General features: G+C 34.7%; 4 protein-coding genes, 1 long non-coding RNA gene and 1 other non-coding gene across 18 annotated transcripts; 1 reads left to right on the forward strand and 5 right to left on the reverse strand.

Moving 5' to 3' along the window:
- Window positions 1-2065: 2065 nt before the first annotated feature.
- Window positions 2066-2173, forward strand: LOC112788697 (small nucleolar RNA R71). The gene has a single exon (XR_003196051.1). It is a non-coding gene; the product is annotated as a small nucleolar RNA R71 (small nucleolar RNA).
- Window positions 2174-21404: 19231 nt separating this feature from the next.
- LOC114926065 (uncharacterized) lies at window positions 21405-22872 on the reverse strand. The gene is made up of 5 exons (XM_072231137.1): window positions 22602-22872; window positions 22394-22493; window positions 22128-22249; window positions 21605-21689; window positions 21405-21504 (listed from the first exon to the last, which is right to left on the reverse strand). Exons 1-5 carry the CDS (start codon window positions 22870-22872, stop codon window positions 21405-21407), a joined length of 678 nt encoding a protein of 225 aa, XP_072087238.1.
- A 6985-nt stretch (window positions 22873-29857) lies between these two features.
- LOC140183120 (uncharacterized) lies at window positions 29858-30385 on the reverse strand. Its single transcript, XM_072231138.1, has one exon. It carries the CDS (start codon window positions 30383-30385, stop codon window positions 29858-29860), a length of 528 nt encoding a protein of 175 aa, XP_072087239.1.
- A 15-nt stretch (window positions 30386-30400) lies between these two features.
- LOC112786038 (uncharacterized) lies at window positions 30401-32959 on the reverse strand. The gene is made up of 5 exons (XM_025829462.1): window positions 32563-32959; window positions 32299-32487; window positions 31651-32218; window positions 31272-31552; window positions 30401-31146 (listed from the first exon to the last, which is right to left on the reverse strand). The coding sequence occupies exons 1-5, from the start codon at window positions 32957-32959 to the stop codon at window positions 30401-30403; spliced, it is 2181 nt and encodes a 726-aa protein (XP_025685247.1).
- A 2233-nt stretch (window positions 32960-35192) lies between these two features.
- On the reverse strand, window positions 35193-43933 carry LOC112782657 (uncharacterized). Of its 13 annotated transcripts, none has more exons than XR_011879350.1 (15): window positions 43782-43933; window positions 43153-43384; window positions 43038-43055; window positions 42880-42928; window positions 42107-42192; window positions 38085-38352; window positions 37861-37955; window positions 37626-37747; window positions 37438-37522; window positions 37218-37350; window positions 36823-36977; window positions 36589-36715; window positions 36281-36469; window positions 35788-36160; window positions 35193-35635 (listed from the first exon to the last, which is right to left on the reverse strand). It is a non-coding gene; the product is annotated as an uncharacterized lncRNA (long non-coding RNA). The 13 variants fall into 13 exon arrangements; XR_011879352.1 differs by having other exon boundaries at window positions 35788-35889; window positions 43782-43922; XR_011879349.1 differs by having other exon boundaries at window positions 35788-35889; window positions 42880-43055.
- LOC140183121 (uncharacterized) lies at window positions 38011-38682 on the reverse strand. The gene is made up of 3 exons (XM_072231139.1): window positions 38533-38682; window positions 38085-38352; window positions 38011-38033 (listed from the first exon to the last, which is right to left on the reverse strand). The coding sequence occupies exons 1-3, from the start codon at window positions 38680-38682 to the stop codon at window positions 38011-38013; spliced, it is 441 nt and encodes a 146-aa protein (XP_072087240.1).
- Window positions 43934-72089: the final 28156 nt, after the last annotated feature.

Here is a 72089-nt window from a genome sequence, read left to right on the forward strand (position 1 = left end):
GCCCATTTGTTGCCCATTTCTGGCGTTGAACGCCAGAACCATGCTTGTTCTGGGCGTTCAGCGCCAGCTCTTCTCCAGGGTGCAATTCTGGCGTTCAAACGCCCAGATGCTGCCCATTTTGGGCGTTCAGCGCCAGAACCATGCTCTGTTCTGGCGTTGAACGCCAGCCAGATGCTTCTTACTGGCGTTTAAACGCTAGTAAGGTCTTCCTCCAGGGTGTGATTTTTCTTCTGCTGTTTTTTATTCCATTTTCAATTTTTATATTTATTTTGTGACTCCACATGATCATGAACCTAATAAAACATGAAAGAGCAAGAAAAATAAAATTAGATAAATAAAAATTGGGTTGCCTCCCAATAAGCGCTTTTTTAATGTCAATAGCTTGACAGTGGGCTCTCATGGAGCCTCACAGATGTTCAGAGCATTGTTGAGACTTCCCAACACCAAACTTAGAGTTTGGTTGTGGCCTCCCAACACCAAACTTAGAGTTTGACTGTGGGGGCTCTGGTTGACTCTGTTTTGAGAGAAGCTTACTGTGCCTCTTTTCCATGTTTACAGAAGGGTAACCTTGAGTTATAAATACAAGGGAGTCCTCATTCAATTGAAGGACTAATTCACCTCTGTCAACATCAATCACAGCTCTTGCTGTGGCTAGGAAAGGTCTTCCAAGGATGATGGATTCATCCTCATCCTTCCCAGTATCAAGGATTATGAAATCAGCAGGGATGTAAAGGCCTTCAACCTTTACTAACACGTCCTCTACCTGTCCATAAGCCTGTTTTCTTGAATTGTCTGCCATCTCTAATGAGATTTTAGTAGCTTGCACCCCAAAGATTCCCAGTTTCTCTATTACAGAGAGGGGCATGAGGTTTATCCCTGAACCAAGGTCACACAGAGCCTTTTCAAAGATCATGTTGCCTATGGTACAAGGTATTACGAACTTTCCAGGATCCTGTTTCTTCTGAGGCAATGTCAGTTGATCCAGATCATTTAGTTCATTGGTGAACAAGGGACGTTCATCTTCCCAAGTCTCAATACCAACTAATTTGGCATTCAGCTTCATGATTACACCAAGGTACTTGGTAACTTGCTCTTCAGTAACATCCTCATTCTCTTCAGAAGATGAATGCTCGTCAAAGCTCATGAAGGGCATAAGGAGGTTCAATGGAATCTCTATGGTCTCTAGATGAGTCTCAGATTCCTTTGGTTCCTCAAAGAGAAACTCCTTATTGATCACTGGACGTCCCAGGAGGTCTTCCTCACTGGGATTTACGTCCTGCCCTTCCTCTCCAGGTTCGTCCGTGTTGACTATGTCAATGGCCTTGCACTCTCCTTTTGGATTTTCTTCTGTATTGCTTGGGAGAGTACTAGGAGGGATTTCAGTGATCCTTTTACTCAGTTGGCCCACTTGTGCCTCCAAATTTCTAATGGAGGACCTTGTTTCATTCATGAAACTTACAGTGGCCTTAGATAGATCAGAGACTAAGTTTGCTAAATTAGAGGTATTTTGTTTAGAGTTCTCTGTCTGTTGCTGAGTGGATGATGGAAAAGGTTTACTATTGTTAAACCTATTTCTTCCACCATTATTAAATCCTTGTTGAGGCTTTTGTTGATCCTTCCATGAGAGATTTGGGTGATTTCTCCATGAGGGGTTATAGGTGTTTCCATAAGGTTCACCCATGTAATTCACCTCAGCTATTGCAGGGTTTTCAGGATCATAAGCTTCTTCTTCAGAAGATGCCTCTTGAGTACTGTTGGATGCAGCTTGCATCCCATTCAGACTCTGAGAAATCATATTGACTTGCTGAGGCAATATTTTATTCTGAGCCAATATGGCATTCAGAATATCAATTTCAAGAACTCCCTTCTTCATAGGCGTCCCATTACTCACAGGATTCCTCTCAGAAGTGTACATGAACTGGTTATTAGCAACCATGTCAATGAGTTCTTGAGCTTCTGCAGGCATTTTCTTTAAGTGAATGGATCCACCTGCAGAAGTATCCAATGACATTTTAGCTAATTCAGACAGACCATCATAGAATATGTCCAGGATGGTCCATTCTGAAAGCATGTCAGAAGGACACTTTTTGGTCAGTTCTTTGTATCTCTCCCAAGCTTCATAGAGGGATTCACCTTCTTTCTGTCTGAAGGTCTGAACATCCACTCTAAGCTTACTCAGTTTTTGAGGAGGAAAGAACTTGGCTAAGAAAGCCTTGACCAGCTTATCCCAAGAGTTCAGGCTATCCTTAGGTTGAGAGCCCAACCATATTCTAGCTCTGTCTCTCACAGCAAAAGGGAAAAGCATGAGCCTGTAGACTTCAAGATCTACTCCATTAGTCTTAACAGTATCACAGATCAGCAAGAATTCAGTTAAGAACTGAAAAGGATCTTCAGATGGAAGTCCATGAAACTTGCAGTTCTGCTGCATCAGAGAAACTAATTGAGGTTTCAGCTCAAAATTGTTTGCTCCAATGGCAGGAATGGAGATGCTTCTTCCATGTAAATTGGAATTAGGTGCAGTAAAGTCACCAAGCATCCTCCTTGCATTATTATTATTTTCGGCTGCCATCTCCTCTTCTTGTTCGAAAATTTCTGAAAGGTGCTTGCTGGATTGTTGTAATTTAGCTTCTCTTAGTTTCCTCTTCAGAGTCCTTTCAGGTTCTGGATCTGCTTCAACAAGAATGTTTTTGTCTTTGCTCCTGCTCATATGAAAAAGAGGGACAGAAAAATAATAATAATAGGGGTCCTTTTTACCACAGTATAGAGGTCCCTGTGTGAGTAGAAGAAAAGAAGAAGAAAAAATTCGAACACAGATGGAAGAGGGGGTTCGAATTTGGGTGAGATGAAGTGTTAGTAGATGAATAAATAAATAGAAGGAGATAAGAGAGAGAGAGAATTTTCAAAAATAATTTTTGAAAAAGAGTTAGTGATTTTCGAAAATAGTTTTGAAAAAGGTTAGTAATTTTCGAGAATTAAAATAAAAAATTAAAATAATTAGTTAATTAAAAAGAAATTTTGAAAAAGAGGGAAGATATTTTCAAAAATTAGAGAGAGAGGGAGTTAGTTAGGTAGTTTTGAAAAAGATAAGAAACAAACAAAAAGTTAGTTAGTTAGTTGAAACAAATTTGAAAATCAATTTTGAAAAGATAAGAAGATAAGAAGTTAGAAAAGATATTTTAAAATCAAATTTTGAAAAAGATAAGATAAAGAGATATTTTTGGAAAGATATGATTGAAATTAGTTTTGAGAAAGATTTGATTTTTTTTTTAAAATCACAATTAATGACTTGATTCACAAGAAATCACAAGATATGATTCTAGAACTCAAAGTTTGAATCTTTCTTAACAAGCAAGTAACAAACTTGAAAATTTTGAATCAAAACATTAATTGATGATGTTATTTTCGAAAATTAGGAGATAAAGATAAGAAAAAGATTTTTGAAAAATATTTTTAAAATTTTCAAAAATAAATAAGAAAAATAAAAAAGATTTGACTTTTGAAAAAGATTTTGAAAAAGATAAGATTTTTAAATTGAAAATTTGATTTGACTCATAAAAACAACTAGATTTTAAAAAGTTTTGAAAAATTCAACTCAAATTTTCGAAATTTATGAGTGAAAAAGGGAAAGATATTTTTTTTTTTTGAATTTTTAATGATGAGAGGGAAAAACATGAAAAAGACTCAATGCATGAAAATTTTGGATCAAAACAATGAATGCATGCAAGAATGCTATGAATGTCAAGATGAATACCAAGAACACTTTAAATGTCAAGATGAACATCAAGAACTTATTTTTGAAAAATTTTTAATGCAAAGAAAACATGCAAGACACCAAACTTAAAAATTTTTCATGTATAGACACTATGAATGCAAGAATGCATATGAAAAACAAGAAAAGACACAAAACATGAAAACATCAAGATCAAACAAGAAGACTTACCAAGAACAACTTGAAGATCATGAAGAACACTATGAATGCATGAATTTTTCGAAAACTTTATGCAAACTTTAAAACATGCAATTGACACCAAACTTTCAACTTGACTCAAGACTCAAACAAGAAACATGAAATATTTTTTATTTTTATGATTTTATTAAATTTTTTTTTTTTTGGATTTTTCGAAAATTAATGTGAAAAAGAAAAATAAGGATTCCAAAATTTTTAATATGAATTCCAGGAATCTTGTGCTCTTTAGTCTAAAGCTCCAATCTGAGGGTTAGGCATGGCTTAATAGCCAGCCAAGCTTTAGTATGCTATTACATGCATTGAAGTGATTAGTTGAATCCTCAGTCCAAAGGAATTTGGACATGGCTTCACAGCCAGCCAGGATTCAACAAATCATCATGAAACACTAGAATTCATTCTTAAAAATTCTGAAGAAAAAGAAAACATTTTTTTTTTATTTTTTCGAAAACAAAGGAGAAAATTTTTGAAAGATTTTTGAAAAACTTTTTTCAAAACTTTTTGAAAATAAGAAGAAAATTACCCAATCTAAGTAACAAGATGAACCGTCAGTTGTCCAAACTCGAACAATCCCCGGCAACGGCGCCAAAAACTTGGTGCACGAAATTGTGATCTCAGGCAACGGCTCTAGAAACTCTGTACGCACGTCTTAATAAATCGTTTTTCATTCACAACTTCGATACAACTAACCAGCAAGTGCACTGGGTCGTCCAAGTAATAAACCTTACGTGAGTAAGGGTCGATCCCACGGAGATTGTCGGCTTGAAGCAATCTATGGTCACCATGTAAATCTCAGTCAGGCGGATATCAAATAGTTATGGAGTTTTCAAATATTAATAATAAATAGAAAATAAGGATAGAAATACTTATGTAATTCATTGGTTAGAATTTCAGATAAGCGTATAGAGATGCATTCGTTCCTCTGAACCTCTGCTTTCCTACTGTCTTCATCCAATCAATCTTACTCCTTTCCATGGCTGGCTTTATGTAAGGACATCACCGTTGTCAATGGCTACTTTTAATCCTCTCTGGAAAATGGTCCGATGCACTGTCACTGCATGGCTAATCGTCTGGAGGCATCACCCTTGTCAATGGCTGCATCCTATCCTCTTGTGAAAATGGTCCAAATGCTCTGTCATAGCACGGCTAATCATCTGAGGTTCTCGATCAGACTGGAATAGGATTCACCCTCCTTTTGCGTCTGTCACTATGCCCAGCACTCGCGAGTTTGAAGTTCGTCACAGTCATTCAATCCCAGAGTCCTACTCGGAATACCACAGACAAGGTTTAGACTTTCCGGACTCTCATGAATGCCGCCATCAATCTAGCTTATACCACGAAGATTCTGATTAAGAGATCCAAGAGATACTCATTCAATCTAAGGTAGAACGGAAGTGGTTGTCAGGCACGCGTTCAAAGGGAATGATGATGATTGTCACATTCATCACATTCAGGTTGAAGTGTGAATGAATATCTTAGAAGCGGAATAAGTTGAATTGAATAGAAAAACAGTAGTACTTTGCATTAATCTTTGAGGAACAGCAGAAACTCTACCGTATGAAAATACATAAGTGATAATGGTCTAGGCATGGCCGAATGGCCAGCCCCCATGAAAGTCTAAGATAGCATAAAACTGATCAAAGATGTCTAATACAATAGTAAAAAGTCCTATTTATACTAAACAAGTTACTAGGGTTTACAGAAGTAAGTAATTGATGCATAAATCCACTTTCGGGGCCCACTTGGTGTGTGCTTGGGCTGAGCTTGAATGTTACATGTGTAGAGGTCAATCTTGGAGTTGAACGCCAGTTTGTAACGTATTTCTGGCGTTCAGCTCTCGCTTGTGACGTGTTTCTGGCGTTTAACTCCAGACAGCAGCGTAGAACTGGCGTTCAACGCCCTTTTACGTCGTCTAAACTCGACTAAAGTATGAACTATTATATATTGCTGGAAAGCCCTGGATGTCTACTTTCCAACTAAATTGGAAGCACGCCATTTTGAGTTCTGTAGCTCTAGAAAATCCACTTTGAGTACAGGGAGGTCAGAATCCAACAGCATCAGCAGTCCTTCTTCAACCTCTGAATCTGATTTTTGCTCAAGTCCCTCAATTTCAGCCAGAAAATACCTGAAATCACAGAAAAACACACAAACTCATAGTAAAGTCTAGAAATGTGAATTTAACATAAAAACTAATGAAAACATCCCTAAAAGTAACTAGATTCTACTAAAAACATACTAAAAATAATGCCAAAAAGCGTATAAATTATCCGCTCATCAGTTAGCATCATCGGTGCGGGTAGGAATTGCTTCCACCCATTTGGAAATGTAGTCCATAGCTAATAATATGTAAAAATAACCATTTGAATTTGGAAATGGACCCATGAAGTCAATGCCCCAAACATCAAAAATTTCACAGAAAAGCATAATTTGTTGAGGCATCTCATCCCTCCTGGATATATTACCAAATTTTTGGCATGGGGGGCAAGATTTACAAAATTCAGTAGCGTCTCTAAAAAGAGTAGGCCACCAGAATCCACAGTCCAAGATTTTTCTAGCAGTTCTTTGAGGGCCAAAGTGTCCTCCACTCTCAGATGAGTGACAGCCCTCTAAGATGGACTGGAATTCTGATTGCGGCACACACCGTCTAATTACCTGATCAGCGCCACATCTCCATAAATATGGGTCATCCCATATATAATATTTAGGCTCGCTTTTCAGCTTGTCTCTTTGATGCTTAGAAAAGTTAGGAGGAAATGTGCGGCTAACTAGATAATTAGCTACAGGTGCATACCAGGGAGATACCTCAGATACTGCTTGCAGGTTATCAAATGGAAAATTATCATCTATAGGAGTAGAATCATCCTTAATGTGCTCAAGGCGACTCAAGTGGTCTGCCACTAAATTCTGGTTACCACTCCTATCCTTTATTTCTAAATCAAATTCTTGTAATAGCAGTATCCAACATATGAGCCTTTGTTTGGATTCCTTTTTAGATAATAAATACTTTAAAGCTGCATGGTCCGAATACACTACTACTCTAGTACCAAGTAAATAAGCTCGGAATTTATCCAGAGCAAAAATAATAGCAAGAAGCTCTTTTTCAGTAGTAGTATAATTGGACTGGGCAGCGTCTAAAGTCTTAGACGCGTAAGCAATAACAAAAGGATCCTTACCTTCGCGCTGAGCCAGCGCTGCTCCTATTGCATGGTTGGAAGCATCGCACAAGATTTCAAATGGCTGGCTCCAGTCTGGTCCTCTCACAATTGGAGCTTGAGTCAGGGCGGCCTTTAGCTTATCAAACGCTTGCTTGCAATCTTCACGGAACTCGAACTCAATATCCTTCTGTAGTAATCTGGATAAGGGAAGTGCTACCTTACTAAAGTCCTTAATAAATCTCCTGTAAAAACCTGCATGGCCAAGGAACGAACGGACTTCCCTCACAGAAGAGAGGTAAGGTAAACCAGAAATAACACTCACATTTGCTGGGTCTACAGAAATGCCATTATTAGATACTACATGTCCTAATACAATCCCTTGTTTTACCATAAAATGACATTTTTCAAAATTCAATACAAGGTTTGTATTAACACATCTATCTAATACTCTAGATAATCCATCTAAGCAAAGGCTAAAAGAATCACCATAAACGCTAAAATCATCCATAAAAACCTCCATACAGTCCTCAATAAGATCAGAGAAAAGACTCATCATACACCTTTGGAAAGTAGCTAGTGCATTGCACAAGCCAAAGGGCATTCTCTTGTAAGCATAAGTCCCAAAAGGACATGTAAAAGTGGTCTTTTCCTGATCCTCAGGAGCTATATGAATCTGGAAATAACCTGTGTAACCATCTAAAAAGCAATAATGTGATTTACCTGACAGGCGATCCAGCATTTGATCAATGAATGGAAGTGGGTAGTGATCCTTACGGGTAACTTGGTTGAGACGCCTGTAATCAATGCAGACTCTCCAAGCATTCTGAACTCTAGTTGCTATGAGCTCTCCATGCTCATTCTTCACTGTAGTGACTCCAGACTTCTTGGGCACCACTTGTACTGGGCTAACCCATTCACTGTCTGAAATGGGATAGATGATACATGCCTCTAATAGTCTAGTCACTTCCTTTTTGACAACCTCCAAGATAGTGGGATTCAATCTTCTTTGGGGTTGACGGACAGGTCTTGCTCCCTCTTCTAAAATATTCTATGCTCACATACTTGAGGGTTGATGCCTACTATGTCTGCCAAACTCCACCCAATTGCCTTCTTGTGCCTCCTCAGTACATCAAGTAACTGCTCTTCTTGTTGAGAAGTAAGTTCCCTTGCAATGATAACCGGAAACTTCTGCTCATCTTCAAGATAAGCATATTTAAGATGTGGAGGGAGGGGTTTCAACTCTAACTTCTCATCATGGGCAGGCTCTGGATTATCTGGAGCTTGTGAAAATGGCGAAGTGCCCTCATTGTCAGTTAAGAAGGTCCCCACACTTGGACCTTGTCCAATGTGCTTCTCTTCTAACTCTTCCTTATGAACTTCAGCTACAGTTTCATCTATGACATCACACTGGAAGATAGAATGATCTTCTGGAGGGTTGTTTATGACTCCATTCAAATTGAAGATTACTATGCGGCCATCTATTTCAAAAGAGTATGTTCCTGAAAAAGCATCCAATTTAAATTTTGATGTCTTCAGGAATGGTCTTCCAAGTAGGATTGATGATGGCTTATCTGAGTCATTATGGGGCATCTCCAAGATATAAAAATCAGTGGAAAATGTAAGCCCTTTAATGTTCACTAAAACATCTTCAGCAACTCCAGGCACTATAATAATGCTTTTATCTACTAACACCAAACGAGCTGTCGACCTTTTTAAGGGAAGGAGCCTCAAAATATCATATATAGACAAAGGCATTATACAAACACAGGCTCCTAAATCACACATGCAATCATAAATTACTACTCCACCAATAGTGAAACTAACTATACAAGGACCTGGGTCACTACACTTCTTAGGTAATCCTCCCATTAAAGCAGATATGGAACTACCTAAAGGAATAGTTTCTAATTCATGAATTTTGTCCTTATGTATACATAAATCTTTTAGAAACTTTGCATATTTAGGTACTTGTTGAATAACATTAAAAAGAGGAACGGTTACCTCAACCTTTTTGAATATTTCTACCATTTTGGGATAGGGTTCCAGTTGCTTCATGGGCTTCCTTGCAAGTTGTGGAAATGGAATGGGAGTGGTATTTTCTGCAGTGTCTGCACCTCTTGGTACTTCCTCCTGTGGTTGGGCTTCTTCTTTTTCAGTTATGTCCTGTATGTCCTCTTCCTCTTCAACATCTTCTATTTCTATGACCTCTTCAGCTGAAGCGTGTTCTGGTGGGCTTGGCTCCTCCTAATTCCTCTCCTGCAGTATGGTTCCGGACCTTAGGGTGACGGCATTAAAGCCCCCCTTCGGATTGGGTAATGGTTGAGAGGGAATTCCAGTGGAACTTGAAGATTGGTTATTGGAATTTTGCATTGATCCAATCTGTGAGACAAGAGCTTGCAAAGTAGCGGTCAGACCATTCAGACTGGCATTAATGTTGTTTTCCATGGTCTGTTGACTTCGCTCAAAAAATTTTAGTAACTCTTCATTAGGAGATGAAGAAGGGTGAGTAAATTGAGAGGTCTGCTGTTGGGTATTCTGTGGTCCTTGGGACTGCCTCAGGTGAGGTGCTCTGTAAGGTTGGTTCTGCTGCCTGTTGTTGTTATTATTCCATCTCTGATTTTCCTGATTATCTCTGCCTCCTCTATTATTGTTATCCCTCTAATTCTGGTTAGAATTGTCTTGCCATCCATGGTTATTATTTCCACCTTGATTGTACCCTTGGTTGGGGCGGTCATAGAAGTTATGAGTGGATGCCACCATGTTGTCTTCCTGCTGGAGTTGCGGGCATTCATCAGGATAATGGCTATAATCAGCACAAATTCTGCAAACTCTCTATGGGACTAACTGTTGGTTTTGCTGTGGTGAAGGAGGTTGAGCTTACTGAACTTGTTGTTGATTCAATTGCATCTGCTTCAGCAAGTTGGTCATTTCACAGATACTCTGGGTCAGAGCAGCAGTCTCTCTGCTAGAGGATACTTCTACAACGGCTTTTAAACGGCCTTGCTTCTGTCTGTGGTTCCTAGTAGATTCAGCTAAGTCGCTGATCAATTGCCATGCCTCATCAGTGGTCTTGTACTTTTTCATAGACCCATTGCTAGCACTTTCCAATGTGGTCTTATCTTGGGGCCTCATACCCTGTGTGATGTAGCTGAGCAACACTATCTTGTCGATCATGTGGTGGGGGCATGCTTCCAGAAGACTATTGAAGTGCTCCCAGTATTCAAAGAGAGTCTCGTTGTCATCTTGAAAAATCGTGGAAATGTCTTTCCTCAGTTTATCAGTAACTTCAGATGGAAAGAATTTCTCCAAAAACTATTTTCTGAGCGTATCCCAGTTGGATACATTTGCTAGGGGTTGAGTGTAGTACCACTCTCTTGCTTTTCCCTCAAGAGAAAACGGAAAAGCTTTCAGCAGAATTGAAGTTTCATATGTACCATCTCGCCTGACAGTAGAACAGGCTGCCTGGAAATCTCTCAGGTGCTTAATAGGCTCTTGAGCAGGTAAGCCATGAAACTTGGGCATCAAATTGAGTAGTCCGGTCTTTATTTCAAAATCTGTAGCCACCGCTGGGTGATGCGCTTAAAACGGTTGCATTGTAAAATTAGGGGCTCCTTCCTCCTGGATGGTAACTCTCCTAGGTTCTGCCATGTCTTCTGCACATGAATCAATCGAATCAGGAGAACGGGAGCTGGTTTCTTCCTCAAGTTCACTTTCAGATCCACCCTCAGAGCGGACTAACCGACACCGAGCTCGCCTTATTCGTGAAATAGTCCTTTCAATTTCAGGATCAAATATTAGCAAGCGCGGATCAGGAAGTGAACGCATCATTTTACGAAAGAAACAGGCAGCTCATAGTAGCAAAATAAAATAAAATGCAAATAAATGAATTCTAATTAATAACTTTAGCACTCTATTGCAACTCCCCGGCAGCGGCGCCATTTTGATGAGAGGATTTTTGCCAGTAAAGAATTTCATAAAAACAGTCGCGTTGTAGATATAGTCTCTAAACCGACAAAAATCCCTTCGTACAAACGTTTTGGGTGTCACAAGTAACAAACTCCTTTGAAATTGATAATCGAGTATTCAATCCTCGGGTCGTCTTCTCAAGGAATTGCAGGGAGGTATGTTCTTATTATTGGTTATGAGTCTTGTAAGGTAGGGGTTTTAGAAAGTAGGGAAGCAGTATGTTGAATGATAAGAAAAATAAAATAATAATAATAAAATAAACTCTTGGCAAGGTATTAAAACTGGAGGTTCTATCCTTATCAGTTGTGATGAAATTTGGATTTTAATCTCACTTTGTTAACCTCTAACTATGAAGGTAGATCAAGTGGATTAATTAGCTTAATCCTCAGGTCCTAGTCAATTCCTGTGGAAAGACTAGAGTTATTGGAGCAACTCCCAATTTCAATCACTGCTTTATTGACAGCTCAAGCGTTACCAATTACTTAACCAAAGCCAAAAGGAAGAAAATATCTACATTAAAAAGCATCAATATAAATAAAGCAAAGCAAAATTAAATCTGAAAATACCTCAAATTGCATTAACAAAAGAAATTAAATCTGGCATAGATGTTCATAAATTGAATTGGGAAAATAAATAAAAATAAAGAACCTGTGATTGAGAGTCGCTCCTAAAACTAAGAGAAATCCTAAATCCTAATCTTAAGAGAGAGGAGAGAACCTCTCTCTCTAAAAACTACATCTACTCCTAAAATTGTGAATGTGAAAGCTTGATGATGAATGGATGCATTCCCCCACTTTATAGCCTCTAATCTGTGTTTTCTGGGCCGCAAACTGGGTCAGAAGCAGCCCAGAATTCGCTGGTTGCGAATTCAAACACGCTGATTTTCGTCACTGCGATGCGGCCGCATGGAGCACGCGGTCGCGTCGCATAGCTTCAGGGAAACTATGACATATTATATGTCAAATCGAAGCCCCGGACGTTAGCTTTCCAACGCAACTAGAACCGCATCGTTTGGACCTCTGTAGCTCAAGTTATGGCCGTTTTAGTGCGAGAGGGTCAGGCTGACAGCTTTGCAGTTCCTTCAACTTCTTGTATTCCTTCCACTTTTGCATGCTTCCTTTCCATCCTCTGAGTCATTCCTGCCCTGTAATATCTGAAATCACTTAACACACATATCAAGGCATCTAATGGTGATAAGAGAGGATTAATATTAGAAATTATAAGTCCAAAGAAGCATATTTTCAATCAAAGCACATAATTAGGAAGGCAAATGTAAAACCATGCAAATAGTATGAATAAGTGGGTAAAGAGTTGATAAAAACCGCTCAATTGAGCACAAGATAAACCATAAAATAGTGGTTTATCAGTCAGATATTACTTGGACGACCCAGTGCACTTGCTGGTTAGTTGTTCCGGAGTTTTGAAAAGTGTGATCACAATTCTGTGCACCAGACGCGTACGCGTTCATCTTCCTGCGTAACCCCCACTTTTTGGTGATGTGTATATGCACACACAGGTGTGCGTACGCACGCATAGGTTTTTGGCTAAAAATTCTGGTTAAGTCAAAAGCTACAGAATTTTACATTTGAAATCCCGAACTTCCAACGCGCATAACTTTTTCGTCTTAAAATATTTTTTCTCCCTTCTTCGAATGGCATACACTTCACGGACCCAATTTTCATAAAAAAATAAGTTTGAAATAGTTTGGAGGTCCGGAAGCCAAGTTATGGGTTGGCGAAGTTTGGCCAAAAACCAAATTTCACAAAAAGTTTCAAAACCTTATTTTCCTTAAAAATTCAATCCAAACCTCATGTTTCATACACCAAAATCAACACAACATCACTTTACCATTACCACAATAATCCTTCCATAACTACCATAACCCAATTCCACAAGATCATTTATCAAACTTGCAATACATCAACAATTTGTCATCCACCTATCCAAGACATTCATAGATTCTTTCAACAAGTTCATAATCATAAATTCATCAGTTCACATCCTATGATCATCATCCACAACAATAACTCAATACACAACTCATAATACAATTCAACAACAAGGATATTAAACATTAAATGTTCCTTTACATTCCAACTTATCCTAGGGTTGTCTAGCCTAAGTTTTCACAGAGCATTATATATTAAATAGTGAAATCTAAACCATACCTTGGCCGATTTCCACGTATTCATCTAAGGTAACCCACAAGGCAAAGTGGTAAGCCTCAACCACCAAAAATCCAGCAACTAGAACTCTCACCAAGCTTCCAATTAAGCTTCCAACATATCCAATTGCCTCATATCACATATTTTCATGAACCTAACATAATTATCATAACATATTCCCAAAATTAAATACCCAAAGCAGAAAATTAAAGAATTAACTAGAGTTCTAGGATTTCCACCTTACCAACGGAAAAATTGGGACAAGATTCGGCAAGTCCACCAAGTTAATTTGATCCTAAACACCGAGATTTAACAATTTCAACATTTTTTCTCATGAATTTTCGAAATTGAATATGAGAAATTGGGGAAGAAAACATGACTTTCTTACCTTACAATGTACTGGACTTTGTAGAGCTCGACGCCACGGTCGCGTGGCCACAAACGATGCGGCGATCAGAGCTCTGGATCAAAAGTTACATGGATTTGAATGAAATCAAGGATTTTGGAACTCAAGGTGTTCTTCCCCTTGTTTGGCTTGCTTCCAGCGTGTTTTGCATGCAAAAATGGGAAGAAGGAGCTTCAGCTCATTTTATTTAATGAGCTAGTTGGGCCCACGGGCCCGGTTCGACTGGTTCGGCCCGTTCGGTCCAATTTTGGGCCAAATTCTTTAAAATTAGTGTCAAAATTCTCATTTTAATTAGCTCTATCTTATTTTAATATATAAGTTACATTTCCAGTTTATTTTATTAAAATTTAATTTATTGATTAATTATTCGCTAATCTTGCGGGGTTTACATCACATAAGGGCTAGAATGTTTGTTGGAGATAATTGGTAGGGATCACGAGGCTTTATGCTTTCCTTATAGGGCGGGTAGAGATTTAGTGAAAGTTTATGGGTGAAGGTTTACTCAGAAAGAAAGAAATAAATCTAAAGCATTCCTTTCAATAAGCAATTGCTAAGACCAGAGGGCCCAGCACAATAAAGCAAACCTTTGATGCGGAAGTAGCAAATAGTGGCATCCGAATTTGACGTTGGCATCTAGGCGTGGCAATCGGATGGGTAGGAGCAGGTTTTTGCCCTACCCGATCCTGCCCCCACCCTACAATAACCTGCATCGAACCTGCCCCACTTCTACCCGCGGGTAGTAAAAAATTAAACCCTAACCCACCTCTGTCAAGCTTCATAGAGGGACTCTCCTTCATGTTGTCTGAAGGTCTGAACGTCGATTCTGAGCTTAGTCAACCTCTGAGATAGAAAGAACTTGTTTAAGAACTTAGTGACCAAGTCATCCCATATGGCTATGATCTCCTTGCGTTGATAAACCTCAAACGAGACGCCTTTTGTCTTGACAGTGTCATAGATTTGCAAGAAATTGGAGATGAATAAATTGGGATCTTCCTGTGGGCTTCTACTAAACTAACAATTTTGTTGAACCAGTGTATCAAGCTGAAACTTTAGTTCAAAATTGTTAGCTCGGACAGTAGGTGTAACAATGCTACTTCCACAACTCTCTGGATTGGGGTTAATGTAAGATCCGAGAGTTCTCCTGAGTGGAGGGACATTGGCATTGTTGCTATCTGTAATGTCTTGTCCAGAAAATCCTTCTTCGATCACTTCTTCAATATCTTCTTAACTCTTTGATTTCTAGCTTGTTTCCTCTATCGCCAAAGAGTTCTTTCAATCTTAGGATCGTATTGAAGCGATTCTTTATCCCTATTATTCTGCATAGTAAAAAACAACAACAAAATCAAATTTGAATTCCTTTCATGGTCTAAAGAGAATTCCCAGGGGAAAATAAACAAAACAATAAAGAAACAAAAAAAAATAAAAGGTCTAATCTAGGTAATCAATTGATTGGTAGTTTGTTAACCACAACTAATCCCTGGCAACGGTGCCAAAAATTTGATGCGGATTTTTCAATCCACAAAACACTGGCAAGTGCACCAGGTCGTATCAAGTAATAACTCACGTTAAGTGAGTGTCGATCCTACGAGGATTAACGGATTAAGCAAGCAAAATCAACCGATTAGTCTAGTCAGACAATCAAATTAGGGTTTTGAAATGCTTTAAGCATAAATAGCAAGTAAACGAAGCAAAAACAAAAGCAATAGTGAGTGTAAAAAAGATGTATGATTAAGAAAGTTAAGGTTTCAGAGATATTAGAATGTCCGGATTAATACTTTTCACCTTCTACCTGAATCATGCAACGATTCTTTTATGGCAAATCATTAGTAATTAAACCGCAATCTATTGGTGATTCAATTTCTCTTTAACCTAATTAAACACTAATCCCTTAGTCACTTAATCAAAAAAAGAGTTAAGCACGACTCTGATTTATAAAACCACATAATTCATAAGAATTTAACCTAGTTGTTTTTATGTCACTTATCAATTCAGTTTCAATACTTAAGAATTATGAGAAATAGTTTTCAAGCTTAATTCAATTAATCAACCTTTCCAAGAGATTAAGAACATTCAAGTCAGAAAAGAATTGTTCCCCAACATATTCAAACCCTTTAAGATGAAGAACGGAAATCTTTTCTTGAAAAGAAATCAATTACATCAATTAGAGATAGAAAAATTATTGTATTAATCCATAGAACTAACAGAGCTCCTAACCTTAACCGAGGAGAATTAGTTGCTCATTTTCTTCAGAGAATCCTTAAGAAAAATAAAACTGTAAAATTTTGAAGAGGAGAGGAGAGCCTTCACAAAGTGTCTCACTTTTCCTTAAATACTAACCATAATTTAATTCAAATTCAAAACATAAACAAAATCAAAACTAAAGTAAAATCAAATCTCTTTCATAATTATTTTCCTCCAAAAAGATCTCCTCTTTAATTGCTTGTAATCTTCTTAATGTCATCATTAATGGGCTTGTGATTGATCTTCCAAAGAGGTTGAGAAATTGGAGAAGGGTTGATCTTGAATTAGAATCCTGGGAGCAACACCAAAGCCCATGTGGTACGTGGCTTGTATCACGTTATACGTTAAGCAATTTTGGTCTTGGAGTGTTCTTTGTTGGGCTCACGTACAACGTGAACTAGGCTGCGTTGTATGTGAGCCAATTTCTTTAATTTTGGCCTCCATTTTTCTTTCTAACGTTGTACGTGATAAATCCCACATTGTACGTGAAAATCCATTCGTGCGTACGCACGACTTGCATGCGTACGCATGCTTGGCAAAACCTCTTGTCGTGCATACGCACAACTGGCATGTGTACGCATGATGAGTGAAATGCTTCTACGTTGTACGTGATGCTTTTCACGTTGTACATCCTTTGCTTCCTTTTCCAGAGAGCTTTTTGTTCATTACAGAAAGCTTTTTGCTCGCCATAGTGAGTTGCCTATTTATTGCTCTCCATCTTCTTTTCTGTTATGTTTCTTTCTGTTTTCCTTCTAAAACTTCCTACAATCAATGAAATTTGTAACACCTCGAATTTTTAAAAATCAAATAATTAATTATTTATGAGTTATTATATTATATTGAGAATTTAATTTAAAAAAAAAACTATTTTTAACAAAAATAATTAAATAGAATTTTAAGATTTTTAAAATATAATTTAATTATGACTTACTCTATTAGTTTAAATTATTTATTAGAAACTATTTTGTAAGACAAAATTTAAATTAATTTTTATAAATATTATTATTATTGTTGTTGTTGTTGTTGTTGTTGTTGTTGTTGTTGTTGTTGTTGTTAATATACTATTATCATTATTATTATTATTATTACTATTATTATTTTTATTATATCATCATTATTATTATTAATTATTATCATTATTATATTATTATTATTTTCTTAGTTTAATTTATATTTGGCAAAGGCCATTAAGAAAAATCAAAGAAAATTAAAGGAAGTAACGCGGCTATATATATGTACTAGCAGAAGACCTGTGCAACGCACGGGTTGAAAATTTCTATTCCTTCTTTTGAATTTGTTTTTTCAGTGTTCTTGGATTGTCACTTTTTACGTTAATAAAAAGTACTTTTGTTATTCGATTCTTAACTAGATGTAACAAATTTATTTACTCTATAACCACTCAATACATAAGTATTTTTTCTAACTCTTCATTGTTTGCATAAGTATCATTGCTTTTCAAAACATTAATTTTGATGAACACATCTTAGAATTGGATATAGAAATTCTCTCACAAAATATTGTATCTTATTCAACTTCATAAATTATAGAACAACAAATACAACTTAAAAATATAAACAACACAATTAAGAAGATAAACATAAATAACAACCAAAACAAATATAATTAAAGAAAATTTCATACACACGCAAGTCGCTAATTTATTGACCTAAGATCTCAAATGCAAGTAATTCTCCTAATACAACCAACTCCATCAATTGCAGTAACTCCACCGCAAACAACACTTTGAAATCAGTGTACTCGGATACCGATATAAAAAGGAAAAAAAGAATAGTTAATTCATATATACAGGAAAGATATCCAAAAAAATCCTAATAAATTACAAATGATCAGATATAGTTGATATAAGACCAAAGAAAAAGGACAAAATATTTACCTTAATTCTTTGGGAGAACTGCTTCTCCTAAACCACCTGTTAGAAATGCATGCATCAATTCCGCAAGTAATATACTAAAAATTCTTAATTAGAACACAAACTCCACTATTTACTAATAAAGTTACAACTGAAATTGTAGGTTACTCAAATAAAAAGGAAACATTTGAATTTAGAACTTCAGCAAGTAAAATGTTAACAGAATGTCTAAGTCCAACCAACTCACAACAACCCAATTCAAGAAAACTACAACACCATATCTTTAACACAAAGAAACTAAATCACACATTGTAACTAAACATTCTAGGCAAATCACATTAGCAACAACTGAATATGATCCTAAATATTCATAGATGATGATGCCTCCTCATTATCATTCCAAGTTTCATCTATACTCCTAGAAAAGACATCTTCAAGTTTTTGCTTTGTAGATCTTGGTACATCACGGTATGGGGATGCCAATCTCTTGTTGCAAACAATTTCATTCACCACACGAATAGATTTGTGCTAAGAAATAAGACAACAAAAATGAAATTTGTTAAATTTACTGAAATTTAATAAAAGACGAAATACTTAAGCAATAAAAAACCAGTTCTACAAAAACACGATATCAAGGAATAATGGTCGGAAATACAACATAGAGATGAAAACTTACAGCAGGTAATACTGAACCAGAAATATGTGAAACAGGGTTTTTAATAGAAGCCACATTTGAGGCCGAAACAATAGCACACTAATTATACATGTTTTGATAGAGAAGACAATATCATTGTTACGCATAATACTAAAAAAGTGAACAAACACTTATTAAAAAATATCTTGGAAGTCAATAGAAAAAACTAAACTAACCGCATTCAAAGCACGATTCTCAAGACGTTCAATCAGCTTTAACATAAACTCATGTGTAGAAACTTTAAAAACATTATACGCAGGGCATATTATGTCACTCTCAACAGGCTGAGGATCAACCATGAATACCAATTTTTTTCCTATCAATTTGTACAAAAAATCGGATGCATCCAAGTGAAATTCTTCATTCTGACAATAGAAGAATAGAGAAGTCAGTATCTGAATATACAGAGAAAAAAAAAGAATAGAATATCAAACCCAAAAAATCAAAAACACAGAAAGAGAACAAATTAAAGAGTAGTAACAATACACATGACGTATCTTTAAGATACAAATTAAGGAAATCATCAATTGATATCACACCAGAGAGAATTTTACAGAATTTTTCACTTTTAATCACAACATTTTTTTTACATTAAATGAATAAAGATATATCATTTAACAGGTAGAAATATAATAGATAAGGAGTTCCAGTCTAGAGAACATGGTGAAAAAAAAAAAAGCAGAACATCAACATCATTAATTTATTGAATTAAATCCCCAATAAAAAATACAACATCAATAATTCAAAGATTAGAAACTAACTTAGCATCATAAATGAAATTAAAATAAATGTCTTGTTTTCTAATAAAGTTAAGAATGTGACCTGCAAGACATAAAAGTTTTTAAAAATAAAAATACCACTAATAAAAGAAAACACACACACACACAACCAACTCCTAAATACATTACCAATTCCAAGAGAAACAACTCACTCATCAGTTTTAGATTACAAATAGTAAACAACTAAATGTTAAACATATCCAACTAAAATTCAAGTGGTGTATAATAACACACATAAGAATAAACTCCTCACTAATTTTATTTCAATATTAGTTGGAAAAAATACAGATTCTCAATATTACTTATAGCACCATATGAAATAAATGAGTTGTTATCGAAACCCATATCTGAATATTTCACAATTTTTAGATAAATTATACTCATCAATGTAACAAATAGATAATAAATTAATCTCGTTCAGAAGTAACTCATGAAGAAGTTAACCAAGATAAAGGAGTCATCATCTCTTAAAACCTCAGAACATTTTCGCCCCATTAAGTGCTGCACATCTCCATCATGGAGAATTAATGCATTGCAACCACCAGCGTGATTAACATAAACTTTTACTTTGTATCTACAATAACAAAATAACAGTAAAGATATTTTAAAATAATCCAAAAGTCCTAAACTAACCCGAAAATCTACTAATTAAATAATATATAAATAAAAATGAACATAGTTCAAAAGATAACCTCAAAAATCCATCAGAACAATGTGTCAAGCAAAGGTGACAAAAGAGCTTAGATTGGTCGGCATCTATTTTTTCACCACACAAACAAACTGAGTACCACCAATTCCTATCATTAGAGATAGATGTAATTGTACTAGCCAACAGAATACAAGGATCCTACAATTTGTTGAATTTTATGATCCAAAAGAAACGAAAGAAACATGAGAAAATTAATTAAATTGAATCCAAACAGCATGCTTAATATCATTTATATTTATACAAAATCAATCTAAACTATTTTGTACCGGCTTTGTAAGGTTATACGCAGCACCCAAAGCCTCCATATCAACTTCAATAGATTCCATGTTGTCAGAAGTAACTGAGATTCTACTACCAAGAGATGATATTTCATCATGAGGCTGCGGATTTTGAATGACATCCTCATAAATCGGTGAAAATACAGTTGGTGGGAGAAGTCTCTACACAAAATGTTAATTGATCAAGATAGAAATAAAAAAGGAAAAACAAAAAAAGCATGGTAACTATATGTCTTTGAAAGAACAAAAAATCAATTCACGGTAAACAAAGTCCAAAGTAAAAGTATGGAATGGAACTACTAACACTGGAAACAGGATCTGTCTTAAATTTGTTAACAATCACATGATCATCAGAACAGTTGACTACTTTAAATGTCCCAACATTTGGTCTATTTCCAACTTTTTTCCGATCTACTTTAAACACAACTTCCTTTCCAATTACATCATCAAAGAATGGTGGATAAGGGGTTGCATACACAACCTACAATTAACCATAAAAGTATAAAATAAAAATGAAGTCAACCAAAATAAATGAATGTCACTCGAAAGACCAAATATCATTAATAAATGAAAAAGTATAAAATATGTGTTTTGGTATTATGAAATATATATCTATACCGAGTGCTCAGCATCAAGATCCCAAAGAACCTCAATGAGCTTTTACCTGAATAAGAGCGTTGCAGGACGGTCATACAAAACAAATCTAGCACTTCTAGTAGCATCCTCAACATCTACTAAAACCTTGTACCTAAATTAAGACATAAAATAATTATAAGATCTTTTAACAATGAACTAATTTCACATATAAATTATATAACATATGATATTTCTTAGAAGTAAATCGGACATACTTCTTCACAGCATTCTTTATTTTCCTTCCACATTCGGAACAACTGAAATGACTTCTAAAAAGCTCCAAAGGATAACCACAGACACATGAGTAGGACCACCAATCAAAATTGTTGCATATACTTTTAATCTTAGCAACAACATTGAAGAAACCATCCTATATCACACATATTGAATTAGAAATAATTACAATGATGAGCAACACAAAAACAAAATTTCAAAGAAAGACAACTATACTAAGCAAAGTTACACATAGTTTACAACAATCCTAAAAATGACAAATTAAGTTCCACTAACCGCATCATTTTCTCTTAATTCCTTAATACTCCTATTCAGAGAGATTGACAAAATCATCATTGACATCAGCAACAATAAATCCATTACCAAGGGTGATAGAGTCAATGAAATATGACTCCGAAGGATCCAATCTACATATTTTATAGTCACAAAAAAAGTTACTAAATACCAACATTAATGTCAATATACACAAAATACATAACACCAATTAGAAGAAAAATTGATGCTCACCTAGTAATAAAACATATAGCCTCTGGAATATCAGGATTGATCATGATTTTGGTACAATCTATTACATTCTGAACTACAACCTTCCCTATTATTGGTAAAATAAAAATAATCAAAATCAATATATTATTTTTCTGTGAAAAAAATAACATCAAAATAAACTTTATCATCCGAAAATAATTCTAATTGAAGTCATAAAATCAAATATTATTATCAATAGTATATTAATAAGGGCATAAACCTCTCTAACAATTCTTTTTTGACTGAGTTTATACTCAAAATATCATATTTATCACATGCTCCAGAGCTTCTAATCTTTCCATTATCTTTGTTTTTAATTTTGGGACTATTCATTTATAATTAGATTGACATTAATTAAAACATTAACTTTATTTACACATTATAATAACCTACTAATTTCTTATAAAACTTATGTAAATCAGGTGTAACTTAAATATTTGAAGCCATATGTTTAGTACTGAAATTCTTTACGAAACAATGAATTCTAAAAGAAAATTCAGAATACCTTCATAAATCTTGACCTTGACAGATTGGAGTAAAATGATTGGCGGTTGCGAGACAGCATTCATAAGAGCCAACCGCATCTTTGTTAAAAAATCTCCAAATAAATTACAGGTGAGATAAGAGCTACAATATGATGTGTTCAACATAAGTACTAACTAATTTGTTTATTAATAGACTCCATGAATACGGACATATAAAGAATGAAAAAAATCCAAATCAGATACTAAAAATCGCAACAAACAATAAACAATCAAATAAAATGCTAACCCATTTGAATACAACTGGATGAGAACTAATTTAAACTTTTTTCCATCGTCAAGTTCAACATCAGAATAGTCACGAACACTTATCAGGAAACCCATGACATCTAATCACATCAAACAGAAAGAGATTAACACACAATGATGATTTATAACATACATATCCATTTTATTTGTGATTAGAGTACATTTAAGATAGTAAATCATAATTATACCGATCAAGTAGACTGAATCTTGTCCCATCTGAACAACACTTTCAACAGTCTCTAATGAATATGAACCCTCTGGAAACTCAACATCGGAAATTGGAATAACCTCCGTGTCAAACCGAAAAAGTAACTTATATCGATGCTTTATAACTTTTGCTGCACCAATATTTGGAACTACCGTGAATCGAGATATAGAATACAGCTCTCCTTCTTTGAGAATTTCTCGGAATTGATTAATGACGTTCTTCAAAGTACACTGTATCTTGTTCAACTTCATAAATCACATGATAGCAAACACAATTTATAAATATAAACAACAAAGTTAGAAGCATATAGTGTCTTGTTCACATGCAAACACAATACTATCACCATTAATAAGAAAGATTGAAGATCAAAACATGTTAGGAGTTTCAAGTTGAAAATTTACATATGTATTAACCATATAAAAAATGGAATAAACATTAAAATATTCAGAAGACCACAGTAAATATAATTTGTTAAAAATAATAAGTTACTTTCCTAATTTGATTCCATTAAATTTTTAAAAATGCAAATGAGATTAAGTGCAAATTTAATTGAAGGCACAACTCAAGCCACCACCGCCACCATTCATGGATCCTAATGTTGCAAAATCCATAAGAATTTTTTGTAGTAAACCACACAAGCCGCGCTCTGTTTCACTTTATTGGGTAAGTGATATGTTTTTATGAATTATTGTATTTTATATATATGGGATAACCGTCCAAGAGGTTGGAAAATTAAACTGCATCTAGAATTGCTTCCTCCAGTGTCTTCTAGAGCGTACATAAACCAACCATTGATGTAATCATATTAAAAATTTAATTGAGAATAAATTATTATTTTTGTCTCTAAAATAGTTTAATTTTTTTGATAAAATAGATTTTAAAAGAATAATATATTAGTTTTCTAATTAAAATTGTAATAAATTATTATTTGTCTCTTAAATAGTTTAATTCTTTCGATAAAATTGCTTTTTAAAAAAATGGTATATTAATTTTTCTGATTTAAATTGTACCGGTTTACAAAAAAATGCACTATCTTCTAATAACTAACAAATAATTTATATATTTATTCCAATCTTTCTTAAAAACATTATTCGAAATTTGATCATTAAATTTTTTTATTATTTTTTTAACTGATCGCCATTGGCAAAAGAAAAAAAAACGGTTAGCATAAACTTACTAATTATAAAAGATAGAAAACTTTATTTTTAAATAAATTTACAAAAAATCGCTTCAAAATATGAGTGAATTTCTTTTTTCTAACCATGAAAACAAATCTGTTCCTCTCACACTAATTTAGATATAATGTAACACAATCCAATTTCTAAGGAAAATTGTTTAACTTCATAAATTATGTGGCACAAAATACAATATAAAATGATAAACTACAAAGTTTAGAACATAAAGCTTGGTTAGCACTTTTTCCTTCTCCCCCACTTCGTTCCTTTCCAGTGAGTCAAGCGTCAAGGTGCGTAGCCTAGGATTTGAAAGAAAAGGTAATCCTCTGCTAATATCTTTTCTAATAGAAAAAAAAAAACGTTGGAATTTTTATACAACTTGTTGAACTCAACTACTTTTAAGAAAGTGCACATAAATTGATTAAGTTAAAATCACAATTGTTTAATTATTTTAAAAAACTTTTAGGATTTTCTAACTCCAAGTTAAATATCCAAAGTATACACCCAAACTTTTGACAGAAAACAAAAAGGAACATTCAACCCTTTTAATGAGAAAATATAAAAAACTAAAATTTTAGACCATGTTTTTTCACTAAATAGGTAATATCCAATTCAAGTGACTAATTGAAGAAACTAAATTTTTATTAAACTGATTTGAACACACAGACTACACTTTTACGCTATTCCAATTATTTTAGCATTTTAATCCTAGAATAAAATCCACAAACAACACAGGAAAGCTGAGAACAAATAATGAAATCAAAGTTCTGCATCTTTGAACCGAACATAAAAGGTAGAAATAATATACCAAAACTCAGAACAAATTATACAAAAAATTCAGATTTTATTATGGGTAAACTTTTACTTGAGAAACTATAAAGCATGTCATTGCACTAAATGAGTATGTCATTTCCAAAAATCAGTAAATGAGAACTACCACAGCATGTGAGATAAGAAACTAAATAAAAATACGTAGAATACCAAGTATAAAATTGAGGGAGAATCAGAAATTAAGCAAATAATGAGACTAATTAGTATTAGTATTGAAGTATAGGAGAAATTTACTGGGTAAAATCTGATAAAATTATAGATGTTTTTCAGGCATGGTGCCACCAAATTGTGGTTAGATGCGAAAAAAGATGGTAGATTAATCTATGATTTACTATTATCTGGATTACTTGGAGAATCAGGAACCAAAAACTCTGAAGATAAACAAATACAGGATAATGAAGTTTGGGAAGAAATCATTACCATTGGAAGGAATGGAAGAGGTGCAAACAGCCAAGTGTAGGAGCCTAGAAAACTGTAAAAAAAAGCCGGAAGATGGAAGATGGGGTCAAGGGAGAAAAGGAAATAGAATTTATTGTTGTTATATGCAGAATTCATCAATGATAAAAATATAACATGAGTGGGAGATCTTCTTATTCTGTACCGTATAATTCCATGTTTTTCTAAATTATAGATTTTATAAAATAAATATTCAAAATTGTATATGATGCATCAACAAAAACAAATAATATAACATAAAATGGATTGAATATTTATAATTTCAGATAAATTTTATGTGACTAATAAAAATCATAAGTGGACAAAAAAATGTGAAAAGGATTTTAGGGAGAAAATTACACATATAAAAATAGATGAGTAGTTAAATTAAATATTTTTTGAATAAATTTATTGTTTAAGATTTAAAAAGAAAAGAATTATCAATTCAATTGTAAACTTAGCAAAGCTATGAAAAAGGAATTTCAAAAAAAAAATAATGATTATTTGAAAAACATAAAACTGTTTTTAATTAAAAAGTAAAAAATATATCTAGAAGTTATTTTATTTAATCGGATTGAGTACTATTAATTGTCAAGGAAATGAAAATCCTTCAAGTTTTGTAGCATGGTTTGTGGAGACCAATAGTCCTAACTATTGATTGAGATTTGTAGGTTTAGATGCAGATAGATTTTGCTCTAATCTTGCTTTTACATTTGTAATCAAAGTAGAATTCCTTGAATTAGTTTCTAAAATTTTTGTAACACTTTTTTTAGACGTTTCATAGGCAGTTTAGTTCATCCTCTATGGTTGTTAGTTAGTTAGTGTTGAAGCACAAGGATTCCATAGTATACAATCCAACTTGTATTCAATAAGCTCTAACAATTTCAACCAAAGTTTTATGAAGATATTTATTTAGAAGTATCACTCTATAGTATAGAAAAATTTTTTGACCAAAGTGTATATTTTATGCATTAAGTTTATCTATGAAAATTTTGACTTCATTTTTACCCCACAATTAAAAATACCCTTGAGGTCTTAGAAAAAGCTCAAGCAACAAAATAACTAGCTAGATAGAAAAAAGACTGATTTGTTTGCTTCATATAACTATTACTTTTTGACTGACTATATATTCCATCAATGGCTTCCTTTTGATTGATGAAATTGTAAGGATTAGAATCATACATGACCCATTTGCTCAGCTTTATATTACTAAACTTTCTTTCTAACCGTTTTAACCACATACTTGAACCAATCTAGATCATGAATCATGAGCGAAATTCGCACAATCAAGCTTGTACTCTGTCATTCGATTCATAAAGCAAAGTTTGCAAAACTCAGCATTTCTATTGAAGTTCTGATTCTACTAATTCTGAAAACTGTTTTCCTTCAAATGAACAACATCTCAAGCATTGGCATATTTTAGAGTGACACACAAGTTAAACGAAAATTCAACTCAAGTAAGAACACATTAAATAAGCATTGTCCTATCTAAAGAACAAATTAAAACTAAACTACCATGATTGATTGTCTAGTTCTCTTGAATCCATGCCCTTGTAGAATAAAAAAAATAAAGTAGTAAATAGAAAATTTTCAATTATCAACAGATTCCAAAGACCAACAGAAGTTAAACAAAGCAAGTGATCAACATATCCATGTCTTTGTATTAAATAACATGTTTGAAAGAATGAAAAATGAAGAAAGTCACAGAAAAATTGCCAAGGATGGAACTGTGTACTAATGCGACAGATGTACAACATTAAATTTAGCTTTCAAATTATTCACATAGACATTCTATCAAGCAGTTTTCATGCATTAATTTACACAGATAAGATTATGCATACCAAACAATTAAGAAAGACCTCATACCAATAACAACAAAAAAATTGGAATCATAAAACTGTGAATTATAATTTTCTACATTTCACATAGCTTCTTCTAATGATGAAAAACATTCTATTGAAATATCTAATTCAACTCAAAACAAAACAAAATTAAATAGACTGAATCTGCAGCAGAGTAAACTTGAAAAATTAAACAAAATTCTGAAAACATATATAATAACTCTCGGATTAAAAAATGTCTCAAAGCATATATAACAACTCACTGATTTATCCATGACCACAATATGAAGAAAAGCAGGTTCGTCAGTCTCCTCCCTGGGATCACATGAACTCCACATCCTGATCACCCTAACAGTTATTTTCCAATACTCCTTCCAAGGAGTGATGTTACGAAGGCATTGTTGTGAATCAGTTGACACCATACAAATCTCATTTGTTGCATCCATCGCCAGAACCAGCACAAGAAATGAAAGGATATACCCAATGTTGAATAATAATTCAGAGAAGAAAGAGCATACAAAAGGAAACTCTTTTTCTAGGACCAATAAAGCAATTTGAAAAATCAGAAATAACAAATTCCAGTAACATTCAAAATCAATGAAATGAAAACCCTAATACACCTACTCCAAAAAAATTTCAACTAAAGTACAACCAGTAGATATTAGAATCATCATGATCAACAGCAACCCTAAGGAATAGCTATTTGAATCCATCAGTCACTTCCACATAAAGAAAAATGACTCAGTTAGATACAAAATCACAGTAAAGAAGTAGAAGCATTTATAATTACCAATTTGATAGACAACTACAAATCTAATAAAAGTACTTGTGTATTGAATCCTATTGTGCCCTATGATTGCTAACAGGAAACGTTTGTCAAATCAATGGAAAATCCTATGCATGTTCTGACAGAAGATCTTCACCATGTCACCATCATATGGGAAAGAGAAGCTCTTCATCGCCACCATCATGGGAACCCAAGAAACGTTGCAGCAGGGAAAACGTGTTGAGCAACACCTAATAGCAACTTGTACTCCCATCATATAGTGGGTAGCTTTTCCAGGTCTATGGAAGAGATGTTGAGTGACATGAAACAGAGAGCCTGAGAAGGAGAAGAACGCGAATGCCATCATGCCCTGTGGAAAAGACTCCTAAAATTGAAATAGGAACAGGAGTGAGAAGGGGTTTATAGGGTATGGAATAAGAAAAAGTAAAACAGGATAGTTGTGGAAAAGGAGTTTATAGGGATGAGGCAAATTGAAAGGATATGGAGAATGGATGAGGATTTCACATAATGATTTTATTTTGGAAGAGAGATTTTTCTATCACATCAATCTTTGTCTATTTAATTAAAATTATATTTATTATTGATAGGAATTGGTGAAGGGTATATGAACCATATCCAATAGGCTAATTTGGATCATTTGGCTTTCACTTTAATTTCGATTTTTGAGCAATCAATTTATACAATTAATTAATTAAAACCAATCCATAAAAAGTCACAATCAAGTGTAACATTGCTTATACGTTAAGAAGAAGCTCTTAATGTCAAAACAAGGAAGCAAACACGCAGTGTAACCATGACCTTGTTCTAACCAAAGTTAGTGGAGTTATTCCAAAAATTCCAATACCATTTCCATTTTCAAGATATACGCAGCTTCGTAGCCACAAATTTGAAAAATTAAAGATAACTTAAATTTCAATTGGAAATAAAATACAATTTAATGATAAAACGAATTAATAAAATTTTAGGTTTAAATTAAATTTCAGTATTTAAAATATTTATAAAATGAATTAAAATTTTTTAACAAATAACTTCATCTTTTATTAATATAATATAATTTTTAAACAATAAATATATTTATTTACTAAAAATTTTAAGAGTTAATTTTTTTAAAAGTAGATGTGCACCAGTTTGTACGAAATAATTTTTCTTAATAGTATTTGTTACATCTAATAATCTAAACGCATCTAAAAATTTAAATAACTTAAATTTTAGTATGTGTGCACCATTCTTTAAGAGTTAATTTTTTTTATATACAAAAAACAAATAGATACGATACAATTTAAACAAAAAAATATCTAAGTAACTTAGATCATAAATCTATAACATAAAACTATAAGAAAATGTTTTTGAATAAAACTTAAATTTTAAATATATTAATAAAAAATTTACAACTAACTCTTACAAAAAAATAAATTATTTACTAATGAATAAAAAAATCATCAACTCATTAAAAAAATGATATTATAGAAATATATGATGAACATTTTAAAAGAATAGCTAATAGATATTATTCGACACAAAAAAAAACCTAACAATAAAAGCCTCTTTAAAAAACGTATATAACAATTAAAGAGTTTTTAGCAAATAAGTTTTAAGCTTAACATAAATCATTTTTTTTATATAGAAAAATTGTATAATTTTCCTACATCTTTTGCTCCTCTATGAATTTAACAAAATTTTGAACAAAAAATAAAATATAGACCCCAAAAATAAACAGGAAAGGAATACTTCTCAAACAAACCTCAACTTTTTCAACAAATAATTCATATAGCATAGAGAAGAAACTACTTACCAAATTATATTTTTTGAAAAACTTCTTTGTAAACAACATTTGATGTGAGGTTACACATTTCATAATCTTCATTAGATAATAATATCTTCAATCCTGACCTTGTTGTCACTCTGGATATTGCAACATACAACTAACCATGAGAAAAAACTGCTCTTCGAAGATATATACCGACCAGAGCTAATAGTTTCCCTTGACTCTTATTAATAGTCATTGCAAAACAAAGACTAACTGGAAACTATCTACACTGAATTTAAACGGGATTCCAGGATCACTGGGTATTAAATTCATCCGAGGAATAAAAACTTTGTCACCAATGTTACTTCCGGACACAATTTCAGCCCCAATAATGTTCTCTCCAAGATCTTGAACAATGAGTCAAGTTCCATTACACAATCTATTTGCTTGATCTATGTTTCGTAACAAAATAATGGGAACACCTTTCTTCAATTTAAGAGCATGTTTTGGTATCCCAGAACATGTAATCTGGTTCAAAAACTCAGTTGTCAACCAATTAATGTCAATTGCACCTTGACAATCACTACGACAAATAGAGTCAGAACTCAAATAAACCTTCTCAGGACCAGGAAAACTGTCAACAACATAGTCATTTATCTGTTGCACAATATCAATAGTAGGAGCAAGTATAGCACGTTCTTGAAAATAAGAAACATTACCATAGTTATCATGAATATTTGAATATATCGCTGAAACAATATCCTGAATAGGATTGTCAGTTGGAGGAATAAGTAAATCACTTGGAATATCAACAATTATTTTATCCTCCTTTTGATTCCCACAAGAACCTTCACCAATCTTTAAAATCCAGTCTGAGAATTCCTTTATTTCATCCAAATTTGACAAAACAGAGTTCTTTGCCAACCTAAGATTTTTTGTCAACCACATTACCTTACAATGCTTTCAAAGAATTGACGAATTAATTGAAGCCATAACTATTTCAGCACGAGTTGCTTTCGGAATAACTGGCAACACTTGTCTAAAATCACCACCAAGAACAATAACTTTCCCACCAAACGGAATATCACGAGTCGAAGCAACTTTTGAACTCATTATGTCACGGAAAGTTCTATCAAGCGCTTCAAACGCCAACTTGTTCATCATGGGTGCCTCATCCCATATTATTAGAGAAGCACGACGGATGAGTTCCGCTCGCTGACTATCTTTCTTAATACTACAAACAGATTCCTCATTCAGCTCAATGGGGATGCAAAACAATGAGTGTGCAGTCCTCCCATTAGGGAGCAATAAAGATGCAATACCACTAGAAGCAACATTTAAAACAATTCTCTGTTCTAATCGAAGACGAAAAGACAACAATCTCCACAGAAATATTTTTCCAGTTCCACCAAATCCATACACAAAAAAGAATCCAGGTCTTTTATTGGTAACTGTATCAATTATTCTCTCATAGATCAGTTTTTGCTCATCTATCAATTTGTCCAAATTTACATCATGTTCTTCCCGAAGTTGATCTACATCATAATTCATCTCATTCATAATCATAGAATTTGAAAAATGGGAAACCAAATCCTGATTAGGAAAAGGCATTTGGGAATAATCTTTCAAGCTTCTGCCATTCATTTGCAATAATTTTTCAACTTGAATCAAACAAAGAACTTCAAGTTCCTCTTCTGTCATCACGAGCTCTATGAAGTAAATGAGAAAAAAAAGCCACATGAATTACAAATAAAAGGTAAACTTATCGTGATATAACCATCTACAAATAAACTTACTGAATAATAATAAATAGAACAAGACTTTGAAAAAATACCTTGCAATTGTAACTCTCGTCTTCTATAATATAAAATGTCATCAGCTAACAATCTCCAAGTGTCTCTCCCTACCAACTCTGGTTTGTTCATTGAATTAGATGCTAACAGTGTAACAAACAACTGACGCAACTGAAAACTAGATGAGACTTCTGCAGTTTCTTTAATAGCATTAATGAACTCCTGATCATCACTCAATAAACCAAGAGCATTGCACGCAGCCTTGAAAGAATCATATACAACACCATCAACAGTGCGAATGCTTTCAAAACTTTTACAACCCCTTTGAACATTGAGTAGCAAACGCAGATAAAATATCTCACCCGAACCAACATGGATAAAAGTTAGCCTTCCAATTGAGAACCCTCTCTACCTTGGAACCATTCTTGAGAATCACGCAAGTAAACAAAATGATTTGGAAATTTAGAATATAATAACTTATTACCATGCGAAAACTTAAGATTAGCTTGCATCCACGCAGTAAACATTGTATCCTTATACTTGTTCTTCTCAACAATTTCAGGAATCTTATCATGGTCAGCGAATAATAGATTCTGATTTCCAGGCAAATGGAATATCAACCGCTGAATAGATGGCCACTTATGATGAATATCAAATGCAAATAGTCTCCCAGCAGATTCACAAGGCACTAGATAGCGACAATCATAGAATTGCTTAATCTCATCAACATCTTGACCACCATTTTCCTGAGTTTGTACATTTCTAATTGACGCAGTGATGCGGTCTGGCCCCTTATTTATGTATTTAAACAAATACTTGATGACATTTGACTTGTTATAAAACTCAAAATTGATATGAGCTCGATATTTCATAAGGAGCATAGGATTATAAGGAACAACAAATCGATTATCCACATCCATACCATTTATTTTATAAGTAATCCCCATATTTCGCCTTCTATATATTGGATAACCATCTTTATCAAAACCTGTTGCATCAACAAATTTCTTGGGATAGAATTTAGAACAGTCACCATTTCTCATGCAAGGAAAAGAAGGTCTTAATTACCACAAGGACCATGAATCATATATTTGGTAACAACACTATACAACTTTGGAAATCTAACTGGATCTGGTAACTCAGCTGATATAACCTCATCCATGATTTCAGTTGTTTGTAACCTACTCACATTTTGAAGCCAAACCAAAATATGTGCATGTGGCAAACCCCTTTTTTGAAATTCAATTGTATACATCCCTAAACAAAAGAAAAATTCAATTTTGCATATATAACTCATTATTAAATAAGCAGAAATAACCACTTAAAACTTACCGGCATTCACAGGTCCAAAGAAGACTCCATCCTTCAAATCAGTCATCAAAGATTGAATTTTCAACTCAAACAACCTACATGCAAGATCAGGCCGATCAGATATAGCAATATGAGAGCGTTCAGTGTATCTTTGAAACTCCAGCCAACTCGGGTTGCAAGTTATAGTAATAAATAAATCAGGATAACCATATTGTTTGCAAATAGGCATAGCATCTTGACAATTATTAAACATATATCTTCTGCCCCCAGTAAAAGAAGACGGTAACACAATCCTGGTTCCAATGGAACACGCATCAACATCTCCTCGTTCCATGGCTTCTTCAACCCCTTGCAATATATGAGATCTTATATTCTTCTGGTCAAATCTAATATACATAAGACGCTGTGATTCAACCATACTAAACGAATCAACATTAAATTGTTGAAATAACCTTCTAGACTTGAGTATCGTCCCAAACTCATTTTCTCGTTCTTGGATTCGAAAACAAATAAATTCCCGTAGAGAAACTCTTTGTCTTTTTGGTATATTTTCTCTACTTCTAACACAACGGTATGGTATATCTTCCTAGTATCCATCTTCACCATACGAGAATAGCAAAGGATATTGCAACGGCCAGTACAACATATGTGTCTCATGAATGCGTTTTAAGTCTCCGTTCCTCCACTGAACAATAATATCACGTGCAGTATCCGATCCATCGAAATCCCCAATAATAAGACCAGTAATTTCAGAAACTGTGGGCTCATTATACACCCGAGGGTCTGCTGCTCGATGTCTAAACAAACGAATGGAAAAAGCCTCAGTATGACGTTGCTGATAGAACTCTTTCGCCATTCGAAAAGATTTTGCAACGACATTATTCTCATCAAGCATCTTTAATAAATCTTCAATTAATGTTGAATCCAAAAAACCCATACGACTGCTAAAGCTACATATAAAAACAACTGTCAAGTAGAAACATATAAAAACTAATGGAAAACAAATATGAAAATACAACAATTAGGATTTCATCAACCATACTAATACCATACCAAAAAATTCCCTCTCTATTTGCCAGCTCATTCTCAGTGTCAAAAATATACAACTGAGCAAATTTCGGTTGCTGCCCAGGCACGGGGAGTAAACTACCAATTCTATGGTAATTCTGGCCACAGAGAATAAATTGCGGTGGACCTGATCCATTACTAAGAGACGTGTCAACCCTTCCACCAATAGAAGTAAAACAAAACAAATTATTATATGCCCGAATGTTCTTAAAAAAATGTTTACTCCTTGGATCATTTCCACTCAAAAGCGAAACCAACAATTCAGGTGGCTCCTTCAACAATGGCAATTGCACTTTTCCTTTAAGGCAACACATTGAAAATACTGGTTGACTAACTTTAAATTCTCTGATAACACGTTCATCATACCAAAAGCCCGCACCACACCATGTGCAAGTGTAATTACAATCACCATGGTCCAAGTATCCTATTTATAAAATAATGAACATCAATGTTCTATTATATGTTGAAAGAAAAAAAATCTACCGATTAACAGAGAGAAGAAAGAAAAAGTATTGGCATTAATTACTAAGACCAAATACAAACCTTTCGTCTCACTTGATGCAAATAATACATGGTCATTAATATCAACAAAGCTTGTGAATACATCATGGAGGATATCATGCATAACACCTTCATCTAACAAAGAACATTTATGTAGTCATAAAAAAAATAGCTTAAAGAATATAATAATATCAATACTCATTTATTATAAACAACTATTTATAACAACATACTGAAAATACTTGCTTACACATATGTATATACCTTTATTAGTATATATTGATCCAACACAAGATAGAATACTCTGAGATAAAAAGGCCGGTTGAGCTATATAAGAAAAATATAGAAAGAAAAATAAAAAAATATGTGAGATACCCTAGACACGTAATACATCATTTGTTAAAGAAACAGTAATTGAAAAAAGAATCAAACTAACCATTTCTTATTCCAAGTGTCTCATCTTTTTTCCTCTTCATTGCCAATTTTCTTCTCTTTCTAGCATCTTTAGATGATTCACTCATAGTATTGTTTGGTAAAGAATAACACAAGGAACAATAAGTAAATGGAATGTCCAAACCAAATAAAAAAAGAACAACCTTTGGTTTTATATGAAAGAGAAATACACTACCCTAGTTGAATAGGGCATTTTAGCAAGTAGACCTCTTTGCCTAATAGCAATTATAGTCTACCAATTTTAATTAAAAAAAAATCTACTTTAGGAACATGACATGTGATGGATGAAAAAGAATGTACTTTTTTAATACCTATGCAAAATGCATCCATAAAATCCATCAAACAAAAGAAATGACCAAAAGATCACTTCCAACTTGTGATGGATAAAAAAGAATGAACCTTTTTTAATGCATAAGCTACATTAGCCATTCTAGGCAAAATGCACCTAAGAAATCCACCAAACAAAAGAAATGGCCAAAAGATCACTTCCAACCTGTTCAATATAGATATATCAAGAAAGTACAAATCAATTCAACAACACATGAATATTCAGTCATCTAAATACCATAAAGCATTCACTTGGCAAAACCACATAAGTTTAGAAATAAACTAAATTGTCGAAGAAGAGATTTTTATATCATTAAAGAGCTACTGCATTTTATTGAATTTCAAAGAAATAAGTACAAATATAAAGGGCTAAATAGCTAATTTGCCTAATGGCTAATGATATTGTGTCTACACCCTAGCACTTAATCTATTACATGAGAAAGATGCCCAAAAAACAATCCAAACAACTTATACAAAACATGAAAACACACAAATATTCTCATACACTACAATCAAATGCATCAAATGTTATTACATGGACACAACCAAAATACCTAATGCCCTAGATTAGTCCTAATCAGTAGCTCTAGTTAACTGCCATGGGCAGCCATCTCAATTAACCCATGTCCAGAGGAGCCATCATTCCCCGAGCCACGAGACTCATCAGCTTCATCAAATTGCAGCCTCAAGGATCTTCTCAACTTCTTCAACGAAGGCTTCACATCTTTCTCAGCATCAACACAACCTATATTAACGCCATCCACATACTCCAAGTGTAAACAATTGCATGAAAATATAAACCTAATTAGAGGGATAATTAATGAGTTCTAGTCAAAGGAACTTGATCATAAAATTAAGCGCCCTGTCAAAAAAAAAAAATTTGGCAACACTACTCACCTCTTCACTTTCATCAACTTCATCACATGACTTTTCAGAACTATCCACTTCATTAAACTTATCCACCACAGCATCAGCAGACTTTCTCTTGAAGAGAGGACACTATTAAATGACACAACATATTAGGTTCAATTTAAACACAACTCAAAAAAAGTGAAAAGTAATACAGAAAAAATAATAGAAGAAACTGCAATCATGGAATCTTAGCATCTTCATCAGCTCCCAAATCAACAACACTTGATTCTGGTTGGGTACATTGAGGCGAACCAGCAAAGAGCTCGGAGCAGCTGGAAGGAGTCAATCCCAAATTCAGTGATTTGGTAACCTTAGAGGGTTCCCCAAATGATCCATCTCCTTTTGGTACAAACCCAGCCTTGGATAATACAAAGCACATCCGATATAAGACATGAATAAAGGTGGAACAACCAAAAAATGAAAAATTAAGGAAAGAATTTATTTAAAAGAACCAATAGGTGCGAATTCCATTTTATACCTTTTCAGAAATCAAATCTGAACTAGAGAGCTCAAACATTCCAAGTATTGCAGCATCATCACAAACACGCCTCACTGGATAAGTCCCTTTGAATTTCTCCATCCCAACAGGCCTACTAAGAACCTTGAACAGCATAGTTTTTCCAACAATTTCTTGGAACATAGGAGGAGACTGTGTGCCAAACACAACCTACGAACAATATAAAACAGACACGACAGAAAAAATAAATCGGTAGAAACCGGAGGATAAGAAAACTCTTTAACAATAAAATCAGCGAATAAAAAGAATATAGCATTCGAGTGACTTACATCAACATCCTTAAGATGTTCAAACAGCTGGGCACAAGTCTTATTCAGTAGGTAACTTGCCTCACGATCAAAGAGGACAAAAATAAAAATACCAGTGGAATCCTCAACTAACACCTTCACTTTAAACCTGGATTTTTTTAAGATGCACATAAATACTGGCCTAAGGTTAACAACTACGCAGAAATAATTCACTATTTAACAAAGCACAAAGGAAGCATTGTAAAATATTTATACCTAGGAGTCACATTTGTAAAATGGATGTTGCAAAATTGACAAAAATAAATCCCAGATTCTGCCTAAACACCTCTGCCACACACACAAGCAAAGTACCACCAAGGACCATCCTCAACTATTTCAGCTATCTTCACTAGTACAACAAAGGTTCCAGCCTAAAAATATAAGACCAGGTCTATAAATGTTAAGACGTTATAACCAAAGATAGTTGTAATACAAACTAAAACTGAAAAACTAAAATAAATACTAACAGCATAGTATTTTCAAGTACAAAGGAGGACAAAAGCATTAATATCGTTCCAAAACAAAGCAGTATTTATTAAGGAATAGAAAAAGAAAATTTAACACAAATTATCAAGAGTAAACATGATAAAAAAAATTAAACTGGTTCCAACCCGGTTGTTATCATCAAGCGACTTCACAGTACACATAGGTGTGAGCTTCATAAAATCTTCTTCTATTCCGATATTTTTTCCAGATCCAACAATGCCAATGGGTTGGGATGCACTAACTCCATGAGGAATAGAACTGTTAACAAATACAGCACCAACTTAAATAAATAAACAATGACAGTAACAAAAAAAAACACAACAGAAACTACATGTACAAAAATACCTTTTCCGAAAAGCTACCACCTCTGGGATGTCAAGATTAAATCCTAGCTTCGATGCAAACATAACATTCTGAAGTCCAACTCTACCTAAAAATATATATATATATACATTGGTTACAGGAATATAGTGGTAAAACCAAGTGAACTTGGATAACTGACACACCTGAAATGAAATTTACATGATACAAACCTCTAAAAACCTTAACTTTGGCAAGCTGTAAAACCACAACTGGCTGTTCAGCATACCCAGAAGACAGAAATCGATTAAGTTCGTCAACATATTCACCAAATAAGGCACACCGAATCCTGTGACTGAAAACGACCAACAAAATCAACTACACTATTAGAAACTTGACTATACAAACACACCGAAAACAAAAAAGAATCCCAATAAGAGTAAGGGGTAGAAATTAAAGAACGCTAACTCATTTTCAGCAAGTTCCATCACAGCCATCTTCATCTTCTTTCCATCTTTATCATATTCTTTCTCTTCCGACAGAGACCAACAGACCCACCACATCTCAAATAAACATTAAAAAAAAACTATTAGGAAATAATGGCAACAAAGCAACATTCTACAAATCACAAAGAAACAAGACTGCAATCATTCCAGACAAAAAAAAAAGTATGAGCAAATAGCACAACATACCAACTAAGAAATCGGAATCCTCTTTGGTTTCCAAAAGTTCAGTGAATGGAGAGATTGTAAGAGCAGATTTTGGAATAAAATCGCAGATAGCATCCCTAACAGTGGTCCTGAACTGGAAAATCAACTTAAACTGATGCTTAGTGGCCCTATAAGATCCTTGGTTTGGCACAACAGAGAAGAGCTTCATTACATATACTCGACCCTCGGAGAGAAGTTGTTTGAACTTGTAAATCATAGTCTTCCGAACAATAGCTTGTATCTTGCACCCCTACCAATCAACATAAATTATACTAAAAATCTGATAAATGACAAATCGAATACAGAGAAAAACAAATTTAAATGAAACAAAATTTCAAACCTCGATATAAAAAAGCCAAGGAGAAACACATCTAAATACAAAAAACAAACAACCAAAAAATTTTAATAGATTTAGACCACTATAACTCACAGATTCATCAACCAAAATCATTTCCATGGAGTTTGGGACAAGCTGACCAGTGAAAGTAGGAACAGTCCAAAGCCTAATCACCCTAACTTTGAGGTTCCATGCCTCTTTCTCAGGATTAATCTTATTAACCATATCCAAGGCAGTTGTCATATTGAAATGCAATTAGAGGGATGAAAGAGAAAACAGATTTCAGTCAATCAAACAACAACTAAGAAACACATACAACAGCAACATGAATGTGAGAAAAATCTGCCATGATCAATGGGTTCTGCCTTTATTTATAAACACAAATCAATTGAGTAATTTAAATTTCGAAATCCATAGAACCCTTATTTTGGGAGGGAAAAAAAGAAGCAAGATAGACATTTGAAAGATATTGGTGTTGATTGATCTTAGATATCAATCGAAAGATATTTGCAGGCCCCACTAAATAATCCTATATATAGGACCTAAGTCAACAACAATTGATACACCAAAAAGGTGTATAAATGGTAAGCTATATTAACCCTAAGTTATCTTCTATATAAATTTTAAGTTAATAGGAGAAGAGAGAATGGGATGAGAAGAGGATGAGAGAGAAGAGAGAGATAACAAAGACAACATGAGGTAACACCTAGAGAAAAGGGAGAACTAAAAATAAAAAGAAAACCTATGCATAGATTTAGGAGTGGTAGACTTAGATGATGACACCTTTTAGTATAGATATCATTATTTGATTAGGCTTCCTATATAATTATATTTCCAATGGCAAATATATCATATTCCCAATGAAGATACACACAAGATAATTATCTATCTATGTAATGAAATACCAAAAATAAAGTGGACATCAATAAAGTTCAAAAATTGAGCTCAAAAGAAAAAAATATATACATTTAAAAGGGTGAAAGAAAAAATATATTTCAGTTAATAAAGCAAACTCTGTAAAAAAGTAATACAATAGGCCAAAGAAATGTGAAAAAAATATGAATCAACAAATGGGTTATGGCTTTATGCATAAACATATATCAATTAAGAGATTTGAATTTTGAAATACATAGAATCTTTACTCTGGGGGTGGGGAAGAAGTAAGTAACATGGAAATTTAAAAGATAATTAGTGACCTCACATATCTAGACATCTAGCGAAAGATATTCACGGCCCCCAATAAGTAATCCTCTCCATAGATACTAAACTTAGAACAATAGATATAAATCTAGAGATATGTAGTAAACAGCCGCCCTATCAGTAATCTTTTTTATAGATCCTAAGCTAGCAGCAATATAGATGAGTAAGATAGAGAATAGAAAGAGAATAAAAAGAGAGGGAGGTGGAAGTTAACAAAAACATGAGGTGACACTAAGGGAAACGCAAGAACCAGAATAAGAAGAAAGCCTATGCCTAGATCTAGGAATGGTTAACTCATGCAATGAGCACACCTTTTAGTTTAGATATCATTATTTTAGTAGGCTTCAAATATATTTAGATTTCCAGTGAAAAAGTATATTATATTTCTAATGAAAATACACACAAGCTAATTTTTTATCTAGTTAAATACACATGAATAGATACGACATCAATAATTCTAAAACTATAAGCTAAATCTAAATAACTAAATCAATTGTACCACAAATTACAAAAAATAAATAACTAAATCTAAATAACATGCAAGTTCAATTCAAGTGGTGTATAATAATACAAATAAGGATAAGCTTCTCATAAATTTTAATTCAAAAAAGAGGAAAACAAAATATGTAAGTGATATGAAAGGAGTAGATGGAAAGGCAAAGATGAGATCCTTGATGGTTAGATTTAATAGAGAGAAAGTGCATTGGACTGAATTTTATAGAAATTTCCATCTTTTACCATAGAAGCTTTTTAAAATTAAATGTCTAAAAATATATCATTTTAAGAGTTAAAACAAAAGAGTTAAGAGTTCCAGTGAGAAGCAAATGGTGAAAAAAAAAAAAAGCAAAGCAGCAACACTAATTATTTATTTAGTTAAAGACCCAAAAAGAAATAGGGCATCAATAATTCAAAGATGAAAAGCTAATTTAGCATCATAAATAAAAATAAAATAAATAACACCATGATACCAAAAAATCAATCAAAGCAAACTCTCACAAGATTTTGTTTATCAAATAATAAAATAAAATTCAGAGATATGCAAAAGTCAAAAATTAAAAATTTGCTCCCACCTAAACAGAATCAAATTTTGAAAAAAATAAAAAACTGAAAAATAATGAAACTCACCTCAACCTCCAGCAATTAATATTGAGGTAAAAATAATCAAAAACTTTTTTCACCTACTAATTAACATACAAGAAAACAAACCAAACAAAAAAAAGTTTATAATGATAATAGTGAATGAAATAATAAAAGATCACGTCATTGCTTATTAAAAAAATTATTAGGCAACTGAAATTCAAGGTAGCAATTTTTTTATTTGAAAGAATAATATGTTTTCATTTTTGGTATGTATGTTCTCGTCTAAGTTAAGCGACAGAGAATTGGTAAACTAACAATTGCTAAAACACTAACAAACGTTTTAAATTAACAACACCAAGGAAGTAAAAAGAACTTAGACAGCTGTGATTAAACCAAGGGAAACTGAATCTATTTATAAACACATCGAAGTGGATAAAGTGCAAAAAAACTATAATAATATCTTAATAAAGTTATATTGGAGTAAAAATTTATATATGCCATAAGATAATGCTTATTTTTTATTTTTTTTTTATCCCTAAAAAGAGAACACTAAACAAATGGCATCTAGTAAATGCACAAACATGCCAAGGATTAGTCAATGACTGTGGCAAAAGAAGATCCGAACTTGTTAAATGGCATTTAGTAATAATAATAATGAATGAAATAATAAAAAAGTAACTAATATAAAAGGAGAATATGAAAAGGCAAAGAAGAGATATTTGGTGGTTACAGATTCAATAGAAAGAAAGTGCATTGGATTGATTTTTATAGAATTTTCTACTTTTTATTACAGAAGTTTTTTAAATATAAATGCATAAAAATTAATCATTTAAGAGTTAAAAAAATAAAAGTTAAGAGTTCCAATGCAAACCAAATTGTGGAAAAAAAAGGCAGAACAACAACGCTAATTATTTATTTAGTTAAATACCCAAAAAGAAATTGAGCATCAATAATTCAAAGATTAATCTAATTTAGCATCATCAATCATAATTTTTTAAAATTAAATGCATCAAAAGGTATCATTCAATGATTAGAAATATAAGAGATAAATAGCTCCAATCTGAAGCAAATGAAGAAGCCAACAGTTGAAATTGAACCATATCGAACATAGTGCTCAGAAATAAAAGGACAAACAACAATAATATAAGCAGGGGAATTAAGGCCTTAAAAGTTAGAATAGTAGGGGAAGAAACAAAAGAAACTAACCCCTTTATTACCGGAGAAATGGCTTTTTACATCAACTAAGACATAATATAAGCAGGCAGAAGATAAGACCCAATTTTAAAAATTCCCATGTGGATAATAGTTGTAAGGGATACATAAAGAAATTTCTAACACACAAGATATCCTTACTTATAAAATCATGCAAGAAATCTAAATGAAGTACCCGTGATTATGCTCATCGGGGGCTCCACTACGTACAAACACTGGCGCAGCTTTGCATAGATTGGGAGGATCCAAAAATGAGAAAACCTACATTTACCGGATAGGCATGAGTGGATAATTTAAAAACCATTAACAACTCAAATTGACTTAAAAATTGGGGGCATACTATTTGCATTAACAACTCAAATTGACATAAAAATTGGGAGCATTTCTATACAATAGATAAGGAACCTGAACTTCATACTCGAAATCCCCCAAAAGATTTTCCACCAAATTTTCTGCTTATGCAAACAGACCAGGGTTAAATATAGGGATATTTGGAAGTTCTCAACCACCATGTACAGTAGCAGCAAAGTATATACCTCACCCACAAAATAATGTCTACAACGCTTATATTTACAGCTTGCATAACTACTAATTTCACTGTACTCACAATATTGAGTGCAACATAACAACTACGGTGGAATTCCAATAGCCAATACCTAAGCCCAAATCCTACAATATTAGGGGCAAGATCACAACTAATAACTAAAATCGTGCTCTACCTCGGACCAGGAAGCATATAAAAAAAAAAAAACCTTAATTACGTTACCGACAAGAACCCAAAATGAGAAAATGAGAAATGATAATCGCAATACTAAATTTCCAACAACCATCGCACCAAACCATGCCCGATTGCCTCAAAAAGGGAAAAGAAAGGCGCAATTCTTTCTATAAAGTAATTAAAAAAAGTTTGTTGACGACAAAAAAACAAAAGCAGAAGGACTAACTAACCAGTATTGCGAGGGTTTATCACAATAAACTGAAATCGCGGTTGCGTGTTCTTGAAAAAATCAAACAAAAAGCAATCGGATCGTGGAATTCATGAATTGTTGCGATATGATGAAGGAAAAGGAACAAAAAGTAGACTTTTTGACAACGAAGAGGGATACCTCGACCGCCTTGCGGCTCTGCAAACGGTAATCACAGAAAGGAGAGAGAAAGCATTAGAGAGATATTGACAGAGAATGGAATCGATGAAAGGAAGGAGATTATAAAGGAACGAACCCATTGGGATAGGTCGATGTTGAACTCGTAGAAGGTGACGTATGCGGCGGTGATGAGGATTTCCTCGACGAAGGGGTGGATGCGCTGAAGATCAGTAAGGTTAAGGAGCTTGGTGCTGTGCTGGTCGAGATTCGGCATGAGCTTCCCGTTCTGAGACATTATGGAACCGCAAACACAGACCCTAGAATTTTGCGGGTTGGGTTTAGGGTTTGGATGTGTTGTGTGCCTGAGACTGAGAATGGAAAATTAGTACTCAATAAACAGAAAGCAATTTTTATTTTCATTACACAGTAAACATTAAGCAACGCGAAAAAACATTGAATCCAAATTGGGCAAATCGAACTACTCCAATTACGTTCTACAGTTCACAACCCACGATTTTGATAAACTTCACAATCAAGCAGAAAAATTCACAAACTAACAAACCCTAAAACTTAATTGACGAAAAATTAGGTGATCTAAAACAGCTTAGCATCATTAAATTCTCATCGAATCCGAAAGAGAAAGAGAGACGAGTCCATTGCAAAGAAAAACCCCAAAAACTTCGGTTCAAAACTTTTACCTAGAAAATATAGAATTGGATTTTCTCGGGAAACAAACAACAAAGAAAAATATAGAGTTGTATATACCTGGAAGATGAATTCGGCGTGTTAAAGGAGGAAGCAGGTGCAGTATGCTTAAAGCTTTAAACTTTTACCTCTCAACTCTCAAGAATGAAGATTCTTCTTCTCCATAGTTTATTCTCTCATATTTCCAGTCCTACCCTTTTCATTTTTATTTTACTTTGATAATAATTTTTAATTAATTATTTAAAATTAGAATTTAGAAATTATATCATGTTTTAGCGGAACCATATTTATATCATGAGTAATATCTAAATTAGTTGCCAAAAGTTTTTTAATTAGATATATATTTTAATTCTCAATAAATTTTAGTTATTAAATTAATTTTCAATTTTTTATTAACAAATAAAAATGCATTTTTTACTAATTTTATTTAAAAAAATAAGAGATTACAAAGAAAAACAATTGTAAATATGGAAAATTACTTTGTAACTAATGATTTTATTGGAACAATTGATGAACTCAAATAACTTGAAGCACCACAAAGAATTAATAGTTATTTTGCTTTACATTTTGCCAAATAAAATATTGGGAGCCACTCAAATAAAAATGTCTAAAACGTCCTTTTTTAAAAATATTTTTTAGTAGTTAAAATTTAATATATATAATCGATTAAATCATGTTATTTTTGTCAAAATTAGGTTAGACAAATTGATTTAACCGAAAAAATGATGAATTAAATTTTGAACTGGTTTAAATTAATATTTTTTTTATATAAAAAATAACTACAATATAGAGAAGGATTAAAATACTCTTATTATATATATTTTTTAATTCTAAATCCTAACCCTATGATAGAAAAATAAAGGACTAAAATTTTGGATTCTCAAAATTAATATATATAATAGAAATATTTTAGTCATTTTTCATAATAGGGTATTGTAGTCATTTTCTATAAAAATAATATTAATTTATACCAAGTCAAGATTTGATTCACCATTTTTTGGTCAAATCAATTTGTCTAGCCTAATTTTGACAAAAATAACACAATTTAATCAATTATATGTCTTAAATTTTAATTATTAAAAAACATCTTTATAAAAAAGACGTTTTCAACGTCTTTATCTGAGTGGCTCCCTAAAATATTTTACTGTCACAAAATATTAATAATTAGCATGCTCATTTCATTAATTCCATTCAAACTATTCATTCATAGCTATATTAAATCAAACTTATGTCTTTTTTTATATGTATTGCACTGTAAAAAATCAATTTCAAAGTGTTAGTATTTATGAATTAGTACTTCTCAAATATTATTGCAATGCTTAAACTATCTTTTCTTTCATTAAAGTCATTCTTCATTATTGATCTAGCATCTATTATCTTTTAAGTATACTAAAGGCACTATAAGAAAGATTGAAATGACACGAGAAAATTTTTGATATCTCATCTCCATTTAATTCTTTCTTTTGAAGTACTCAACAATAACAAACAAAAGATTTTAGAAATGACCTAAACTCCTGAACCAATATTTCATGTCCCATCTTCATTTAATTTTTTATCTTGAACCACTTGATAATAATAAGTGAGTGAAGTGGTAAAAGATGCAAAACAATAAATATAGATATAGGTAAAAGTAGATTGTTAAATAATGATTATACCTACCCTTTAATATGTTGAGACAGTCAAGACCCATTTAGCATAGTTCATTATAACTTGCTCATGATAAAACATATGCAACTGAAATCATTTGGCAAACTATCACTATGTGTTATGTCTTCTTAAGAGAAAGAGATTGTACAGTTTCTTTTCAAATCCATGAAGTATATAACCATAAAAACATAGCATAATGAATAAAATATTTTACACTAAGTTAAATAAAAATTCTTACAACACAAATAATGCATATGAACTTAAAAATAAAGGATAAATATTACAAATGAACCAGAAATGCCATGCATGGTCTTTCTTGGACAATGCAACTTGAACCAATATTTGACATTGATGGTAACACTCATACACACTTAACAAACCACAATAAACAAAGACATAGTATTCCATTAAAACTAACTCTAAATAGCACCCAACCCCTAAAACTTTAAGTCCTCAGTCCTACCAGGCATATTTGGTAGCAAAGCACGACTATTATAACTTTCTAAGTAATCCATCAGACGGGAAATAAAGTTTCTTCATATGCATGGATAGATCTAATTTTAACATGATTATCATAAAAAACCCGATGAAGCCTGTTTCTTGTGCCTTCAATGGGATTATATCGAACAAAAAAAAACTGAGAGTACGCAATGATGACTTGAGCCCCAACCAGTTGTAGGTGCCTCTCCATAACTTGAATAATATCATGATCAACCATAATAACTGGCACGTACAAAGTACCTATTCCATTATATGTAAATAGTTATGACCAATTAACACCTTCATCAGTGTCACTTACCTGCCATATAACTGAGTTGTACAAATAGAATGTGTAATTATTTAATGCCAAACATAGACATCCATCTCTAACCAAAAGGCAACCACAATGAGACATAACTTCAGGAGGGACATAAATTTTTTCAAAAGTCAATGTCATCAATGAGAAAGATACAATATATGATTGATCACCGTCTTCACGGTCAGCAAGTCAATACACAACACCGTTGGCTACAACATACGAAGGATCCAACCGTTGCACATATAAAGGACATGAAATCCTAACATGCCAGTTCCTAGTGAAACTTGTATACATAGATAAAGTGTAAGCAGTGCTATCGGGTTCATCTTCAAAAATATGCAAAATTGAATAATGAACACTATTCGAAAAGTGCGCAAAGGCATAAGTAAAGGAACCCTCACAAGAACTAAGTTGCAAAGGATCATCTAGTACCCGAGGAATTTGAATAAGTGGATTCCAAATCACCAAGTAGCTTCTTCTTCCAAGGGAGGAGTAACGGATACAGAAGACTCCCATCTCAACTCTAATGAGCTGAAACCAACCGTGTTGGGTTAAAAGAAAAGGCAAGTTCAGGTAGCCAGTTTCTCCGGTAACGGCATCAATCTTCATGATCCAATCCACCGACGTGATTATAGGAGATGCAAACCCAAAGTGAATGAACAGTGAGCAGCCACGCCTTTTCCATATCTTTGAGATTTGATTGAGAAAGTCAAATGAAGTTATCCTTTGCCTCCAATAACGACAAGTAGCACTGAAACTAACAATGGTTAGAGCATCACATAAATAAAGGATTTCATTTATAACCTCATCATGGAGTTGTGGAACCTCTACTTCTATGGAAGGTATATCACTCATATTTGATCTCAAGATGTAAGAAAAATTTAAAAGGAGGAATATAAAGTATAAGATAGAGTATTTGACAAACTCCAAACAATACCTTGTGTTGACCAATGCTCGTTGAACTCCATTTATAGAATGTTAAGGGGTCATTGAAAGCCAACTACCTTCCTAACATGCAATAAATTTCACAAGTTTTAGGTATTGCATGGTTTAGCTAACATTTAATGCATAATGAGCTTGTAAAATACTAAACAATGAAAGAGTTGGGATGGATAAATAAAGCTGAGCTTTTAGGGAGCAAGAATCAACTTACTATGTTAATTGTTTATAATAAAATTGTATTTTCAGAATATTTTTTACAAAACTCCTCCTAAAGAGTTTAGAATCTTAAACAGATGATAATTATAAATTTGGATAAAGTATATTTTTTGTCTCTGAAATTTGTTTAAAGTTTAAGGAATACTCTAAGTTTTACTTTGTTTTAATTATATCCTACAAATTTTTAATTTTTAATTAAATATATCGTTGTTCACAGTAATGTTGTATGAAAGATAATTTACACAAGTATTAATCATTAAATTGTTATTATTGTTATTCAAAGTTATGTTGTGTCCAACAATTTATATAATATAAAAGAACAAAATTATAAACAAAGAATTGTAAAATTGTGTAAAAAATACTCAAGAAGAGTACAGTTAATTGAAAGTGAAAACTTCTCCTAGAATAAAATTGAAACAAAATAAACTTTGATGAATATTTTCAAAACTTTTAACTATTATTGAAATGCAAAAAATGTAACTATTGTATAAATTCTTTATAATCTTATCTTTGTTATTTATTTAATTATTTTCAATATCTAATTAGACCACTTTTTTTAAAATAACTGTTCATAATGATTTAAATATTTTTTAAAATAGCTATCATAACTGAGAATTAAGATAAAAATATATGGTATAAGCTAATTTACGCAAATATTAATCATTAAATTATTATATATTTTAAAAATAGGAGTAAATTAGAATTTTTAATCATTTTTCATAATTTGCATATGATGTGATTATATTATTATTTTAATTTCAAACAAATATGCCTTTGAAAAATATTTTTGAAAATTTTTTTTATAATTTTGTTCTACTATACTATATAAATTGTTGGACATAAGATAGATTTAAATAATAATAATAATAATAATAATAATAATAATAATAATAATAATAATAATAATAATAATATTGTAACTTAATGATTTTCATAAATATGTTCAAATGAAATTTTTTTCAAAAGACTAATATTTATAAAAAATGACAATACTTATGTCAAATTGTTAACAATTTATATGTTTCCTTAGAAAACAAACATTAATGCTTGATAATAACATTTACTTTTTTTTAGGGTATTATTAACTCTAAGTAGCAAAACAATAGATAGGTAGAAGCTATACTTCCTGTGCATGAAGTAGCTGTGTTAACAAATAAGGCTACTTTAAAATATGAATTGTGAGATAATGGTTTTAATCAATCAATAGGTTACTTTACTAACCATGTTTGGTTAGTAAATTAGTTAAATTTTCCTTAAAAAAAAAACATCACCTTAATGGACTAAGTTTTGAATTCCAAAATATTATTTTAAATATATTAAACTTAGCTTATTCAATATTATTTTAAATATATTAAATTTAGCTACTTTGTTTATAATAATAGCATTTTGTGTAAAGAAATTGAAAATAACTTTGCAGTGAATTTCAATTTTAAATTAACAAAGGCTATAATTTTACTTTAGTTATTTCAATCTAAAATTTCTAATATTATACTATCAGATAAATATTGAATTATTCAAATATTAATATTGTTGACATCTAAATGTATGTAGTTTGTGAATTTATTCTTGTGCTATATTTGAATTCAGCCATTGTTTTTTATCTGTATTTTTTAGCATGCCTATTGCTTAGAAAGACCCCTATTTTTTTAAGTTTTTATCTTTTTATTTTTTCTTCATCATACTTTACTTCGTAGAGATATTAACAAACAAAAATAATTTTAAGTAATTAAAAATAAATACCCATAAACAAAATAGTTGATATTAACCCAACTCAACCAAAAACAATTCTTAACAATTTCATTATTTTAGTAGTTTTTATATAACTTTTTTGGTAGTTGTTTTGAATAAATTATTCAAAATCAAATAAAAGATATATTAGCATGAGATTCACAAAATAACTATACTCATTAATAAGTTATTATGTACCAAAAATTTTCCTACTTTTTTAATCTCATTAATTATAATTATTGTTTCCGTAACCATTTTTTATATGTCATATTTTATCAAATTTAACTTGGGTTGAAGTAATTTATGTCATTGGCTAACTATAGATTTTTCAGTTCATATTTTCTTATCATTTTATTCATTTATCACAGGAACTGAAATTTTAAAAGAAAATAAATAAATAAATAAATAAGTAAATATGATGAGCAAATTTTAAAAAATCAATAGAAAAATACTCATAATTCACAATATCAGATAACTACAAAAAAAAGAGACTACACAAAGATAATAACAAAAAAAAAATCTTTAATCCTATATAAAAGAGACCGTTTTTTAAAAATAATGTTTATTTAATTTATTTTGTGCACTGTAATAAACTAAACTATGTAAAAGAGACAGTTCTTTAATTTACATATAGAGTCAATATGAAAAAATAAAATAACACAAGAAAGAAGAAAGAAAAATAAATGATATCCTAATTAAATATTTGAGAAAGAATTTGAATGATATGACAAGAGTTAGAAATTGAAGGCGTGACGGTGAATAGTTGAAAATTCACGCGGAGTAGGTTATATTAGGTTATAGCTTATAAGGGTTTAAAATTAAATTTTAAATAATTCTGTGTTGATCATGCGGATTTAAAATTAAATTTTAAATAAACTAAACTATGTAATAAACTATTGGGCCCAAGAAAATAAAAAAATAACATATGTAAATTAAAAAATACCTTTTGGCCTATCTAAACTAAACGCACATGATAAACTAATGGGAATGAATTTTCCTTTAGAGTCCAGGAGAATGAAAGAGTGTTGCTCCTCTCTCTTTACTTTTTAGTGAGCAAGGCAAACCAAACATTAGAAAGCAAAGAGTTTCAGCAGAAGTACAAAAGAAGAATCTACACCAGATCATCTATCCAAGATCCTTCGGAAGAATAAAGCAAGGTTTGCATCATTCATATGAAATGTTTCTATCTCTCTAATTTCTAACTGTCTCTCTTAACACAAAAAAAAACCCAAAAAAATTCCTTTTTTTTATTAATTTTCTATACTCAAACAATATTTTATACTAAGAAAAAAAATCGTTGGTCTATTCTTTAGTGCTGAGAACGCAGTTAGCAACATCATAAAATTCAATGGCGGCGTATGCAGACAGGAATGATGCCAATAGGTAAAAATCTGAATCCTTATCAGAGAAGGATCAAATTAGGTGAATGAACCTTGGATGGTACATGTATCGTAATCAAATTTTGTGTTGCAAGATCATAACCTGGGGAGTTTAGCATCTTTAATTTGATTCTTGTTGGGTCGCTGTCTGATAAACCCATATTTCATGAGTTATTTTGTGCTTAGTTTGAGTGATTTATTCAATCCTTCACCCACTTATTCATATTAATTGCATGGTTTTACTTTCCCTTCCTTATTATGTGATGTATGTGAAAAACATGTTTCCTAAGCTTTAAAATTAATTATTTTAAATTACCTTTACTTCCATTCGATGCCGTGATTAGTGTGTTGAGTAGTTTCAGATTTTCAAAAGGCAGAATGACTTAAAGGATGGAAAAGGAAACGTACAAAAATGGAAGGAAAGTGCGAAACGGAGTTTTGCAGAAACTGGTATCCACGCGATCGCATAGACGACGCGATCGCGTGCCAGGAGCGAAAAGCAGCGACGCAGCCGCATGACTGACGCGGCCGCGTGACTTGAGCATAGCGCATTCGACGCGGACGCGTGACTGACGCGACCGCGCCACAAGGAAAACTCCAGATGACGCGACCGCGTGACCCACGCGGACGCGTGACAGAGGCCACGTATCAGAATTTACAGAATACGCCTCCAGCGATTTCTGAAGCCCTTTTGGCCCAGATCCAGGTACAGAATACACAGACTAGAGGCTATAAAGTGGGGGAATGCATCCATTCAGGGAGAGCTCGCATTTTTACTACTTTCCATGATTTAGATTTAGTTTTGAGAGGGAGATTCTCTCCTCTCTCTCTTAGGATTAGGATTTAGGACTTCTCTTAGTTTTTAAGAGTGACTCTCGATCCAAGTTTAATATTTACTTTAATTTATGTTTCCATGCTACTTTTACTTTAATGCTTTTATTCGTATCTACAGATGTTGCCCAATTGGCTTATGAATTATTCCATGTTATGATTCGAATTAATGATATTTGAGGTATTTCAGTTATTGATTGCTTTCTCTTTAATTTGTATTACCATTGTTTCCAATCTGAAGATATTTTATTCCAGCAATTTTACTTTTTTCCCTTTTGGTCCTGGTTAAGAAATCAGTAACTCAACAGTTATCAACCCCAACATAATTGATAATCGTTATCTTGCTAATTAAACTGAACTTCAATAATCCCAACTTTTTCTTAGGAAATAAATAGGATTCGAAGGTCAAACTAATTAGTCCCTTGACTTTCCTTTGCTTTAGTAAGGGTTAACTAAGTGGAATTTAGATTCAACTTTCATTATTGTTGAGAGAGATAACTAAGTTAGACTTCTAATTTCTCTTACCTTGCCAAAAGTTTGGTTTACAGTATTTATTTATTTTAATTGCCATTTACTTTACTTGTCATTCAAATCACTTGCTTCTCACCTTCTAAACCCCGATTGCAACCTTTATAGCCAATAATAAGAACATACTTCCTTGCAGTTCCTTGAGAAGACGACCCGAGGTTTGAATACTCGGTTAACAATTTTTAAGGGGTTTGTTACTTGTGACACCCAAAACGTTTGTAAGAAAGGTTGATTGCTTGGTTTAGTAACTATACTTACAACGAGAGTTTATTATAACTTCTAAACCATCAATCCTCAGTTCTTCAAAATGGCACCGTTGCCGGGGAACTGCTAACGTGTGCCTTATTATTGGTTATTGTAAATATTTTTCTTTTACTTGTTTATTTATTTCTATTTTTCCCTTTTATTTTTCATTTGCTACCATGAATTCTCACCCCTCTCGCTTTGAGTTTGGTTCTAACTTCGTTGAAGGAAATAGAAGTTACAGCAGGAATATGCATCAAGGTCAGACCAATCAAGGATGGATGGAGCCAAGAGGATCTAATCAACCCTTTAGACAGCAACACCCTCCGAGATATCCTGGACAAAGACCATTCTACCGTGAATACCCAGCTAAAAGATGTGGTGGATAGCCTTGTAACTACCAACAAGCCCCACCCCGTTTATATAAACCATCCTTTCAACATAACCTTGAACCACCACACTCACAAGCTTCTCTGCACCATTCGCCACCATATGATCCTTCCTTACCCCAGTACCAATCCAATCACTCCCAATCACCACCACTTTCCTTTGTATCATGTCCAAATCCCGCAACCCGAGAAGCTGAGGTTCGCCTAAAGGAAACAGTAAATAAATTTCAAACAACCATTCGACAACTGGAGCAAGTAGTAATTCAATGGGTGTCTAGGCGCTCAAATACACAAGGATCAGCCACAGCCCCTTGTGAACAGTCTAATGAAGAGCGTAGCATGAAGGAGATACCAGAAACTCCAGTGGACAAGACAGAGAATGAATTCGTACTAGAACAAGTAGAAGAAGCTGTCATTGTTCAAGAAGAAGAGTTGGTTGAAGATCTAGGAGATGCTGAACCTCCATGGGAATCCAGAACTGAGGAGAAATTCTGTCAAGGACGCTACAGTTGATGCTAAGGAGGGTATTGTACAATCTCCAAGGCAAGTTGTTTATGAAGAATCGGACGGAATGACCCAGGACACAAATTCCCTTGATGATGATAGTCACAAGTCAAATTCTCTTAGTAATGAACTTGCATCCGCAAGTGAAGTCTCTGAGATTGAAGAATCTTCCCCAGATGAATACGAAGATGATGCAGAGGTAGATTTCTCTCAACCTCCAATCTATGACTCGAGTGATGAGGAAGATATAGAAGACTTTGACCAGGACACAGATACAATTGTAGAGCCTTGAAAGGAAATGGAGGAATTCACAGAAGAGCACAAGGGAGTAGAACTTACAGAACCACCAGAAACACCTACCCTAAGGCCATTACCACCTAATACAAGCTTCAAGTGGGTACAATCCTTAACCTATAACTTTACTTATTCACTTGAATATGGTTTGCTTGAAACAGATGGCCAGCATAGAGCTCTTTACGGCTTTAAGAGCAAGAGGAAAATGGCTCGTACTCAGAGTTGGTGCACAAGGTTCAATAAAGTTCCACGCTTCACCTCGAAGTACACGGATTGGTATCATGCTCAATTGCATGGATCACGGAGAACGTTTGGTCACCATGGTGAGATTCTACTTTTTAAACCGCCCGGATGGAAACATATAGATCAAGACGGAGGCGAATTTAATAGCAAAGCTTGGGATCCTGGAATCTATTCTGACATTCGTCACCCCGGGAGCCTGAAAATTTGTCTAAAGCTGCTCAGAAGCTTTACATGCCTAGTATGGGACCCCGGAGGCTATTGGCATTCCAAGCACTGGTGGAGATTTTTGGACGAATTTAAACATAAGCTGCCATAGCAGGAAGCTCCTCCAATGTCCAACTTAAGGACTTTAACTAAAAGTGCTAGGTGGGAGACAACCCACCATGGTATGGTCGCTTCTTTTTCAATTTAATTCTTATTAATTGCTTTCATTTTTTATTTTTTTTCATTTTACTTAATTGAACCTGGAATCATGCATAGAATTCATATTAATCATTGTATTATGCATTTATCTTACAAATATAAAAAAAGGGGATGCACGATGCGACCGCATGCCCCATGCGATCGCGTCATATTGCGAAAATACTATCCACCCGACCACGTCATCCACGCGGCCGCGTGACCTGGAGATCGGCGTAAAGATCCAACGCCCAGAAAGTTAGGCTGGAATCGTGCGGCCCTTGTGCGTTTTGCACAAATTGGCCCACGCGATCGCATGCCCCATGCGATCGCGTCACTTCCGCAACACGCAATCCCACGCGACCGCGTGAGCGACGCGATCGCGTCGCATGGATTGCACATCACCCCAGAAGGAGACAGAGAGTTGCGCTGAAATGGTGCTGGAGTCGTGCGTTTAGCACAATTTCCAGTGACGCGATCGCGCGACCCACGCGATCACGTCATCCCCTCTTCCACCCCTTTCATGCGATCGCGCGCCCCACGCGATCGCGTCACTCCCATTTTCACCCCAACCACGCGACCGCGTGCCCCACGCGGCCGCGTGGATTCAAAAATATAACACCCTCTGTCACGCGAAACCCTACATTCGCGCACCCCCCAATTCCTCTTCTCCCTCTCTTCTTCCCCAACCCTCAACCACCACCACCACAGAGCCTCCTGCTACCATCCCTACCAGTGATGACACCCCTTCACACCCGGCTTGACTGAGCATCAGGGACGATACTTCATTTTAATTGTGGGGAGGTCGCCATCTCTGGCGTTTTATTTTGGTGAACCACTACATCTCTTTTTTCTTTTATTTTGGATATTTTTCTGTATTTTTCTTTTTACTGTTATTTTCTGAGTACTTATACATTGCTACTTGTATGTATTTTTACTCTATTTCCGCATTTTGCATTTTTAGTCCATATTTTAGTTATTTAGTTTAGTTTGCAATTCTGACTTATTAGTGGATTAATTAGTATAGTTTACCCTTTTTAGCATAAGATAGCATAGTTAAATTGAAAAAGGAAGTAAGCTAGGAAATTGAACATAACAGATTTAAATCCATAAACCTTATATATATAGCATTACATCATATAGTTAAGTTGACAACATTTCATCAAGGAGGAACATTAAAAACTTTAAAGGCTACCCTAAATAATTTTTTTATGAGAATCATGGGAATTTTTAACTAAACCTGCATAACATATATGAATGATATATGATGCTTGAGTTAGAGAACACACAGCCTGTGAGTCTTGAGCTTAATTGTATGGTTGCATTCAAACCATAATTTCATTCCGTGTGTTTCAATTTTTTTATTCTGATGTTCTTTACTTTGCTTTAATCTATATGTCCAATTATAGAATATAGAATATAGGATATAGATACATACCAAAAGAATGATTGAGGCCATCATTTGATTTTAGCTCACTTACCCCAAAATAACCTACCTTTCACATCACCCTTGTTAGCCCCCTTGAGCCTTTAAAACCCTTTTTTTTTTCTATTTAGCCACACTACTAGCCTTAAGCAGAAAAACAAAATAAAATCCCAAGTTGAATCCTTGGTTAGCTTAAGATAGAAAATTATGAATAGATTAAATTGTGGGGAACCTATTGGGAACATGGATGATAGAAACAAAAGGTAGAAAAGTTGAAAGAAATAAAATAACTCAGAAAATTTGGAAAGTATGCTCATGAGAAATCAAAGTGATTCAATTACCATGTGCATTAAAAAAAAAATTATTTTTCAGCATTCAATAAAAGGGGATACAAAAGAATTCCTCAATGCAAAATAAAAGCAATGCACATGGGATAAAAATAAAATTAAAACATGAGCATGTAACAAACAAGTGGGATAATATGGAAAAATTGGTAAAGAAGCTTGTTCTACTAAATATGTATGTTAGGTGAGATCTTAGTCTAATTAAGGATTCACTTATTAGCTCACTTAGCCTTATACATATATCCTTACCTTTACCTTGGCCCTATTACAACCTTAATTAAAGACCTCATGACTTTTGGTATGACTGTACTCTATAATTGTTGATTGGTTAGATGAAGAACAAAGTTATAGAAAGTAAGAATAAAAAGAAAAGTAGAGTGAATAAACCCAATAAACACTGAGTGACTAGAGGGTAAACACGAAATCCAGTGAGGGTTCAATAACTCATCAACATATATCTGTGCTTAATTTACTAATTGTTTTGCAAGTTTGTACAATATTTTTATTTCCCATCTCATTTGCTAAAATGCTTTATTATTTAAGGGTTGGCTATATATATATATATATATGACTCCTTGAGAATGTGAATTAATTTGACTACATGTAAGCTTTATATATGAGTGGATAAATTGGAATTGCATGACTCATTTAGGTAGATGCATTTAGAATAGGTTGCATTGCATAACATTCCACCACTTTAACCTTACCTTATTCTTTACCTTGGATTTAGCATGAGGACATGCTATTACTTAAGTGTGGGGAGGTTGATAAACCCATATTTCATGAGTTATTTTGTGCTTAGTTTAAGTGATTTATTCAATCCTTCACCCACTTATTCATATTAATTGCATGGTTTTACTTTCCCTTCCTTATTATGTGATGTATGTGAAAAACATGTTTCCTAAGTTTTAAAAATTAATTATTTTAAATTACCTTTACTTCCATTCGATGCCGTGATTAGTGTGTTGAGTAGTTTCAGATTTTCAAAAGGCAGAATGACTTAAAGGATGGAAAAGGAAACGTACAAAAATGGAAGAAAAGTGCGAAACGGAGTTTTGTAGAAACTGGTATCCACGCGATCGCATGGACGACGCGATCGCGTGCCAGGAGCGAAAAAGCAGCGACGCGGCCGCATGACTGACGCGGCCGCGTGACTTGAGCATAGCGCATTCGACGCGGACGCGTGACTGACGCGACCGCGCCACAAGGAAAACTCCAGATGACGCGACCACGTGACCGACGCGAACGCGTGACAGAGGCCACGTATCAGAATTTACAGAATACACCCCCAGCGATTTCTGAAGCCCTTTTGGCCCAGATCCAGGTGCAGAACACACAGACTAGAGGCTATAAAGTGGGGGAATGCATCCATTCAGGGAGAGCTCGCATTTTTACTACTTTCCATGATTTAGATTTAGTTTTGAGAGGAAGATTCTCTCCTCTCTCTCTCTCTTAGGATTAGGATTTAGGACTTTTCTTAGTTTTTAAGAGTGACTCTCGATCCAGGTTTAATATTTACTTTAATTTATGTTTCCATGCTACTTTTGCTTTAATACTTTTATTCGTATCTACAGATGTTGCCCAATTGGCTTATGAATTATTCCATGTTATGATTCGAATTAATGATATTTGAGGTATTTCGGTTATTGATTGCTTTCTCTTTAATTTGTATTACCATTGTTTCCAATCTGAAGATATTTTATTCCAACAATTTTACTTTTTCCCCTTTTGGTCCTGGTTAAGAAATCAGTAACTCAACAGTTATCAACCCCAGCATAATTGATAATCGTTATCTTGCTAATTAAACTGAACTTCAATAATCCCAACTTTTTCTTAGGAAATAAATAGGATTCAAAGGTCAAACTAATTAGTCCCTTGACTTTCCTTTGCTTTAGTAAGGGTTAACTAAGTGGAATTTAGATTCAACTTTCATTATTGTTGAGAGAGATAACTAAGTTGGACTTCTAATTTCTCTTACCTTGCCAAAAGTTTGCTTTACAGTATTTATTTATTTTAATTTCCATTTACTTTACTTGTCATTCAAATCACTTGCTTCTCACCTTCTAAACCCCGATTGCAACCTTTATAGCCAATAATAAGAACATACTTTCTTGCAGTTCCTTGAGAAGACGACCCGAGGTTTGAATACTCGGTTAACAATTTTTAAGGGGTTTGTTACTTGTGACACCCAAAACGTTTGTAAGAAAGGTTGATTGCTTGGTTTAGTAACTATACTTACAACGAGAGTTTATTATAACTTCTAAACCATCAATCCTCAGTTCTTCACTGTCTAATGTTTAGGATTATTATTGGCGTATATTATCTTTTTATTTGTTCTTTGCTCCCTTAATTAATGTATATAGTTGTTGTTGTTGTTGTAGTATTTAAAAAAAAAAGAAAGAAAAACTATTAAGTGTCCTTGTAGTATTTTGCCTCTTATGTTTTGCCGTATTGATTTTTTTTTTGACTTTTTGAGAAATTTTAATTAGAACGGAAAGATCAATAATATAAGGCATCCAGATCTTATTAAAATGATTTTAAGTAATTAAAAATATATACCAATCAAAAGAATAGTTGATTTTAAGATGACTATTTACTTAAGTCAGCACAAGTCCATTTCTTACGCTACAAATAATCGAAGTATGACTAACTTATGATGGTGTTTTTATATGCTCTCAGGAGGTTTTTGGCAACCCAACAACACTGGATCCAAGGAAAAGAAGCAACTCTAAGGTTTCAACTATATCACGGGCAGGTAAGTAAATATATATAATATTATGTCATGTATCATAAATAGCATGTGAGTTGCAGCATTTAATTTGAACATAGGGAGACAGAGCTCTACCACCATATTTTGAAGTAATTTATGGGCATGAATTAGGGTCGTCATGCTACGCAATTGATGAGTGGGATAATTGCTTAGTGTTGGATATAGAAAGTAAAAATAAACAGAAGGCTATAACTAAGGGTTCAATCGAGCTGGTTAGGAATTTTTATTTTGTCGGAAAAGGGAATACTATACAGTTTACCTATGTGGGTTTTGGGATATTTTTCATTTCACTTTTCAATGAAATGAACCAACCAATTAAAATTTTTCCTGAAAAAAACTTTTATGTGGGGGACCGATTGGACCAAAACACATTGAACAAGGTCAAAAGAGCATTTCATCTAGATTACAGCAGCAACAATGACTCTTCCTCACCTGATGTTATGATACTTTCCGGGTCTGAACCATCCGAGCTTCAAGACTCATCAGATGAGGATGAAGATTCAACAATGGAGGGTAATAACCCTAACAATCCAATAATTATGTCTAATGAAACCAATTCAATCATTGAGTTGAGCGAAGACAGTTTTGAAAGAGAAGAAATAGTTGACCATAGGTAATGTGACACTTAATTTATGTATTTATCCATAAATTTTATTTCTAGATAACATTGAGATAAATTTTAGGATGGAGACTAACAATTTAAACTATCATCAAGCAGGTACAATCCAGAGGTTTCCTATAGAAAGAGATTGACAAGTACGGACGTGACCGGAAGTAGATTGGTAAGTTCATTATAAATAATTCATATCAACTTTATGCAAACACATCAAATTTTGATTATCCATTTACAATACATAACCTTAATAATTTCTCCCAAAACACTAACAATGCTTCATTTTTTGCAGTACCTAGGTGCTAGTTTTGCTGCACATCTCACTCTATTTGGACATGGTTCCATTTGGCAGATCGCTGGTCCATCATCTAGCGGAGACAACAATGTCTTTTTTTTCTATTTACTCAAAAGTCAAGGAAGAAATACAGAGTGAAGATTCGGGGTGGATTGTGCCAAATATTGTCAAACTTATAACTTGAAGAAAAATGACACCATTATCCTGAAGATGGACTCCTTGCAAAACCGCCGAATAGATCTGACAATTCAAAGATCTTAAAGCTTGCGGGTGATTGGGATCCTAAAATTTACATTCATCATATTTTGAAGTCATGAAGTGTATTGTTAATATTATACTATTTTCGATGTCTATGTTATTATGAAGTGACAAAGTTTGTATGTATAAGCTTCATCCAAAATTTGCTGGTCTTTTTTAGTATAGAGAACTTCATGGATTGAATGGTATAGCGCATGTGGTGCACGAATTGTGAATCACACTTTTCACAACGCGTACCACTAACCAGCAAGTGCACTGGGTCGTCCAAGTAATACCTTACGTGAGTAAGGGTTGAATCCCACGGAGATTGTTGGTTTGAAGCAATCTATGGTTATCTTGTAAATCTTAGTCAGGAAGTCAATTATGTTTATCAGTTGAATTGCGAATAAACAATAGAGCATGGATTAAAGGTTACTTGTTATGCAGTAATGGAGAATATGTTGGAGTTTTGGAGATGCTTTGCCTTCTGAATCTCTGCTTTCCTCTGTCTTCTTGTTCACGCACGCATGTCCTCCTATGGCAAGCTGTGTGTTGGTGGATCACCGTTATCAATGGCTACCTTCCATCCTTCCAGTGAAAACTACGCTCACGCGCTCTGTCACAGCACGGCTAATCACCGGTTGGTTCTCGATCCGGTTGGAATAGGATTTACTATCCTTTTGCGTCTGTCACTAACGCCCAGCCTTTAGGAGTTTGAAGCTCGTCACAGTCATTCAATCCTTGAATCCTACTCTGAATACCACAGACAAGGTTTAGACTTTCCGGATTCTCATGAATGCCGCCATCAGTTCTAGCTTATACCACGGAGATTCTGATTAAGGAATCTAAGAGATACTCATTCAATCGTATATAGAACGGAGGTGGTTGTCAGGCACACGTTCATGAATTGAGGAAGGTGATGAGTGTCACAGATCATCACCTCCATCACAGTTAAGCGCGAATGAACATCTTAGATAGGAACAAGCGTGTTTGAATGGAAAACAGAAATACTTGCATTAATTCATCGAGACACAGCAGAGCTCCTCACCCCCAACAATGAGGTTTAGAGACTCATGCCGTCAGAGAATACAAAGTTTAGATCTGAAATGTCATGAGATACAAAATAAATCTCTAAAAGTTGTTTAAATACTAAACTAGTAGCCTAGGGTTACAAAATATGAGTGGACTATGATGGATGATGCAGAGATCCACTTCTGGGGCCCACTTGGTGTGCTGGGGCCCACTTGGTGTGTGCTGGGGCTGAGACTTAAGCAATTCACGTGCAGAGGCCATTTGTGGAGTTGAACGCCAGTTTTTGTGCCAGTTTGGGCGTTCAACTCCAGTTTTTGATCCTTTTCTGGCGCTGGACGCCAGAATTGGGCAGAGGACTGGCGTTGAACGCCAGTTTACGTCGTCTATTCTTATGCAAAGTATGGACTATTATATATTGCTGGAAAGCCCTGGATGTCTACTTTCCAACGCAATTGGAAGCACGCCATTTTGAGTTCTGTAGCTCCAGAAAATCCACTTTGAGTGCAGGGAGGTCAGAATCCAACAGCATCAGCAGTCCTTTTTCTGCCTGAATCAGATTTTTGCTCAGCTCCTTCAATTTCAGCCAGAAAAATACCTAGAATTACAGAAAAACACACGACTCATAGTAAAGTCCAGAAATATGAATTTTTCCTAAAAACTACTGGAAATAAACTAGAAACTAACTAAAACATATTCAAAACTATATGAAATTAACCCCAAAAAGCGTATAAAATATCCGCTCATCACAACACCAAACTTAGACTGTTGCTTGTCCTCAAGCAACTAGACAAATAAAATAGAAGACTAATAGGTTGAGAAGCAATAATATCTCAGAGTTTTTGATTGAAGCTCAGATCCTAATTAGATGAGTGGGACTAGTAGCTTTTTGCTTCTGAACAGTTTTGGCATCTCACTTTATCCATTGAAGCTCAGAGTGATTGGCATCTTATAGGAACTCAGAATTCAGATAGTGTTATTGATTCTCTTAGTTCAGTGTGATGATTCTTGAACACAGCTTCTTTATGAGTCTTGGCCGTGGCCCTAAGCACTTTGTTTTCCAGTATTACTACTGGATACATAAATGCCACAGACACATAATTGGGTGAACCCTTTCAGATTGTGACTCAGCTTTGCTAAAGTCTCCAATTAGAGGTGTCCAGGGTTCTTAAGCACACTCTTCTTTTGCTTTGGACCTTGACTTTAACCGCTCAGTCTCAAGTTTTCACTTGACACCTACACGCCACAAGCACATGGTTAGGGACAGCTTGGTTTAGCCGCTTAGACCAGGATTTTATTCTTTTAGGCCCTCCTATCCACTGATGCTCAAAGCCTTGGGATCCTTTTTATTTGCCCTTGCCTTTTGGTTTTAAGGGTTATTGGCTTTTTCTGCTTGCTTTTTTTTTTTTTTTTTGCAAGCTTTGTTCTTTGCTGCTTTTTCTTGCTTCAAGAATCATTTTTATGATTTTTCAGATTATCAATAACATGTCTCATGTTCATCAATCTTTCAAGAGCCAACATGTTTAACAGTCTTAAACAACAAATTCAAAAGATATATGCACTGTTCAAGCATTCATTCAGAAGATAGAAAGCATTGCCACCACATTTAACTAATTAGAATTTCTTTTATTAAACTCGAAATTTTATTGCTTCTTATTCAAGAGATCTACTATTTTATTCATGTTTAATGATGATGAGAAAAATAAACTATAGCTTAATTGACGATAAAATCAAATAGATACTAATTACTATTATATGACTTCTAAGGTAAACTTTTATAAGGACACTGTCACAGAGTTAAGGCAGAAATTGGAAATTAACAACCTTTATTCTGGGGGTATGGGGGTTCCTCTGATCCTTGGGATGCTTGGTATTACAGAAGACTTTTGGCGCTTCAGTTCCCTTAAGTCACGTCCCTGCTCCTCTTGTTCTTTAAACATATGGGTCAGCATTTGATTGTGTTCCTTCTGTTGTTTTATTATTTGCTCCATAGCTTCCTGTATCTTGGTGACAAACGTCTCAAGATATTCCCAATATTCTGCTTGAGGAATCTCTGGGAGGAATTCCTGTGCTCTCTTCTTGATAGGATCCTCCTGTGCTTGTTGTCTCTCCATTGATGCTTTGGTGATTGACTTTTCAATTAGGATATATTCAGTTATTCCCATCTTGACTCCAGCGTCCTTGCAGAGCAGAGAAATTACGCTTGGATAAGCCAACCTGGCCTCTCTTGAATTTTTATTAGCTATCTTGTAGAGTTCAGTGGAAATCAGCTGATGAACCTCCACTTCCTTCCCCGTCATGATGCAATGAATCATCACTGCTCTTTTAACTGTGACTTCAGAACGGTTGCTAGTGGGCAACAGAGAACGCCCAATGAAGTCCAGCCATCCTCTGGCAACTGGTTTGAGATCCTCTCTCTTGAGTTGATTTGGGACGCCCTTTGTGTTGGTGGTCCACCTAGCTCCAGGGATACATATGTCCTCTAGGATCTTATCCAGGCCAATGTCTACTCTCATCATCCTCCTGTTGAAGGAGTCTGGATCATCCTTTAGCTGAGGTAGCTTTAATATCTCTCTGATCTTGTCAGGGGTGGTATGAACAATCTTTCCCCTGACCATGGTCTGAAATTCGTAGCAGGCTGTTCCAGATAGTCTATGCTTGTCAGTTTGCCACATATTAGCATAGAACTCCTGGACCATATTCCTTCCTACTTTCGTTTCAGGATTAGCTAGGACTTCCCAGTTCCTGATTCGAATTTGCTCCTGGATCTCCGGATATTCGTCTTCTTTCAGATCAAATCTAACTTCCGGGATCACTGATCTCAGACCCATTACTTTAAGATAATGGTCTGAATGTTCTTTAGATAAGAACTTCCCTTGATTCCAAAGTGGTTTTGGAACGCTCTCTTTCTTGCCTCTTGGATTGGATTGTTTTCCTTTGGGAGCCATGATCTTAGTGATCTCGGAAAAACACACCAAACTTAGAAGTTTGCTTGTCCTCAAGCAAAAGAAAAGAAAGGCGAGGGATAGAAGGAGATCGAGGTGCACTTGTTGATGGAGGAGGGGGGAGGCCGAACCCAATTTTAAAGGGGTAGGGGAGTGGGTTTTCGAAAAATTGGAAGAGATAAGATAAAAAGATTGAGTTGAAAAAGATAAGATAGAAGATAGAGTTTAATTTTGAAAAGATATGATAGATTTTTGAAAAAGATAACTCTGAATTTTGAAAAGGATAATATGGATATTTGAAAAAGATATGGATTAGTTGAAAAGATTTTTGAGTGAAAAAGATAGATTTGTTTTCAGAAAAGATTTTGAAAAGAGTTGGATTGAATTTGGAAAGATGGATTTTTAGAAATTAAGGATTTTAGAAATCAGGGTTCTTGATATGTTCATGTAAAAATCATGCATTGAAGCATAAAATTTGAAATTAAAATGGAAATACGTGTGGGATAACTGGATTTGGCTCCTCCCTGTCCTCCTGGTGTTTGAACGCCCAAACACTGCTTGTTTTGGGCGTTCAACGCCCAAATGCTGATCTCCTGGGCGTTCAGCGCCCAGTTGCTGCCATTACTGGCGTTCAACGCCCATTGGGTGCCTGTTTCTGGCGTTGAACGCCCAATTGCTGCCCTTACTGGCGTTCAGCGCCCAGTGGATGCCCATTTTGGGCGCTGAACGCCCAAAATGCCTCTTTACTGGCGTTTTCTTGCCATTGAGCTCCCTATCTCTGTTTTGTGTGCAGATTCCTTCTGTAACCCTGTAAACTTATACAAATGATGCTGTACCTTAGTGTCAGTGAACTTTATATAAACAAATAAAAATAAAAATAGGGCAAAAATGCTTAGAGGATTGATGCCCCATGGCTGGGTTGCCTCCCAGCAAGCGCTTCTTTATTGTCTTTAGCTGGACCTTGCTGAGCTTTTAATCTAGCTTCAGCCTTGAGCATTCTTGCTCAATGTTGCCTTCAAGATAATGCTTGATTCTCTGCCCATTGACAATGAACTTCTTATTAGAATCAATATCCTGAAGCTCCACATAACCATATGGTGACACACTTGTAATCACGTATGGTCCCCTCCACCAGGATTTCAGTTTCCCGGGGAATAGCCTGAGTCTAGAGTTAAACAACAGGACCTTCTGTCCTGGTTCAAAGATTCTAGATGACAGCTTTCTGTCATGCCATTTTTTTTATTTTTCTTTATAAAGCTTGGCATTTTCGAAAGCTGTGAATCTGAATTCCTCTAGCTCATTTAGCTGGAGCAATCGTTTTTCTCCTGCTAATTTGGCATCAAAGTTTAGGAACCTGGTTGCCCAATAGGCTTTATGTTCCAGTTCCACGGGCAGGTGACATGCCTTACCGTACACAAGTTGGTATGGAGAGGTCCCTATAGGGGTCTTGAATGCTGTTCTGTAAGCCCACAGAGCATCATCCAAGCTCCGTGCCCAATCCTTTCTACGGGTACTTACTGTCCGTTCTAGGATTCTCTTTAATTCTCTATTAGAGACTTCAGCTTGCCCATTGGTTTGTGGATGATATGGAGTGGCTATCTTGTGGCGAATTCCATACCGAACCATGGCAGAGTAAAGCTGTTTATTGCAGAAGTGAGTGCCCCCATCACTGATTAGTACTCTAGGGACACCAAACCTGCTAAAGATATGTTTCTGGAGAAATTTCAGCACTGTTTTAGTATCATTGTTGGGTGTGGCAATAGCCTCAACCCATTTTGATACATAGTCAACTGCCACCAGAATATAAGTGTTTGAGTATGATGGTGGGAAAGGTCCCATGAAGTCAATTCCCCATACATCAAACAACTCTATTTCCAAGATTCCTTGTTGAGGCATGGCGTAACCATGAGGCAGATTACCCGCTCTTTGGCAACTGTCACAATTACGTACAAACTCTCGGGAATCTTTATAGAGTGTGGGCCAATAGAAGCCACATTGGAGGACCTTGGTGGCTGTTCGCTCACCTCCGAAATGGCCTCCATATTGAGATCCATGGCAATGCCATAGGATTCTCTGTGCTTCCTCTCTGGGGACACACCTACGGATAATTCCGTCTGCACATCTCTTAAAGAGATAGGGCTCATCCCACAAGTAGTACTTTGCATCAATAACTAATTTCTTCTTTTGTATTCTATTGTACTCCTTGGGTATGAACCTTGCAGCTTTATAGTTTGCAATATCGGAAAACCATGGTGCTTCCTGAATGGCAAATAGATGCTCATCAGGGAACGTCTCAGAGATCTCAAGAAAGGGGAGGGACGTCCCTTCCACTGGCTCTATCCGGGACAGATGATCAGCTACTTGGTTCTCTGTCCCTTTTCTGTCTCTTATTTCTATATCAAACTCTTGCAGAAGCAATACCCATCTGATGAGCCTGAGTTTTGAATCCTACTTTGTGAGTAGATACTTAAGAGCAGCATGGTCAGTGTACACAATCACCTTTGATCCTACTAAGTAGGATCTGAACTTGTCAATGGCGTAAACCACTGCAAGTAATTCCTTTTCTATGGTTGTGTAATTTTTCTGGGCATCATTTAAAACGCGACTGGCATAATAAATGACATGCAGAAGCTTGTCATGCCTCTGTCCCAATACTGCACCAATGGCATGATCACTGGCATCACACATTAGCTCAAATGGTAATGTCCAGTCTGGTGCAGAAATGACTGGTGCTGTGACCAGCTTAGCTTTCAGCGTTTCAAACGCCTGCAGGCACTCTGTGTCAAACACAAATGGTGTGTCAGCAGCTAGCAGATTGCTTAGAGGTTTTGCGATTTTTGAAAAATCCTTTATAAACCTCCTATAGAATCCTGCATGCCCCAGAAAGCTTCTGATTGCCTTAACATTGGCAGGTGGTGGTAATTTTTCAATTACCTCTATTTTTGCTTGATCCACCTCTATTCCCTTGTTTGAGATTTTATGCCCAAGAACAATTCCTTCAGTCACCATGAAGTGACACTTTTCCCAGTTTAAAACTAGGTTGGTTTCTTGGCATCTTTTCAGAACAAGTTTCAGGTGATCAAGACAGGAGCTGAATGAGTCTCCATATACTGAGAAGTCATCCATGAAGACTTCCAGAAATTTTTCCACCATATCAGAGAAAATAGAGAGCATGCATCTCTGGAAGGTTGCAGGCGCATTGCATAGCCCAAAGGGCATCCTTCTATAAGCAAACACTCCGGATGGACATGTGAATGCTGTTTTCTCTTGATCTTGGGGATCTACTGCAATCTGGTTATAGCCTGAGTAGCCATCCAAAAATCAGTAATAATCATGACCTGCTAGTCTTTCTAGCATCTGGTCTATGAATGGTAAAGGAAAATGATCCTTTCTGGTGGCTGTATTGAGCCTTCTGTAGTCAATACACATGCGCCACCCTGTAACTGTTCTTGTAGGAACCAGTTCATTTTTTTCATTATGAATCACTGTCATGCCTCCCTTTTTTGGGACGACTTGAACAGGGCTCACCCAGGGGCTATCAGAAATGGGATAAATAATCCCAGCCTCTAGTAATTTGGTGACCTCTTTCTGCACCACTTCCTTCATGGCTGGATTTAGCCGCCTCTGTGGTTGAACCACTGGTTTGGCATTATCCTCCAATAGGATTTTGTGCATGCATCTAGCTGGGCTTATGCCCTTAAGGTCACCTATGGACCACCCAAGAGCTGTCTTGTGTGTCCTTAGCACTTGAATAAGTGCTTCCTCTTCCTGTGAATTTAAAGCAGAGCTTATGATCACTGGAAAAGTGTCACCTTCTCCTAGAAATGCATATTTCAAGGATGGTGGCAGTGGCTTGAGCTCTGGTTTAGGAGGTTTTTCCTCTTTCAGAAGAAAATTCAGAGGCTCTTTCATGTCCCCTGAATCCTCCAAATCAGGCTGAACATCTTTAAAGATGTCTTCCAACTCTGATTCGAGACTCTCAGCCATGTTGATCTCTTCTACCAAAGAGTCAATAAGATCAACTTTCATGCAGTCTGTTGATGTGTCTGGATGCTGCATGGCTTTGACAGCGTTCAACTTGAACTCATCATCGTTGACTCTCAGGGTTATTTCCCCCTGTTGGACGTCAATGAGGGATCGTCCAGTTGCTAGGAAGGGTCTTCCTAGAATGAGAGTAGCACTCTTGTGCTCCTCCATTTCCAGCACAACAAAGTCAGTGGGAAAGGCGAATGGCCCAACTCTGACAATCATGTCCTCAATCACGCCTGATGGGTATTTAGTGGAACCATCAGCAAGTTGGAGACATATCCGGGTTGGTTTAACTTCTTCAGTTAAGCCAAGCTTCCTGATAGTGGATGCAGGTATTAGGTTGATGCTTGCCCCAAGATCGCATAAAGCTGTCTTGGTGAAGTCACCTTCTAATATGCATGGTATCAGAAAACTCCCAGGGTCTTTAAGCTTTTCAGGAAAGCTTTTCAGAATGACTGCACTGCATTCTTCAGTGAGGAGAACTCTTTCTGTTTCTCTCCACTCCTTTTTATGACTCAAGATCTCTTTCATGAACTTGGCATAAGAAGGTATTTGCTCAAGTGCCTCTGCAAATGGAATCTTTATTTCAAGAGTCCTTAGATAATCTGCAAAGCGAGCAAATTGCTTATCCTGCTCCTCTTTCTGGAGTTTTTGAGGATAAGGTATCTTGGCTTTATATTCCTCAACCTTAGTGGTTAAAGAAGCCTTTTTAGAGGGGTTGTTATCAGCATTTGTGTGTGTCTGATCCCTCACTGGCAATTGAGTGCCAGAGTCAGAAGCTGGAGTGACGTTAGACGCCAGCTCACTGTCTGTTCCTGGCGCCTGAACGCCAGAAATGTGCCCATTTTGGGCGTTCAATGCTGGATTCTGCCCCATTTGGGCGTTCAACGCCAGATTCTTGCCCATTTCTGGCGTTGAACGCCAATCCTGCCTTGTTTCTGGCGCTGAACGCCAGTTTTGGGCATGGTCTGGGCGTTCAGCGCCAGCCTTCCACCCATTTTCTGGCAATTTAGTGCCAGAATTATTTTTCCCTGGGCTCTTACTGTCTTCAGGTGAATCTTTGGTGGGTCGCTCATTTCTTGAATTTTTGATGCCTTGAGGTGGGGTATTTAATGTTTTCCCACTTCTTAATTGAACTGCTTGGCATTCTTCTGCTATTTGCCTTGATAGCTGCTGCTTTGTTTGCTTAAACTGTTCGTCCATATGTATATTAGCTATCCTTGTCTCCTGTAGCCTGTCTTTGAATTCAGCTAGCTGCTTTGTTAGAAAATCCAATTGCTGATTGAATTCAGCAGCTTGTTTTACAGTACTGAATTCAGCAGTTACTGTTTTAACCTCTTCATTCATGGAAGGGTTGCTGCTTAGATACAGATGCTGATTCCTGGCAACTGTATCAATGAGCTCTTGAGCCTCTTCAATTGTCTTTCTCATATGGATAGATCCACCAGCTGAGTAATCTAGAGACATCTGAGCTCCTTCTGCAAGCCCATAGTAGAAGATGTCTAACTGAACCCACTCTGAAAACATTTCAGAGGGGCATTTTCGTAGCATCTCTCTGTATCTCTCCCAGGCATCATAAAGAGATTCATTATCTCCTTGTTTAAAGCCTTGGATGTCCAGCCTTAGCTGTGTCATCCTTTTTGGGGGAAAATACTGATTCAGGAATTTTTCTGTCAGCTGTTTCCATGTTCTTATGCTGGCCTTAGGTTGGTTATTTAACCACCTCTTAGCTTGATCTTTTACAGCAAATGGAAACAGTAATAGTCTGTAGACATCCTGATCTATTTCCTTATCATGTACTATGTCAGCAATTTGTAAAAATTGTGCCAGAAACTCTGTAGGTTCTTCCTGTGAAAGACCGGAATACTGACAACTTTGCTGCACCATGATAATGAGCTGAGGATTCAACTCAAAGCTACTAACTCCAATGGAGGGTATGCAGATGCTACTCCCATATGAAGCAGTAGAGGGGTTAGAATATGACCCCAAAGTCCTCCTGGACTGTCCATCTCCACTTATGTCCATGATGGATATATGGATATAACTTGGACTGATTTACCTTTTTATTTATTTTATTTTATAAGAAGTAAATACTTAAATAAAATAAAATAACTAAAAAGAATTTGAATTTTGAAATTTAAAAAAAAAAATTTTTTTATAATTTTCGAAAATTTGTTTTTAAAAAAGAGAGAAAAGAAATTTTTGAATTTAAAGAGGAGAGAGAAAAATAATAAGATAGCACAAGATTTAAAATTTTTAGATCTAATGCTCCCTATTTTCGAAAATTTTGGAGGGAAAACACCAAGGAACACCAAACTTAAAAATTTTAAGATCAAGTCACAAGGAAAACTCAAGAACACGAAGAAAGAACACCAAACTTAAAATTTTTAGAAAACCAAAACAAAATTTACGAAAATTTTAAGGAAAATCAATCAAGAGGACACCAAACTTAAAGTTTGGCACAGGATCTAATAGAGAAATTATTTTTGAAAACTATTTTTAAAAAGAAAATAAGGATTCTAAAATTTTAACACGACAATAATAAGAGACTCTAAACAAACAAAAGAAATTTTTCCTAACCTAAGCAACAAAATAATCCGTCAGTTGTTCAAACACGAACAATCCCCGGCAACGGCGCCAAAAACTTGGTGCACGAATTGTGAATCACACTTTTCACAACGCGTACCACTAACCAGCAAGTGCACTGGGTCGTCCAAGTAATACCTTACGTGAGTAAGGGTCGAATCCCACGGAGATTGTTGGTTTGAAGCAATCTATGGTTATCTTGTAAATCTTAGTCAGGAAGTCAATTATGTTTATCAGTTGAATTGCGAATAAACAATAGAGCATGGATTAAAGGTTACTTGTTATGCAGTAATGGAGAATATGTTGGAGTTTTGGAGATGCTTTGCCTTCTGAATCTCTGCTTTCCTCTGTCTTCTTGTTCACGCACGCATGTCCTCCTATGGCAAGCTGTGTGTTGGTGGATCACCATTGTCAATGGCTACCTTCCATCCTTCCAGTGAAAACTACGCTCACGCGCTCTGTCACAGCACGGCTAATCACCGGTTGGTTCTCGATCCGGTTGGAATAGGATTTACTATCCTTTTGCGTCTGTCACTAACGCCCAGCCTTCAGAAGTTTGAAGCTCGTCACAGTCATTCAATCCTTGAATCCTACTCTGAATACTACAGACAAGGTTTAGACTTTCCGGATTCTCATGAATGCCGCCATCAGTTCTAGCTTATACCACGGAGATTCTGATTAAGGAATCTAAGAGATACGCATTCAATCGTATATAGAACGGAGGTGGTTGTCAGGCACACGTTCATGAATTGAGGAAGGTGATGAGTGTCACAGATCATCACCTCCATCACAGTTAAGCGCGAATGAACATCTTAGATAGGAACAAGCGTGTTTGAATGGAAAACAGAAATACTTGCATTAATTCATCGAGACACAGCAGAGCTCCTCACCCCCAACAATGAGGTTTAGAGACTCATGCCGTCAGAGAATACAAAGTTTAGATCTGAAATGTCATGAGATACAAAATAAGTCTCTAAAAGTTGTTTAAATACTAAACTAGTAGCCTAGGGTTACAAAATATGAGTGGACTATGATGGATGATGCAGAGATCCACTTCTGGGGCCCACTTGGTGTGCTGGGGCCCACTTGGTGTGTGCTGGGGCTGAGACTTAAGCAATTCACGTGCAGAGGCCATTTGTGGAGTTGAACGCCAGTTTTTGTGCCAGTTTGGGCGTTCAACTCCAGTTTTTGATCCTTTTCTGGCGCTGGACGCCAGAATTGGGCAGAGGACTGGCATTGAACGCCAGTTTACGTCGTCTATTCTTGTGCAAAGTATGGACTATTATATATTGATGGAAAGCCCGGGATGTCTACTTTTCAACGCAATTGGAAGCACGCCATTTCGAGTTCTGTAGCTCCAGAAAATCTACTTTGAGTGCAGGGAGGTCAGAATCCAACAGCATCAGCAGTCCTTTTTCAGCCTGAATCAGATTTTGCTCAGCTCCTTCAATTTCAGCTAGAAAAATACCTGGAATTACAGAAAACCACACGACCCATAGTAAAGTCCAGAAATATGAATTTTTCCTAAAAACTACTGGAAATAAACTAGAAACTAACTAAAACATATTCAAAACTATATGAAATTAACCCCAAAAAGCGTATAAAATATCCGCTCATCAGCATGCCACTGCTGCTGATCTTTACATTATAACATGACGCAAAATTTGTTTACCTATTTACAATTTACATATTCACCATATATTGAAAAAAATGGATTCAGCAATAATTGGATAAAATATAGTGAATACACCATTCATTATATTCAAAAAAATAGTGCCCATGTACAGTCACAATGAAAACAGAATTATTATTATAAAATATATAGTTAAACTTACTCTACAGTAAATCAACTAATCAAAATTTTGTGCCACTAACGTCAAAATTGTGTATTCAGAGAACTGGGTATTTGAGTCTCAAATTGACATGAGATAGAGCCAATAAAATCCAAATAT

This window comes from Arachis hypogaea, chromosome 20, assembly GCF_003086295.3.
Source record: "Arachis hypogaea cultivar Tifrunner chromosome 20, arahy.Tifrunner.gnm2.J5K5, whole genome shotgun sequence".
In the NCBI taxonomy this organism is placed as follows: Eukaryota; Viridiplantae; Streptophyta; class Magnoliopsida; order Fabales; family Fabaceae; genus Arachis; species Arachis hypogaea.

What these genes read in the sequence shown, in the direction of transcription:
- LOC114926065 (XM_072231137.1), bottom strand. Translation starts at nt 22,872, where the DNA reads ATGAAGTTGAACAAGATACAGTGTACTTTGAAGAACGTCATTAATCAA. An exon ending in ATCCAGTTGTATTCAAATGG is followed by an intron (nt 22,250 to 22,393) that starts GTTAGCATTTTA and finishes ATCATATTGTAG; the next exon opens with CTCTTATCTCACCTGTAATT. An exon ending in GCTATATGTTTTATTACTAG is followed by an intron (nt 21,505 to 21,604) that starts GTGAGCATCAAT and finishes TAAAATATGTAG; the next exon opens with ATTGGATCCTTCGGAGTCAT.
- LOC140183120 (XM_072231138.1), bottom strand. Translation starts at nt 30,385, where the DNA reads ATGTGGTTGACAAAAAATCTTAGGTTGGCAAAGAACTCTGTTTTGTCA.
- LOC112786038 (XM_025829462.1), bottom strand. Translation starts at nt 32,959, where the DNA reads ATGGTTGAATCACAGCGTCTTATGTATATTAGATTTGACCAGAAGAAT. An exon ending in TATGATTCATGGTCCTTGTG is followed by an intron (nt 32,219 to 32,298) that starts GTAATTAAGACC and finishes TTGATGCAACAG; the next exon opens with GTTTTGATAAAGATGGTTAT. An exon ending in ACGAGAGTTACAATTGCAAG is followed by an intron (nt 31,147 to 31,271) that starts GTATTTTTTCAA and finishes TTTACTTCATAG; the next exon opens with AGCTCGTGATGACAGAAGAG.
- LOC140183121 (XM_072231139.1), bottom strand. Translation starts at nt 38,682, where the DNA reads ATGACAACTGCCTTGGATATGGTTAATAAGATTAATCCTGAGAAAGAG. An exon ending in TGATTTTGGTTGATGAATCT is followed by an intron (nt 38,353 to 38,532) that starts GTGAGTTATAGT and finishes GTTGATTGGTAG; the next exon opens with GGGTGCAAGATACAAGCTAT. An exon ending in GGATTCCGATTTCTTAGTTG is followed by an intron (nt 38,034 to 38,084) that starts GTATGTTGTGCT and finishes GAATGATTGCAG; the next exon opens with TCTTGTTTCTTTGTGATTTG.